The sequence below is a fragment of the Rhodamnia argentea genome, chromosome 6 (genome assembly GCF_020921035.1).
Source record: "Rhodamnia argentea isolate NSW1041297 chromosome 6, ASM2092103v1, whole genome shotgun sequence".
Lineage (NCBI taxonomy): Eukaryota > Viridiplantae > Streptophyta > Magnoliopsida > Myrtales > Myrtaceae > Rhodamnia > Rhodamnia argentea.
This window is the reverse complement of record NC_063155.1, coordinates 27,060,811-27,131,576: the sequence shown is the minus strand read 5'-3', so window position 1 is coordinate 27,131,576 and position 70,766 is coordinate 27,060,811. Positions and strand designations below refer to the sequence as shown.

The 70,766-nt window shown below is 39.7% G+C and overlaps 5 protein-coding genes and 1 long non-coding RNA gene across 10 annotated transcripts; 4 read left to right on the top strand and 2 right to left on the bottom strand.

The window, feature by feature from the left end:
• Positions 1 to 11,488: 11,488 nt before the first annotated feature.
• LOC115755536 (leucoanthocyanidin reductase-like) lies at positions 11,489 to 15,375 on the top strand. 2 transcript variants are annotated; one of them, XR_007198893.1, is made up of 6 exons: positions 11,489 to 11,835; positions 11,918 to 12,058; positions 12,431 to 12,668; positions 14,585 to 14,788; positions 14,901 to 15,252; positions 15,293 to 15,375. XR_007198893.1 is itself a non-coding variant. In XM_030694980.2 (5 exons), exons 1-5 carry the CDS (start codon positions 11,644 to 11,646, stop codon positions 15,155 to 15,157), a joined length of 1,032 nt encoding a protein of 343 aa, XP_030550840.1. In that variant the 5' UTR covers positions 11,489 to 11,643; the 3' UTR covers positions 15,158 to 15,375. The 2 variants fall into 2 exon arrangements, 1 of the variants encoding a protein (XP_030550840.1); XM_030694980.2 differs by having other exon boundaries at positions 14,901 to 15,375.
• A 7,229-nt stretch (positions 15,376 to 22,604) lies between these two features.
• On the top strand, positions 22,605 to 39,608 carry LOC125315424. The gene is made up of 3 exons (XR_007198677.1): positions 22,605 to 22,618; positions 23,399 to 23,400; positions 39,474 to 39,608. It is a non-coding gene; the product is annotated as an uncharacterized LOC125315424 (long non-coding RNA).
• On the bottom strand, positions 22,878 to 31,476 carry LOC115755509. 4 transcript variants are annotated; one of them, XM_030694949.2, is made up of 14 exons: positions 31,233 to 31,476; positions 29,618 to 29,708; positions 29,413 to 29,497; positions 29,119 to 29,188; positions 28,669 to 28,738; positions 26,845 to 26,914; positions 26,175 to 26,220; positions 25,833 to 26,082; positions 25,513 to 25,718; positions 25,341 to 25,415; positions 24,529 to 24,589; positions 24,285 to 24,365; positions 23,721 to 23,800; positions 22,878 to 23,135 (listed from the first exon to the last, which is right to left on the bottom strand). In XM_030694949.2, the coding sequence occupies exons 1-14, from the start codon at positions 31,367 to 31,369 to the stop codon at positions 23,051 to 23,053; spliced, it is 1,407 nt and encodes a 468-aa protein (XP_030550809.1). In that variant the 5' UTR covers positions 31,370 to 31,476; the 3' UTR covers positions 22,878 to 23,050. The 4 variants fall into 4 exon arrangements, 3 of the variants coding, with proteins under 3 accessions (XP_030550809.1, XP_048136241.1, XP_030550823.1); XM_048280284.1 differs by lacking the exon at positions 31,233 to 31,476 and adding an exon at positions 30,806 to 30,986; XR_004017127.2 differs by lacking the exon at positions 22,878 to 23,135 and adding an exon at positions 25,058 to 25,112 and having other exon boundaries at positions 23,740 to 23,800.
• Positions 38,613 to 39,315, top strand: LOC115755551. The gene has a single exon (XM_030695003.1). The coding sequence runs from the start codon at positions 38,689 to 38,691 to the stop codon at positions 39,157 to 39,159; it is 471 nt and encodes a 156-aa protein (XP_030550863.1). The 5' UTR covers positions 38,613 to 38,688; the 3' UTR covers positions 39,160 to 39,315.
• A 6-nt stretch (positions 39,609 to 39,614) lies between the features above and the next one.
• On the bottom strand, positions 39,615 to 45,620 carry LOC115725854 (protein CHUP1, chloroplastic). Its single transcript, XM_030655499.2, has 9 exons — positions 45,050 to 45,620; positions 44,757 to 44,848; positions 43,858 to 44,610; positions 41,964 to 43,346; positions 41,747 to 41,878; positions 41,121 to 41,302; positions 40,746 to 40,857; positions 40,198 to 40,341; positions 39,615 to 39,900 (listed from the first exon to the last, which is right to left on the bottom strand). Exons 1-9 carry the CDS (start codon positions 45,162 to 45,164, stop codon positions 39,802 to 39,804), a joined length of 3,012 nt encoding a protein of 1,003 aa, XP_030511359.1. The 5' UTR covers positions 45,165 to 45,620; the 3' UTR covers positions 39,615 to 39,801.
• A 6,956-nt stretch (positions 45,621 to 52,576) lies between these two features.
• On the top strand, positions 52,577 to 54,978 carry LOC115727558 (clavaminate synthase-like protein At3g21360). Its single transcript, XM_030657792.2, has 3 exons — positions 52,577 to 53,032; positions 53,715 to 53,968; positions 54,423 to 54,978. Exons 1-3 carry the CDS (start codon positions 52,664 to 52,666, stop codon positions 54,766 to 54,768), a joined length of 969 nt encoding a protein of 322 aa, XP_030513652.1. The 5' UTR covers positions 52,577 to 52,663; the 3' UTR covers positions 54,769 to 54,978.
• Positions 54,979 to 70,766: the final 15,788 nt, after the last annotated feature.

Sequence of the window (70,766 nt, the reverse complement as noted above, 5' to 3'; positions counted from 1 at the left end):
GATTCGTTTCATGTGAGTCGAGCTCCCAAAAAGAAACATTCCCAATAATCACAAAAGGCCATGGCCATGTATGTTTACGTCACTTTCTGGTGAAAGTTTGGAACTCCTAGGGTTTCTCGAGCTACTTGAGATCTTTCCGAACATAGGAGGGATCTTCATTATTGTTTCACCTAACTATGGGTCCGTGCTGAATAGGCCTCTCGGAATGAGACTTACATCTTTGGGTGAATGAATGAGTTTGATCAATAATCGAGCCACATACCCCTCATCTCGTGATTGACCCGAGGGTAAGAATATTCCTACGCTTTCGGCTCAAAAGCTGATGATTGCGAGTTAGATTCAGTTCCCAGGAACTCGTGTTTAAGTAGGAGCAATGACGATGAGTAGTAGGGGTGATTGGTTCCCCGTTCTAAAATGTCGAAGTCGAAAAATTGGACCGGACAGTTCTGGAGCCAGTTCCAGAATCGGGCGGTTCTGTTCCAATTTTGTTTTGTCCACGAAAATCACCTTTTTTTTTAAATAAAAATAATATTAGTGTTTGCACCATTTCACTGCAAAAACGTTTGTTGATCAAATGGTTATATTGCTGTTTTTTCATGTCGAAAGCCATGGCTCAGTTCTCCCTATGTTTAAAAGTGTCCTTTTTATAACATGTTTATACACATTCACCACCATTAATGTCATTTTGCCATATTGGGGATATTTTTTTACCACAAATCCTTTTACCAAATGTGGGGCAACTTTACATTGAACATGGATAAAGTTGGAGCACAAACATATTTACTGGAAAGTACAGGAGACGAGGGGTGGTGATATTTTATGGATAAATTGAAAATGAGAGTACAATTATAACTCACTTATGTTTTAATTCCTTCAATGTTGTTCGAGGACACGCTTAGCAATACATGTATTGCTGAATTAGGTTGCAATACCATAAAGAGAACATTAGCCATGTATGACACGTTTTTAAATCGTTGCGCATTACGACATCAACTCCCAGTTCCCGGCTCTCGGGAAGGTTCCGGCCTTGGAACCAGGAACCGATCGGTTCTATGTTCCCGGATAAAACCGGACCCGGTGCCCACTGCTAATGGGTAGTTGTGCTAGTTCTACTCTAAACAGCCTGCTAATTGCAGTCGTGCCGTGAGTGATCAAAAAAGAAAAATAAGCGAGCCATGGCCATGGGATGGATAGTGAAAGACACTAGACAGAAATCATCGAGAGTTGGACGACCTTGATGCTCTTCAAGTGGGCTTGGATCATGAAATAGTATTTTCACTCCTGCTGGGCCAGGGAAAAAAGCGGACTATAGTGGCCCAAAATGGTTTCTTCAACTTCATCGCTTGGCTTGCCTAATCGAGTTTCTATTATTTTCTTAAGGAGAACCGTTTAGATATAGTCAAAATAGGCACAAATATCCTCGAGATTACATAGCATATTCACATTAGTCGAGCTCTTTGAACGACTTGGATTGAGCTCGCGCTCGAGTCCCTTGATAAATTGATTACACTCGAGCCGAGCCGAGTACCGGTATTTCTCGATTTTATGATCGACGTAGCTCGAGCATAATTTTAACACTCGACTGATCTTGAGTCCGAGTCTTTGTGTCGCATATGCAAGTCGAGCTCGAACTTGACAGTATCGACTCGATTACACTCCCATTGTTGTTAGCTTTTTTGATCGAATCACTCTAGTTCCCAATACGATTAATCATAGCCGACGTGTTCATTGAAGCAAGCAAAAGTTTGATGCCAAAAGCCGAATGCAATTTCGGCGTCGAGAGATATCATTGCTCAAAATCTGATTTTGTTTTTCATTTTTGGAGTTAATTTTTCTAATTTTGGAGAGAAGTAAATTTATTTTACATCTTCAAGGGGCTGCAAAACTACTTCTAAAGCAGAAAAAAAAATTACTCCACAAGTAGAAAAGTGAATTTGCGTAACCAAACGAAATTCTGCTCCATAAGTGCTGCCATACATGCCCTAAAATAATTTGCACAAATTTTATATATGGTTGTTAATACCATGTAAAAATCTCAGTTATGCAGTTAATGATTTAAAATTTACATGGATTATCTTATCCAACCGAATATAAGCAAGTTGGTTTTCTTTATTTCGTTAATTATTGACTTTAGAAATATAGTAATATGGACAAAATAGAGGTTTCGATAGGCATTTCCGACTGGAATTTTTTATTAGATGTACACAAAAGTCGGCATTTAATGCGATATGTGAATTTTAAATCGCGTACTGATCGTGTCCTGATGCATAGAATCAGAATCATTCGTTGGAGTTTCACACTCTTTCATCGTCCATGTTGCTTGCGTGTGCCGATCGACTTAGCAGTTCTAGAACCATGTTCTCAAGCGTGAAATGAATAATTGGGTCGGCAAATGATTGGTTTGAATTTGTTTTAGTTGAACACATTTCTTTTTAGTAAAAAAGGTCTAATCGCTCATGTGAAAAACCGACGCCTCCCCCCTTTTTTGTTTGCCCTATCTCTAACTTTTTCCTCTCTAACTTTTGTTCTATCTATTTGTAGAGCGCCAAAGTTAAACTTGCACCTATGATTCTTGCATCCCCAGTAGGGCCGCATGACTATTAGCGATGCCTTCCCCATTTAAAAGGTGGAAGTTTGATATGTGCCGTTGAAATCGAGTACGCAACTATTAGAATCATATTGTCAATTCAGTCTTAAACCTTTTAAATTTGCCGATTCGATCCTAAACATTTTTAACTTTTTTCAATTCAATCCAATTGGTCGAAAGTCACTAACGTGAACGCCAGCCGTCCTATATGGTACCACCGGTGTTGACGAAAAGAATTTTTAATAATATTTTAATAATTTCCGAATAATTTCATTATTTTTTATTTTTTTCCTTTTATTCTTTTTTCTATTTTTCTTTTTACCCTAACTCACCAGGCTTCAACCTCCACTGGCCTTAGGCGAGGGTAGCCCTCGCAAGTGGCAGGGGAGGGCAGCCCTCTCCGGCGATCGGCAGGGGCGGCCGTCACCCACCCAAGTGAGGGCATCCTCACCCGAGGTCGGTGAGGGGGGCGCTCACCTAAGACCAGGTGATGGCGGAGGGAAAAAATAAAGGAAAGAAGGAAAAAAAAGGAAAAGGGAAAAGAAAAATAGAAAAAATAAAAAAAAGGTAAAAATAAATAATAAATGTTCAAAAAAATATTAACATATTATTAGAAATTGTTCATGTTAGGGCCAGTAGTGTCACGTATGACGATCGACATCCATGTCAACGATTTACTGCCCATAGTACCGAATTAACAAAAGGTGAAAATGTTTATGATTAAATCGGCAAAATTTTCAACAAAAAAAAATTGACAAAAGTGCAAAAGGTTTATGACTTTTTTTTGCCAATTTTCCCCCCAAAAAGTCATAATCTTATTGCTTTTTTGCTAAATCGATTATAAACCTTTTAATTGCGCCAATTGATTTTATCAAATTAATTTTGATTGAAAATCACAGACATGAATACCGGTCGTCCTACATGAAATGGTTAGTGTTGACATGAAGAATTTCTACTAATATTTTAATTATTTTTTCCTTTTGTTCCGTCAACATCGGCCATGCCACGTTAAATTGCCGATGTCTATGTCAGCAATTTCCGATCAAAATAGGCTAGATCCGATCAATTGAAAAAAAATATAAAAGGTTTAGGATTCAATTGATAATAATTAAAAGGCTAACCATTGAATTGTCAACAAAAATAGGTATGTATGTGTGTGTATACATATATATTTCTCAAGAATCCGTTCCCCGAGAACATGGGGAGAAGATTAAGTGAAACTAACATTCCAATTTGCACAGAAGGCAGCTGTTTGGTTTGGTACGGAAAAATGACGTGGACTGCCAAACGGCAAGGACAACGAGTGGAAGCAACGTGAAATTTATCCAATAATAGGTCTTCACTTGGACGACAAGGAGTGGAAGGGAATGACCTTTCCTCATCAAAAGTTGAGGGGGATGTGCTGTCGGTGGACGAGGGTTTCCGAGAGAAATTTCGATTTGTCTGTGCCGATCGGTTGGCCAATCGAGGCGATAACTTCTCATGAAGTATGAGCTGTGACCACAGAGAAAACATCCAGGCAGACCTTGGTTACTGTTTGGGATTTATGTGACAAGAAGAGTAGGTCTGTAATTTTGGGCAGATGGTTGAGGAGTCGATCCTTCTGTTACCGAACTTCAGGCGTCGGAAAACCGTCCCTATCACATCCTCCGAGTCTATCAAGACCTGCGCAGACAAAACAACAACATCAAAACTTGTCGCAACTCGCGTTAGCGTGTTTTGATCGTGCTCTTCCACATCGGTCTAAAGTCACGTTGATTTCGATTCCTCGTGTCAAATAATCGAACTACGATAAAAGCTGTCAATTATCATTGACATATGAAGCCAAGTACATGGTCTCCTAGTCCTAGGGGAGACTTTTTTCTCTTTTATTCGTACCTGCTTTATAATTTATATCGTGTTTAGTCAAGTCTAGGCCTTTCGCATGGGCAAGTGCACGTACATGTGCCCTAACATAGAGCACTTTACAAATTATTTGTGAGATTGGAATGGGAAAAATTGTCTAGAAAGTCATAATCTATTGCACTTTTGTCAATTCAATTATAAACCTTTTAATTTTACTGACCGAGTCTTAAATATTTTTGTATTTTGCCAATTGAGTCATCCGATCAATTTTGGCTGAAAATTGCTAATGTGGATACTGGCTGTTCTACGTGGCAAGACCAACGCCGACGTGAAATATTTTTAACAATATTTTAACATTTTTTTGAATTTTTTATTGATTATTTTGGTTTTTATTTTTCCTTTTTATCATTTTCCTTTTTTTTTTGCCCTTTGTCCCTCCACCAGCCTCAAGCGAGGGCTACCCTCGCCGGCCTTGAGCGAGGGATGCGACCGACTGGGCGGGCGAGGGCGACCCTCACCCGATCCGGTGAAGGGTTGCCCCGACGAGGGTCGCCCTCGCTTGGGCGGTCGTGGGCGACCCTCATCTGAGGCCAACCACTTCCATTGGCCATCAACGAGGCTCGGCAAAAGTAGATGGAGAGAAAAAAGAAAAAAAAAATACAAATCGAAAATATAATAAAAAATTGTCCACGTCAATGCCGGTCATACCACGTGAGACGGCTAACGTCCACGTCGGTAATTTTCGAACAAAATTTTCGGACAAAATTAGTCGAATTGACTCAATTAAAAAAACGTGAAAAAGCTCAACACTCAATCGGCAAAATCAAAAGGTTTGTGATTGAATTGGTAAAAATACAATAAATTTAGGATTTTTTTTTTTGGATAATTTTCACGATAGTGAGTTGAAAGTCTCCACGCGCCATACACCAACCGCACTACGTTAGAGATTTAAAAAAAGAAATGCTCGAAACAGACGGTTAAGGGCGCGCATGGCAACACTTCTGCTTCTGAAACACCATCAAAAGCAGAAGTTGATTTTTCTATTTCTATTTCAGAAGTTGATTTTTGATATAAAAAAAAAAGAAGTTTGATAAAATTTCTACTTCTGAAATTTCTACTTTTAATCAAATACCGGCGGTGGCGAGCAGCGGCGGCGGCGAGCGGTGGCCATCGAGCGGCGGAGGCGGCGGGCGAGCGGCCAGCGGCGGTCGGTGACCGGCGGGCGGGCGTTGGTCGACGGAGTAGAAGAAGTGATTTACGAAGCCGAGAAGTAAAATTTTTTTACTTTTCAAAGTTGGCCAAAAATCCAACCAAAAGTAGAAATCTCTTTCAGAAGTAGAAATTCCTACCATAAGTCAATATTTTTACCAAACGGATTTCGGTTTGAGAAGCACTTTTAAAGTGTCTTTACCAAACGGATTTTAGCTTCAGAAGTACTTCCGAAGCAAAAATTTTACTTCTGAAGTGTTATCATGCGCGCCCTAAGGTAGCCGATAAAGTACATCACTTGCTCATCTTTCTTACTTAAAGCGCATAGACAAGTAACTTTCTGGACGATCTGGACTCGAGGAGGAAAGAGCCACTTGGAGTGCGATGAGAGATCCACAAAGGCTTCGCACTATCCAGCGACCATTCTGCGATTGATCAGAAAAACCATCTGACCGCATGAGCACATTATCAGAACGCAGGAGTCGTCCCTGGGGAAGGGAAGCCCGATGTTTGGGAGTGATGATGAGTTAGGTGGAATGCGTCTAGGGCGAACCCACCAACTAGACTCGAAACCAGGAGGTCAAGATGAAGACTCTCGTTATTCTTGTATTTTCTGCAGCAAAAGGCCTAAAGTTGTATCCTTACCAAAAAAAAAGGCCTAAAGTTGTAGTGTATTCATGGAGCTTACCTAACGCTGGGACCGTAAGAAAGGTGGGGAAGCAACCTGCAAGATCGAAAGGTCCTAATTTGCCCTAAAATAGTTCCATATCCTCATGTCCACGCAAGATCTAATTAAAACTATAGCAACCAATTGGTTGTATCGCATATAAGATGATGAACGAGAAATATTTTCATTACAAAATATTTGTTTTTTCGCAAAATAAATGGAGTTATCTGAACCCTCGTTTCACCGAAAATTTCATGATAAAGGAAAATATTTTCTATGAAAATCATGTTGAAAAAAAATTGGTCGTTTTTTTTTTTTGGTTGGTGATTTGAGAGAAAGTAATTTCCTTTTTGCTGGAAGAGATTAATCGTTTTCTCCCAATCTAAACTTATTGGTTAGGTTTGACACAAAAAAAGCTTATTGGTTAGGTTAATTACCAAAAAATTCTTAAATCTACTACAATTGTGTCAATTCAGTCATAAATGTTTTTTTTTTTGCCAATTCAATCCTAAACTTTTTGCATTTGTGCCAATTTAGCTCTTTACGGTCAATTTTGACCGAAAATCGCTGACTTGGAGCGGCCCACACTGTCATGGCGTGACCGGCACCGATGTAGGATAATTTTTTTAACTATACAAAAATATTTTTACGAAATTAGCTTTTTTTTTTTTTGTTCTTTCTTTTTTTTTTCCTTTCTTATTTCTCTAGACGATCGCCGAGGTCCAACGGTCAACTAGAGGCCCTCGCCGGCCTCTGGCAAATTTCATCCCCACCGTTCACCGGCGAGGGCGGGCATCACCTGTCTGCGGTGAGGCACAACCTCACCGAGGTTGGGCAAGTCTCACCCTCACGAGCAGTCGATGGGAGCGAGCTTCGCCAGTGGTTGGCAAGGGCTCTGGCCGGTGATCGAGGTCCAGCAACTGGTTGGAGAAAGAAGAAAGGGAATGAAAAAAAGAAAGAGAAATAAAAAAAAGGAAAGAGAAGAAAAAATAGAAAAATGGAAAAATATTAAAATACTATTAATTATCCACGTTAGAGCCGGTTGTGCCATTTTTCAGCCGTAATTAGCTGGATAGACTGAATTGGCACAAATGTAAAAAGGTTTAGGACTGAATCGGCAAAAAAAAAAAAGGTTTACGATTGAATTGACACGATTGCAGTAGGTTTATGACTTTTTGGTAATTCTCCCATGTTGTTTTAAGTCCATGGAACATGTTTTTTGTAGATCAATTTGTTTTCCGTCGTCCAAATACTAGAGATTCGAAAAATAATAACCCGAAGACACGTTTTCCTTCAAACAAACATTTGCTTCCTAGAAAATGAACGATTTGAAAAATATTTTCCTATCAATGATCGCTTGTATTGCTCACAAAAATAAATCAACAAAAAAATATTTATTTATTTTCGTAAGCAATATACGCGACCATTTTTAAGAGACCATTTTTCAAATCATTCTTCCTCATCCGAAAAACAAAGGGTAACCAATATAATAATCAATCATGCTCACCTCTATACCTAACTCTGCCATGTCAATCAGTCTCCAGACGATAACAATCTGACCCCAGTTCACATGATCCCACGATCTACGCAGATGTTAGAGCCCCGGTGAAATGGGGTGAGATTATGAAGAACGCCTTTGTCGGATGGCCTCTTAAATCCGAGAGCCGTCGGTACACCACGACAGAAACTCGAAGGACAAAATTATTATGCTAGAGATGGTCGAGCACATGGTTGTTTGATGTGTCGTCCGGCGTTGTAAATTACGGAACCTCAAAAGGACGACCCCACATTATCACTGCCGTTAAATACGGGCGAGGAAGTTGTACAGGACAAGCTCTAGGGCTACAGTGACGAGGGGGCCATGTCATGTGGACATGGACATCGGATGTCTCCTGCATCCAGCCGTTTCTGATCTTTGGATCGTCCTGCAGAGAAGTCCTTCAAGTTGCTCTGCGACTGGCAGAGCTTTCTAGACCGGGTGGGGGACCGAAAGAAAGGGGGAAAAGAATCAAATCCTTCCCGATCCGGAGGTTCTAACTATTGCAGGGAGGCAGCTTTCGAAACGTACTTGTGGTTGTGGAAGCGGCTGCACTTGCGAAAAGTTGGTCAAATGCCTTACGAAAGTTACAAACGCCCATTTCAACAGCTATAACCGTTAGCTAGAAAACTTGCTCCAAACTAGCTCCGCACGTCGCTGAGAAGGGTCTACTTATCAAATATTAGACAAAGAGCCCGCTTGGGAAAAACGTATAATAAATAAAAAGTCATAAACCAATTACATTAGTACCAATTCAGTCTCAAATGTTATAATTGAACTAATTTAGTCCTAAATCTTTTTTCCTTAATACCAATTGAGTTTATCCAGCAAATTTTAGCAGAAAATCGTTAACGTGAACACCAACCATGTCACGTTGGACGGCCGGCATTGACGTGGGCATTTCTATGGATATTCTTTTTTTTTTTTGGTTTTTTTTTTTCTTTCTTCCTTTCTTTTTTGTTCTTTTTTTTATTTTTCTAAGGGCCTACAAGGGCCGCTGGTTGACCCTCGCCGGCTCTGGGCTAGGGCCGCAACACCCTTGCTACCCACTAGAGTTCGAGCTCGCGTGGCCCCTCACCCAGACTCGATGAGGCCTGCAACACCCTCGCTCCATCTTAGCAAGACCGCAATGCCCAAATTGAGATGCCTTGCCCAGATTAGGTGAGGGCTGCAAGCTTTGCCTAGACCTGGCCCTCAATCATAAGGAAAAAAAAAAAAAAAGAACATAAAAGAAATGGAAAAAAAAGGAAAAAAAATACCATAAAAATATTTAAGATGAAAAATGTCAACGTCGACAATAGCCATGTCATGTCGAATGACCGGCGTCTATGCCAGCGATTTCGAGCCAAAATTGGGCTGATGAACTCAATTGATACCAATGCAAAAAAGGTTTAGGACCGAATTGGTACCAATGCGATAGGTTTAAATTTTTTTTGGTACTTTTCCCGCCTGCTTGAGATCCATAGTTGATTTGAACTGCTATTTTTGAGTGGTTTAGACTCATTGGACGAGTTCGAATCCTCACACACCCAAATTCAAATAATCGCCACATTTTGATGTCCATTCATTTGTGGGAGTAAAATGTTTAGATCAATTTGATGGCTTAGGTTAAAGTCACGACGCACAATATAAAAATATTTTCTAATAAAACTTGTAATTCGAATCTAGTGTCGAGATAATGATCAAATAATTATAATGCTCAAAATAAATATTACGATTGACATGTCTTATAGATACAAACTAAAAGGACCAAATGTTAAAACAAATCAAAACTATGTTAGGACATTTTTTCATCCGGCGCAATTCTTGGGTATTCCAGAAAGTTTCGACGCGACCATCTGATCTAGCTAACACACTTCCTCGACCTACCCAAGACTAGAGCGACAACAACTTTGTTGTCGCTTGCTCGATTCGGCAATTCTCGTATAGTTCTGCATAGTCATTGCCCTTATCTGCTAACTTTAATTTCCTACCGCTTCTGACTAGGACTGCTCGGCGGAAACCAACGTGATATAAAGTCGACACAGGTACTCTCTGCCATGTCTTCTTTTTCGAAAGGATCCGACACTCATGGTGAGGAAATTCCGTATAAATTCCATTTGAAACTTGAAATCTGAAACCTACTCATTATAACATATTCCACTTTTTTTTTAGCCTGGAACCTATCATTTCACGGGTTTCAAGGTCGATTCTAAGGTCTATCTGAGTTCCATCTTTAATATTAACTGAACGATTGCAGTGAATCGTCACCTTTAATAACCATCACTTACCGTTATAATCCATCAATCAAAACTCATATTTAGACACATGAATAAATATGAAATATTAACAAAATAAAAGTCTCCGTTATAAATATTATAAAAAAAAATGAAAGTTCGGACTAGTGGTTCCACATTACACACTCATCATCGGATGCCATGGAATACCATAGGATCGCGCGAAGACATATAAAAAAAATTACTAAAACTTATTACAGGTTCCTCCTACCTAGTACTTGGAACCTACCAGTCGGAGCAGGCTCTCCAAATTTTGGAATTCGTAACTTACCCCGCATATCTTGAAACTTGAAATCGATTATTCTACCTTGAAATCATGCTCACCCCTAATGAGCAAGTGGGAAGGCAATAACTAGCATCCGGTCCAATGTGGTGCCTTTGTGGTCCTTCCAAGATCGTTCCTCTCGCGAAATCTTAGTGGATCATAGCGAGGCATTTGTTTTGTAGCTTCGACGAGAAAAGATGATGTAAATTTCTTGGGATGCTGAAGTATTTTGGGAGTTAGTAACATGTTTCCACACGTTTAGTATGTTCAGCAAATTAATAGAAACTCACTCGTCACGGGAATCGCTTTTCTTCTTTTCGGATGTTCGCGGGGAACACGACACTTTGCGTTTGGCACTGTGACGAATGTGTCTCGACACGACGACTTGCCAACCCATGAACACAGCCTCGGGTCGTCAATATTTTGATTGTGCGCCAGCTTGGTTGCACAAACAAGCATGGCAGACACTGATGTGACGACATTGAATCGGGGGAGGGAGGGGGCATCATTACCCGTTTTAAGGTGGTCTCTCCTCCTTTTGCTTGAAATTGAGGGCATCATGCGCAGGCAGGAGGACACGAGACGGTGACTAATCCTTAGGTTTTTACAGCTTCACCTATCGGTCAAGGCACTAAACAGAGAACTTAACTATGGGTCAGCTAGCGTAAGCAAAATAAAACCCTTATGTCAATGGGGAAAATTTTTATTAGGTTTCAACTTAGCATCTTCGCCCCTCAAAAAAAAAAAAAAAAATTGGCAAGAACCTTCGGGCAATTGTCTCTTATCTTATCTGCGCATATCATCATTAGCCCGTTCGACGGTACTTGTGGGTTGATGCGTAAAAAAACAATAATAATATAATGACAGAATCATTCTAATACTCAAAAAGGTATTTTTGTCACATCATCAACTAGTAAATCGATTTTACAAAGGGGGTGGCTTATATCCTGGGCATTATTCGAGGATAGAATCTGAAGCAACAAGTTGGCCTGTTTTTCTTTGTTGAAAGGTAGCTGAAACACGACCATATGTGTGAACAAAGATGAGCTAACGCGTCAATGTCCCTAGCCATCCTCACTATATTAACACCATTCCCTTCCCCTGAGCTTTGCGAACCTCGCCCTCTCCTTAAATACATCCTGTTCTCTCGGACCCTACATCGCCAATTGGACCAAACGCCCCGTGCTCTTGTAACCCCCACCCTCAGTCTACTCATACTCCGCAAGGAACCAAACCCAAAGCCCCCAGCTTTCAAGCATGACGGCACCGACATCGCCCTCGGGCCGGGTCCTCATCATCGGCGCAACCGGTTTCATCGGCCGGTTCATCACGGAGGCGAGCATCGAAGCGGGCCGGCCGACCTACATCCTCGTTAGGCCTGGCTCGAGCAGCCCCTCCAAGGCGAACGCCATCGAAATTCTGCAAAAGAAAGGCGCGATCGTCGTGCATGTAAGATTTTTGGCATCTCGGTCGAACGGCGCTTGAAGAACAATCTAATGTTGCCCTTCTGTCCTTGTTGAGAATTTTGTAGGGGTTGATAGACGACAAGAGTCTGATGGAGGCAATACTCGAGGAGCATGAGATAGAGATTGTGATCTCGGCTGTTGGGGGCGAGCAAATTTTGGATCAACTCAGTTTGGTGGAGGCCATTAAAGCTGTTCGTACCGTCAAGGTATGGTCAAAAAGATCCTTTGTTCAGTACCAAAATTAGCATTATGCACAAACTGTACACTAAAGTACCTTTAAATACGTCAATGTCATCGGAAATATGATCTTTTCCCTCATATAGCTATATATATAATCGATGCGCATATAACATTACCTGTTTAGCAGAGCAACACGTCGCATCGTGGACCCTAAGTAAGTAAGTAAGTTTTGCGATTGTTAATGCAACGAAATCTTTGTATTTATGTGCATAATTGGCATCTTAAATATTAAATGGTCCGTTTTTAACATTTTCAATAGAATCGAGATATTGGATACCATTTATGACGTAAAACTCGGGAAGGGTCGTCATTAAGGTTTTCTGCGCTGCGATTTTCAGAGGTTCTTGCCGTCGGAGTTTGGGCACGACGTGGACCGGGCTGACCCGGTGGAGCCAGGTCTCGCCATGTACAGGGAGAAGCGCAAGATCAGACGGTTGATAGAAGATCACCAGTTGCCGTACACCTACATCTGCTGCAACTCCATCGCCTCTTGGCCCTACTACGATAACAGGCACCCTTCCGAAGTACTTCCTCCGTTGGATCACTTCCAAATCTACGGTGATGGGACCGTCAAAGGTACGCACCAGATCAATGTAGGGACATACTCTCTCACGAAAACATAGCAGTAGGCAAGTCGTTTACAGGGATGGGCGGCCAGGCGGCACCGCGCCGCGGCCCCCCCCCGGCATTTGCCGAGTGACTCCGGGCAGCCAGGCGGCGCCACCCCCTCTCCCTAGGTGACTCGGGGCCATGTCGGGGGGACGGGGCTAGCTCGCGTGGAGCGACGGGGCCTTGTCCCACTGTGAGTGAAACCACACTATTTTCTTCCAAATTATAGAACTATTCTCATTTCAACATTATCTAAAGCAACGGGGTTACAAAATTTTACAAAGTGTACGTAACAATTCATAAGATTTATCACCAACAACCACCCCAAAAATGTAATAAGAGAGGGACTATTCCGACATTATAATTAATTCATAGTGCAAGTATCTGATTCTAACACATCTACTAAAGTGGATAAATGTCCGCATCTTCAGTGGCTCTAACAATTTATACGTATACAAACGATTTGGATTAAGCATCTGCGGAAATAAATGGGGCGGTGGGGTGGGGCCAATGTGCCAATGGGCCCGATCTAGAGTCGTTGAAAGAGGACATGCTTTTTCTATAATGGATAATGACAATGCACGAAATGTCGAGAGGAAAGGGACTTCGATGGCGGCTCTTTTTCCTCCGAGCAATTATTAAGTACATCGAATATGTCGTTCCATTAAACGACAATGGTAAAAAGTTCATGTGAAATTATTAACCGCTACTACATTAGGAAGTTATTAACCAGTGTCTCAAAGACACTTTACTTGAAACAATTCAATTCCTACGGAGTTAATTTCATCAAACGTAAAGTTTCTTTCGTCGGCTTATTAACAAATGCCTCTAAAGATAGTCATTAACAAGACCCGGGGTGTTAAATTACTAAGCTCGCATTAATCAACAGCATCTTGGTAATTTTTTTTTCCCCCCCTTCCCAATGTCCACGAGTCCTCGTGGTTTACGAGAAGGAATACATGTGGCGTTGTCTTGTTGGCTTGTCGGGAAACGAGCTGAAAAGGAGCAGAATGGTTTTGCGGAGTCGGTGTTGGTCAGTGCATTCGCTCTTCTCAACGAAGATTCTGACACATGAACCCTCCGAAAGCTAGCCAATCCAGACGTGCCAAATTTTGGCCAAACTATAGTTCGTATAGGCCTGTCGCCCTCCCCCACGTGTACGAGAGAGTAGCGACGTACGAGCTCGACAGACATCCAGAACGCCATGTTTTTAAAGCACTGGGTTTTTTTTTACTTGAAGCTAGACGTGCGGTAGCTTCCAAGCAAAGGGATCTACGGAACCGTTTGTCTGTTTACAAAGGAGGGCCTGGGTCAACGCAGGAGGAAGTGGGAAGAACGGGAGACCGTGTTACCTTTAGGGCTCCAGGGCTTCCGACCGTCTGGTTTAAGGATGCCGGATGTTCCGGAACTTAGCTCCGGCGACTAGGTTTCCCAGATGCAGCGGGTCGCCGGAAAATCGTTTCGCGAGCGCTCTCAGGAATCTTTGCGGCAACCCTTTTCTTTGGATTTTAATTTGTTTTAGAGTCGTGACGCGCCGGTTCTCGGTTAATGTAATTCCGAAGGGTGAGAAGAGGAAAGCTAATCGATCTTTCTTCAACTGCAGTTACCAACTTGCCACAGCGCCGATGTAAATAGTATTTTATTTGCTTTCCAATTGCCCGCAGCTTAAGATAGTCACCTGGCCAATTGACCCGATCACCGGATGAGACCTAGAAAGATGTTGTATCATCTTAGTCTCGAAAAGCCCTTAATCATCACCACCGTGACCTAACTAATGAACAAAAACCAAACAGTAGGTGGTTCACAGGTCAAATTTCTTGCGCGCAATCAACTGAACTAAGAAGGGTGCTGTTTATTTATGATGTTTTGGATACTTTTTGCAGCTTATTTTGTTGCTGGGACCGACATCGGGAAGTTCACCATGAAGACGGTGGACGACGATAGGGCGCTGAACAAGTTGGTGCATTTCCGGCCGCCTTGCAACAACTGCAACATGAACGAGCTAGCGACCTTGTGGGAGATGAAGATCGGACGCACCCTCCCTCGTGTCACCGTCACCGAAGAGGACCTCTTGTCTGTCGCCGCGGGTACAAACTTACTCCGAGTTAAATATGCGCTTAAACGTGCTATTACGGCATTTCAATTCCTTAAGTGAAATGTTGATAACAAAAAGGACCTTAGTAGCTTGCTTTGATGCAGAGAATCGCATACCGCAGAGCATCGTCGCCTCGTTCACTCATGACATTTTCATTAAAGGCTGTCAAGTTAACTTTTCGATCGATGGCCACAACAATGTCGATGTGAGCAGTCTCTATCCGGAAGAACCCTTCCGCACACTCGATGAGTGCTTCAGTGAATTCGCCGCCAAAATGGGGAAGAAAGTCCATCCCAAAGGAGAAGTCGCCGCACAGAATCCCGTGATGGAGGCCATTGCAATCGCAGCGATGTGTTCATAATTGTGTTCTCGCATCGCAAGGTCTCGCCCTCTAGGATCCCCGATTTAGACGGCACAGAAAGTGCAATTGATCTCATATAGTGTCCCGGAAAGAACGTGCTCAATAAATATTGTCTGCTGCTTTAAATGGTTCATGTGATTGGAATGCTATGTTCTGAATAAGGAGCACAGCCCCTTAGCAATGGAGTCAATTTTAAAATCTTGTCAATTTGGATCTTACTTCTTTATCTTCTGTTAAAGTCTCCTCTCCAATTATCCGCTAAAGGGAAATGAGAACTCTGGCAAGCAGCACTAACATGCAATCACATTCTTAAATGCCTAATTCCTAAAAAAATAAAAATTAAAAAGAAAACAGAAAAAACCAATTTCAGGTCAAATCTCAATTTTGCCTCGAAATGTTTTTTTTTTTTCATAAAACACTCCTAACTTTAGATCCAGTCTCCCAATTCTGCTTGGAACTTTTTTTTTTAATTTAAAGAAAAACTCAAACTTTAAGTATAGTCCTAAATTTGTCCCGAACTTTGTTTTTTGTATAAAAAGAATCACCAACTCTAACTTTAGTCTCAAATCTGCTATGAACTTTTTTATCTAAAAAAATTCATAAACTTTTAATCTAGTCTCAAATCTACCCTCATTAACCATCTGTCCAAAAATGACAGGTCCTTATTGGCAGAAGAACACCTAGAGTGTCAATATTTGTGTACGACGCTTACTTTAGTGCCGATATTTTTTTTGGATCACTTAAGTGCCAATTTTTGTTTTAAAAAGGTATTTCGGTGCCAAGTCTAGCGTGGCTTGCCGGAAATCATGCGTGGCGCACACATGGCTTGCCGGATATCCCAATAATCAATAAGAAAAAGCCAAAAAATAATAAAAAAATTCCACCTAATAAAATTAGGACTTCAGCAATTGTATTTTTGCAAAATTAACTAAATAACAACAAAAGTACAAAAAAAAAATCTAAACCGCACCGTCACCCCACTGTCACCGGCAATGACTAGTGAGGGGTGGGGCCGGTCGGCCGAGGTCTGCGACCCCTGGCCATTGGACAGCGGGGCCGGGCTTACCCCGCCGAGCGATGGCAAGGGCCAAGAACCCTCGCCCGGATTTGGGTGAGGGTTGCAGCCCACACCCGGATCGACGAGCATTGTCGCCCTCACCCAAGCCTAGCCGTGGGCCACCGATGGCGGCCGACCCTCGCCGATGGAGGCTAATAGCGAGGCCCGGGCGAGGGCCAGCGACCATTGCCCGACCCGGGTGAGGGCCGCAACCCTCGCCCGCGCTCACAAGGGCGACCTCCGCCTCTTTGACCGGTGGTCGGGGGTCGCCGACCCCGCCAACCAGTCCTCCCCCCCCCGAGGCCATTGCCGGTGATGATGGGCGATAATGGCAAGGGCTTGGAAGCCTTGTTGCTGTGATGATAAAAAAAAAATTAAAATTTTTTAGTTATTTATAAAAAATATTTTAGCTTATTTTGTAAAAAGATATTACACATGGCATCCACATGGACTAAATTTTAAAAGAAAAATTGCCATGTGGACAGCATGTGTACTGACTTTTTAAAAAATAAATCCACATAATATTAAAAAATTGCCACGTGTACTATTTGGCTAAAATTGGCACTTAAGTAATCTTTTTTTGGCTGGAATTGGCACTTAACCGATCCGTTGTTCTCCGATTTGGCACTTAAGTAATAAAAAAAAATATTGGCACTGAAATGAGCACCGCACATAAATATTGGCTCTTTAAGTGTTCTTTTGCCGTTACTTATTTATTGCGGCATTTCAATATCAATAACAAATCCGTATCAATAAATTAACAAGGAAAGTTTTCTTCGAAATGAAACCATTCTCTGATATGAATATTAGGAAAATTAGAGACGACTAACCATAGTTTTTGAGTCGAGGACTACTAGGAGCAGATGGAGATGGATGGCGAGGCAGCACCGTCCCCTCCCCCTCACATTTGCCACGGGACTTGGGGGCTCGTCGGGGGACGGCTAGCTGACGTGGAGCAACAGGGCCTCGTCCCATTGTGAGTGAAATCACAACATCTTATAACAAAATTTAAAGCTGTCCTGATTTCAACATTATCTAGAGTGACGAGTTATAAAAAGATTACAAAGTACGTAAGAGCTTAGAAGTTTTATCACCAACAACTACCCCCAATAAGAAAGAGAGGACTATGTCGATATCATAATTAAGTCATAGTACAAGTATCTAAATCTAATCCATTTAGCGAAGTGGATAAAATGTCCACATCTTAATTGATATTAACAATGTGTACTTTCGTAAACGATTTCATAAGTGCCATCTGTTGGGCGGAGGGGTGGGGCCAATGATCTGCCACGTCTCAATCTATACTCGTTGATAAATTATGACTTTGATTATGACTTAGGAGGCAAGCTTTTCTATATGAATAATGACAATGCACCAAATGCTAAGAAGAAAGAGACATGGATGTCGATTCTTGTCCTCTGAGCAATTATTAAGCACATAAAATATAAAAAAAATTTCCAAAAAATTATATATTACAGTTTTGGCAATTCAGTACTAAACTTTTTAATTTTGCTAATTGGATCCTAAACTTTTTTACGTTTTACCAATTAAGTCCATTCAGTCAATTTTGACTGGAAATTACTGATATGAATGCCAGCCGTTTTGCATGGCAGGAAAACAGACTACGACGCCGACAAAATTTAATAACATTCTACTTTTTTCAAACATTTTATATGTTTATTCTTTTTCTTCTATTTTTCTTTATTTTTTTATTCTTTTTTTTCTTCTTTTTTTCTTCCCTCCTTCCCTCTGCCGGCCTCAATTGAGGGCTGCACTCGCCATCACCCGATCTGGTGAAGGGCTTCCCTCGCTAGCTCGGGAGAGGGCGGCACTTGCCCGAGACCGGCGGAGGGAAGAAGTGACGGAAAAAAGAAAAAGAAAAATATAGTAAAGGAAAAAAGGAAATAAATAAATAAATAATTGGAAAAGGCATTAAGATATTATCAAAAATTTTCTACGCCAACGTCGGCCATGTCACATGGCATCCATATTAGCAATTTTTGGCTAAAATTAGCTGAGTGGACTCAATTAGCAAAATTAAAAGTTGATGATTGAATTGAAAAAATTGCAATATATTTAAGACTTTTTAGATAATTTTCCACATTGAATATGCCGGTACATGTGAAATTATCAAAGGCTACTATATTAAGAACTAGAGATAATGATTAAGTTTACTTTATTTGAATTCCATAATTAAGGTTCTGATAAAGGAAATTTCCATAATCAAGGCATTAATTTTTTAGAACGCATTTAGTACATTGCAAAACTGTAAAATTTCTTTAATGATCTTGTTAAAAAGTGTCCCTAAAATAGTTATTAAAAAAAAATTCGGGGTATTAAACTAACGTCACATGAATAAGCAGCATCTAGTGCTTTTTGTTTTTCCTTCCGAATGTGGATGTGTCCTCGTGCTTTACGAGAAATATTAGATGTGGCGGGGCTCTTGTTCCGTGAAGGGACGAAGGGAAAAGTACTGAAAAGGTGAAGATTGGATTAAAGAGTCCACCTAATTTTGGCTAAAGTGGCTGACTTGAATGCTGATCATCTTATGTGATATGATAATAATACTTTTAATGCTTCATGAATTTTTATAATTATTTTGGCTTTTTTTTTTTTAACGATTGCTGGGACTCTCACTCGGCACTAGGGGTGGGCAGTTCCGGACTTCTTCCAGGTTCCATCCGGAACTTGGAACCTACCCGTCATATCTTAGAATCTGGAACCTATCATGTTACAAGTTCTAAGATCGGTTCTAGAGTACTCGAGAACCTATCAATTTCTTTTATTTTTATTTTTATTTTTTTCATTTTTTGTTAAGCAAAATAAGAGTGAATGCTACAACATCTAAGAGAAAGTAGATGTGAGTGATTTTAAATTCCGTATAGATTATATTGAGAACCCGAAACCAATCAATTGGAACAGGTTTATCATTTTTTGGAACACGAAACCCAAAAATTTGCTTGGCTCCAGATTATACACTCATCATCGGACGCTAGAGAACATTGTAGGATCGTGCAAAAACATATACCAAGAAAAATATAAAAATTTATTTCGGGATCCAGGGTTCGGGTTCTATATTCTAGGTAGTGGAACTTGGAACCTACCCGTTGGAACATGTTTCTTAATTTTTGGAACCTGGAACCTACCATGCATATCTTGGAACTCGAAACCAGACCGGATCCTATAGGTTCCGGTTCTTGGTTCTCGGTTCTACCCTCGAACCATGCTCACCCCTACCCGGCACCGAGAGAGTGCATTGCGGCCCTCGCCGGATCTAGCAAGGCGAGTCAACCCCCATTTAGATCTAGCGACGACCTACCTTACTAGGGCAGCCTCACCCAATTAGGGCAAGGACGACCCTTGCCAAATCGGGTGAGGGCAACCCTCATCAAGGCGATCGCCTGATCGTGGCTATTGAGCTCACCTAGCCCTCTCCAATTATCACTTGAAATCGGCCACCGACAAAAAATTTTAAAAAATGAAAAAAAGAAAGAAATCATAAAAATTTAAAAATTATTCACGTCAGCGTCGCTACATCATATAAAACGATCGACGCCGATGAATCGTCATGTCAACGTTTTTTAATCAAAATTGGTGGAATGGATTCGGTTGGTAAAATGTGAAAATGTATAATACTCGGTTGGCACATTAAAAAAGTTTAGGACTGAATTGATTAAAGTGTACTAAATTTAAGTTTTTTTTTTTTTGGATAATTTTTATGTTTAAGGTGCAAGTGTTCGTCAATGCATTCACTTTTCTTAACGAAGATTCTGGCCGATGAATTTTTCTAAGATAGCATCCCAGATCTACAACATTTAGCAAACGACAGCTGTGTAAATCTGACGTCCCCGGACTCCCCACGTGTATGAATCAGGCACCATGTCAAAAGGACAGCAGGACGTACGAATTCGACACACATCAAGAACCCCATGTTCTCAAAGCTATGGGATCTTTGACTTGCAGCTAGACATGTGGTAGCTTCCAAGCAAAAGAGATCTACAGAACCATTTAACCGTTTTATAAAGGAGGACCTGGGTCGATGTAGGAGAAAGTGGGGAAGAACGGAGAACGTGTTGCCTTTAGGACTCGGGCACTTCCGACCGTCTGGTTTAACGATGCTGGATGCTGCGAAACTCAGCTCCGGCGTCTAGGTTTCACAGCTGCAGCTGGCTGCCAGAGAATAGTACCGGGCGGGCTCTTGGGAATCTTCGCGGCGACCCTTTTCTTTGGATTTTTATTTGATTTCGACTCGGTTAACGGAATGCCAAAGGGTGAGAAGAAGAAAACTAATGGATCTTCTCTTCAGCTGCAGTTACCCAACTTTAAGCAGTATTCTTTTGCTTTCCAATTGCCCGCAGCTAGCTAAAGATAGTCAGCGGTCCAATTGACATGATCCCCGGATATGACCTGGAAACATGCTGTGTTATCTGAGTCTCCACAAACCCTTAATTATCACCACCGTGACATAAAACTAATGAACAATGTCAGAGGGTAGGTGGTTCACATGTCATATTTCTTGCACTCAATCAACTAGACTAAGAAGGCTGCTGTTTATTTATGATGTTTTGGATGCGTTTTGAAGCTTATTTTGTCGCCGGGATTGACATCGGGATGTTCACCTTGAAGACAGTGGACGACGATAGGGCACTTAACAAGTCGAAGATGACCTCTTGTCTGTCGCCCCGGCTACAAACTTACTCCGAGTTAAAAAGGCGCCAAAAGTGCAATTAGGGGATTTCAATTCCTTAAGTGAAACGTTAGATAGTAAAAAGGGCCTTACTAACTTGCTTTGATGCAGAGAATTGCATACCCTGGAGCATTGTCGCCTCGTTGAATCATGAAATTTTCATTAAAGGCTGTCAATTTAACTTCTCGGTCGACGGCAACAACCATGTCGAAGTGAGCAGTCTCTACCTAGAAGAACCCTTCCGCATGCTCGACGAGTGCTTCGGTAAATTCACCGCCAAAAATGGGCAAGAAAGTCAATCCCAAAAGAGAAGTCGCCGAGCAGAATCCCGTGATGGAGGCCATTGCAACTGCAGCGATGTGTTCATAATCTTGTTCTAGGGGTCAAGGCCTCGCCCTCTAGGATTCCCGATTTAGGTGGAATAGAAATTGCAATTGACCTCGTACAGTGTCCCGTGAAGGAAGTGTTCAATAAATATTGTCTGCAACTTTAGCTGGTTCATGTGATCTGAATTTATTGGAATGCTATGTTCTGATTAAGGAGCAATGGAGTCAATTTTAAAATCTTTGTCAATTAGAATCTTACTTCTCTATCTCCTGTTAATGTCTCCACCTAACCGCAAAAGGGATCCGAGAAATTCGACAATCGGCACTAACATGCAATCACATTCTTAAATCTAAATAAACTAATAAATTATAGCTCACGTTGTTTCCACTTTTTTATTGCCTTTTGACACCCCTTTTCACTTTAAATCGACTACATTACCCCTAATGGATCTCATTCTAGATTTAATAATTTTTTTCTTACTTTTTTTTCTTCCATTTCTTTTGTTTCGACAAGACCACCCATGCTCTTCTCAAACAATATTTATTGAGGCTAAATTTGAGATCTACTATTGATTTAATGCTAGTGCTTGCCTCCTTTTTCGATTTTTTGCTTTTCTTTCTCCATTTGGAAGAAAATTGTAGTCCCTCTTTTGCAAAAAATAATTTATTTAGTAAATAGCTAATTAATTATTATGTTCTGTAAACAAAACTAATTATTGTGTTTCTGAAAAAAAAAATAGTTATTTTCTTAATGAGTTGTATATTTCTTTCTTTTTTGTTCTAAGAAACAATTATTCAAAAAATAATTTAAGCACAACTAAGAAGATACACTTTGAGTAAATTATGTATAATGCATACATCAATCACAATATTCAACCTTTGAGTAAATTTTCATAAATTTATACAAAGAGTCGAAGTCAAAAAATTCACAACCTTGAGGATAATACAAGAAAATGAAGTAAACAACTTGTAGATAAAACTAACATTTCTTTATTGTGATATATAATTAGTGCTTGCTTAGATTATAATAATGGAGAATAAGTTCAAAAAAAGACAAACAAGAAGGAAACGTTGAATTGTAATGGGTGTGGAAGAAATGGGGTAGGATGAAAAAAAAAAGTTATTTGAGAGGGAGGTGAGTAAAATTTTCTTTTATTAAATAAAAAAATAAGAAAAAAGGTAAGAAATAATCTAAAAATCAAAAGTGAGATTTTTTTTTTTTGGTCGACCAAAAGTGAGATTCACGAGAGGTAATATAGTCAATTCAATGTGACAGGAAGTGTCAGGAGCCAATAAAGAGTGAAAATGGCGCAAGCCTAAATTAAAACCAAGAACCAAACATTCCACCAAATCAAACCCCAGTTTAAGCGCCTATTTCCCTCAATTCAAGCGTCTTACCTCCCGAATTAAGAAATTAATCACGGTGTTGGCGCCCCTCCTTTATGTAGAGCTGTACAACTTCACCTAAATTTAACCCTATATACCACCTAACTAGATCATAAAATCACACAATTTAGCCCACTAATCTCTGCCTTTAGGGCTAGAATTGCACCATCTTCAGCAGGCCTTTTACTTCATTGACTAACCGGAGATGACTAGGGACTACGAACAGGAAACGCAAAATCTACCTGACTGAAGGAAAACCCAGAATGTACCGCCCTGTCCAGAATGATTGTCGCAATTCATCCGGTGTATATTTACATTTTCTTTTTAATTTTCGAGCTGGACTACAGTGCAACGTAATCGCGCTTGTTCCGTTAAAATCACAAGCGCGAGGGGGAATGAATGTTGGTATTGTCCAGTCTGTTGACGGATGTGAAAATCTATACTTCATGTACAGCCACAGGCAACCTCCCTTCGATGAAGACGCGGCAGATGGGACACTTCTTACACTTGTTGCAGCAAGACCTGCAAAGCATGACAGCAAGGAAGGGTTACAACGCGGGAAAGGCGCACTCATCCCTGGTTGCTCGGGTGTAAACACAAGATTTACTCCGAGGTTTTTTTTCTAATCTTCTTTTCCACTTGAAAACACACTGAAGGACACGCGATCGTTGGAACGTGGGTTTGCAAATCACAACATGCCAGTTATTAAAGCCTAGCCGATTTTTAGAACTGTAGGGTTGGGGTTATAAACCACACGAACCTCGCATGCATTCTTAATGTCCGAGGAGTTCACTTCAAATGAGAAGAATCTGAAGGTGGATAGATCATATATTTGATTGAGAGACGAGGAAATAAAGATCCAGAGCAGAACAGGAGATTTTAAAGAGCTGGAGAAGTCATTTTGAGTAATAGATTAAGAGCCAAGGAGATATCAAACCATATATATCCGTCTTCAGATTCTTCTGAACTTCCATGCACATATCTCACATTCTAAACCAAAACCTCCAACTCATCTCTCTCTGACCCTGATTTACATTTCATTCCCTAGCCTGCCAGTTAGAAGCTCTGGTATATAACGACTAACAGAGGACTGATAAGAGCAAATACCTGCAGAGGGCGTGATGCCGGCAAGGAAGCATGACCACGTTGATTTGCTCTTCGAAGCAAACTCTACAGAGGATCTTTTCCTACAAAACTCACCATCTCCATTAGTGGAAGTGTGAGTATATCCAGAATATCTCAAACAAGATACATCTCAGGCATTTGGAAAGGAAAAAAATATAGCATCTTACATGTGGAACATCAACTCCAATCATTTGACAAACAACTTTTCAATTTGATCATAGAGCCTAGTGATCGGCAGCAGAATCGAAAACAGAAGAGAATCACTTAATTCTAGAGAGACCACGGCTCGTTCAAGGTTAGACACTAGCTAGATGAGTGAAACTCAGTTTTTTCCACTTCTATTGATTTATCGACTTCGTTTATGCTACATTCTGTAGCATCGTTGGTACCTAACACTTGCATAGAACATATTCAGAAATGCGCTGCCAATGAAGACGGCAACATCAATTTGGACCATAAAGTATTGGATGGAAAACACAATCATCTGATCCCCAAGTGAAAGCCTCAAAAAACAAAACTCAAGCATCCTAGGTGCTAAAAACATACATTTTGAAGTCTCTCATACTCTTGCTGGCTGCTTTTTGTTACTTCTGTCTGCTCACTCAGTGCAGCTTGTAATCTCCATATCTGAAGTCAACAGAATTTTAAATACGGAAAAGTAAAAGAGCTGCACACAAGTTAATATTATTCTATTAAAGTAGCATATAGGATCATAGAACCTTAGTACAACTGAAAAACAAAGACGAGATACAGGCAAGACTACATCACATAGAAAACAGATTCTTCTTACCTCCTCAACGAGATCTGACTTAGGCAACTTCTTCACAACATCAGGCGAAAAGGTATTGTAGCTGAACCAGAAATGGAAAGAATAACACTTAGAAGATTATTCCAGGAGGAGAAGGGTGGAGGACAGGGGTGGGGCAAAGTCAGCATGAATGTGCAAACAAGCTTGCTTTCGTTGTGGTGCACATTCATGTATGTTTTTTGAGGTTCACATGCAAGTGGCTGTGGTGGCCTGCATGCTTGAATGTTTGTTCTTACCTACCTATACACGAGAAAAAGTTCAGGCAATGAATGAGGGAAACAACAGAAAAAGGAAAGCAAAAGGTGTCAATACAATTCGAGGCATTTCTTCCTCTTAAATATGCTTTGCTAGCAAAGACAAATATAGATTTATTAGCCATCAACTAGGATGACCCTCACTCTCAGAGCCTGAAAATGAAGACACAGAGGGGTTTCTTGGAATGCCAACCTAGAACTTGTGTGAAGACACAACAATATAGCACCTGTGTGAGTCCATGAGAAGTTGAACTTACAAGAGCAAGAGCATCTTTGCAATAATTTGCAGAATCCAAGCCAAAGGTAAATAATCTAAATCACAGCAAAAGGAGTTCTATATGTCAGGAATCAGTCCATCTAACCATATTAAAGGTGCTTCTGGAACTGCCATGCTGTAAGCATTTACTACTACACACAATGATGATAACAGTGACTGTCAGTGCAACAAAAATGTCACAAACCAACACTCACTCTGTCCACAACAACAAATAAGAGAAAGAACATTAGAGATAACAGACTGCATGGAATAGGAATACACACCCAGAAGAGCCACTGCAGAAAAGTCTAGCTCGTTCCTGCTGGCTGGCTTCATCTATGGACCACCAACCTAACAACCTGGAAACATCATTGAACCCATGTCAATCAAGTTTAGGAAGATGCATATTTGATTCGAATAAATTAGGTTCTAATACTTTCAAAACTTCAAAATTACCTTGACCCATGATGCAAAAATCCAAAGCAATCACGAATTTTTGATGAGATCAGGAAATAATTGCTGGAACAAGCCCCACTGTGCAACATGAAGACAATATTTTCTATCGATCCATATGCAGCAAACAAGAGTCCAGCTCCTTGCACCAGAAGAAGAGGAGTAAAAACAACTGGAAGAGGGATTTGCTTAGCACTACGAGGTGTTCCCTACAAAATAAGAGAAAGTGAGTTAGTACGTGCACAGCACCTAGCAACTGACAAATAAGAACAATATTGTATCATATCAAATAGCTGAGAGCTTCTCCAAATGTAATGGCGTACCTCCAAACGCATGATCAGAAGGATCTGGAAGACAACTATGGGAATTTTCATAATGTGACCTCCTATGTCTTGCAAGCTGCCGCACATTCTGAAATTTTGATCTTCTTCTGAAGAAACTATTAACTGTCTGTCCCAGTCAATATATCTGATAGCCATCGAGGATGGACCCGGTTCTCTTATGTAAGAACGCCCATGAATAGCTGGATTATCCCACTTCGTGCAAACAAGGAAGGCAAAGCATTCCGCAATTCTGTGGAAGGAGTCCCAGCATCAACTTTAACAGGCACAGGGACTTGAAAAGGAGACATTGTCAATTACAGTGCTAAACTAACTGAACTCTACCCGTAATTTATAAACAGATCCCACCAAGTTAGGCCCATAACATCACCTGCATGAAGTTGGCAATGCGTCCAATTAAACATTGGAAAGCACTCTTAGATACTTAATTCTAAAGCATGTCAATTTGTAGCATAAAATCCTCCAAGGACGTACTGCTATGCGATATAGATTCTAGATCCCCATAAGCTGACGATGACTAACATAGGCAGGTCATACATTTTGAGCAGAAGAGTTATCGGTATGTAGTCTTAGTAGCTATAACTTTTTTCCGTGGGATTAGGCTTCGTGCATAGTCCCAAAACCAACTCACATCGGTCAAATGAAAACTGTTCCCGTAATTTAGCAAACGAAAAGCCAAACATAACAAAATAGTTAATGGCCAGTAAAATCCGATAAGGGATTAAAAAAAATTGGGGCTTCATTGGGGCAAGCAATAATAGCCTTCATTGGAAATCAAACTCATTGCCACTATAGGGGAACACCTCCCGTAACATAATCAAGACACGTTATAATATTCAAAGAAGGATTGTCCCATGTCAATGAAATAGGCTGGAGAAACATCAGCACTAAAAAATCATATATACATTGGCTTGAATTCTTATGAACTTTAATCACTTCAGACCAATTGTACAAGGACATAAGTTGTTCCTATGCAGAGAAATAAGCCAATTACCACATAGCTTTAGAAGAGTAAATGTCGTTGCAGCAATGCAGAAGACCATAGATATTGCAACCCAGAAGTGCTACAAGCAAAAAATATCAGAAAAGCAATTTGCATATACTACTGGTTGAAAGATGATACATCACTAAAGTGGTAAATAAATGCTTAATGAGGCATAAACTATCAAGAGACACATGTCCCATTATCAATAATAGGAGTTCTTCATAAATCAAATACAAAAGATTGAGAAAGCAAGTCAAGGAAAAAGTACGACTTCGGCAGGACTAGGACAAAAGGGAGGGGAAACTAACAGACTACATTAACAGAGTTAGAACAAAACTAAGATTGCATCCTCCATCTTTCAGTCACGCAAACAAAATTAGCACGGTCAATCAAAGGTAATCTTAAGAATATCCAAATAGTACATCCTCACGTGACTCAGTTCAAACAGGCTAGATACTAAAGAAAATAAATCCACATCATGTTGCACACATCTAGCTTCAATAGTCAATCTAGCACGCGTTTCTGAACCGTCATTTTGCACACAAGTATCTGTCAAGGAACTATGAAGTTGTAAACTCGCAGGTCCATAGTTCAACTGGCTGAACCAGTTCAATAATCACTCAGCAAAACTTCGACCCAGACTAAATTATAGCTCAGCAGAAGACGATTAATTTTTAAGAATCTACTCCCTAGTTCTAAACTTGAGAAGACTTCCTTTTTAATGACTTTTCTCGTCAACATAAAACCCTGATTAAGCACAAGACCATGAGAGAACCCTCATGCTCCTCACCCCCTAGCAGACCCTCTCCTCCCCTTCTTTGACAGGTGAAGCCATTTAAGACCTCCGTTTATCCCTATTACGCTTAAGTCAAAGTTCAAAGGGAACAGATCTATTGGTGGTTTCAGTTGAACCGGCTAGTGCAGTCTGATTTTCAAAACACCCCGTTTAGGAAAGTAAAGCACAAAACAGAGCAGATCTGGTATTCGTCCTTTGGACACCTTAATTAGCTGAAAGGAGTAGGAGTGACATAAATCTTAGATGAATCTCACAAGCATAGGGAACATGCGAAGCCTCCATATATCCAACTAATGCCAGCTTTCTGGAAAAAGTTTCGTGGTGTCCGCTCCTCAGGTAGTAGGAGATGTCCAGATGGATTTTATAGTAAAACACATTCGAGAGGGATATTTTCTATCATATCATAATTAAAAAATGTGGGTCAACATTACAAGGATAGAATGAATAGAGAAGGTTTACATGTATTGGAGGAAATTTTTGCTGCTGATAATAGAGAACAACAAAAGAAAATACAAGCAGTAAAATAGAACTTTCCTAAACCATGAACTTATCTAATCATTAAGCATCTCTTAGTTGGAACTAACTGTCTACTTATACAGAACAAAGTAAGATGATTATTTGTATGTATATGCTTAAACCATGAGCTCCAATCAACCTTTGCCACCCCCAGTTCTCACATTGTCCAATCTTTCCTCTATTTTTTTAGGTGTATCAAAAAGGTTTGTTCCCTCAACCACGAAAAATAATGAGCCACCCGTCCAGTGAAACAATCAAAAAATAGCATCGACATCCCAAGTCCACTAAGACAAAATTAAAGTATCTTCCCATTATGCTTGACAGCCAACATAAATGAGCTGATTGAGCAGATCTATACCCCAAAAATACCTTAAAGAGACAGCTCATTTATGGTTTGTCAGGAGCTCTAAGAATAAGAACATCACATAGAAGCTACTCTAGAAGCATAAGAAAAATAGCAATCGATGGGGAACCTTTCCCCAAGCATTGTGATGTCAAAAATGAAAGAGTTACAGACTTACAGGAAGGGTGGCCCATATTGCATCATCAGTCAGGCTTTCATCATCTCCTGGCATTAAGGCCCTGCACATCCTGCATCAAACTGCTGATGGTTAAACCTTGAACGCAAGTGCCATATTAACCAATTCCAGGATCCATGATCAAAGATTTTCTCGAGACACTCAGGTATGCACTTCTTCATATACTTTTAAAAGCATGATAAAAAAAATGATATTTATTTGAAAGCACCTGAAAGAACTAGAAAATAGTTTTGCATGACCTGACAGTATTTGAAAATGTAACTCTTATAAGAACGTGCCTGTGTGATTTGTAAGAACTCTAACTTAATCCAGGGGCTAAACGAGCAATTCAGCCAGCCATTGGATATGCAAATTTTCAATCTGAAGTAAGACCACGTTTAATAATCTTTGACATTTGTCAACAAAAAGAATTATCAATTAGAAGAAAAGTACCTGATGTTATCAACCAAGACTGCAATCTCAAAGGCCAGTATGGGAAGAAAGAGAATCTTCAAGTCCACAACTGTAGCACATTTCAAGTTTACAGAACATGTCGGTCGGTCTTCTAAGATATATAAATCGATAAAGTTAGACGAACTAATGTCTGGTAACAAGAAAAAATGAGACGGGTGCAATGACTCATTCAAACAGTTTCCATCTAGAACAACATGCAAGACCATGAAAAACTAATTATTTTCCTAACGGTGAACAAAATAAAATATTCAGCTAATGGAGTTTCCTGCATACCATAGGTCCTGTCGAGATATAGACACAGAAGCAATTCAAAAGATACAAACAAGGGGGTCGCCATGATAGCATGATACGGTGCCCACTGTTCAAATAAATAAGATGTGAAGTCAGAATATGTTCATGCTTGTAGGACTCATGAGATTTGAGACACTACTCAAAAGAAAATGTCCATGTAAGATTTAATGCACAAGACGTGTCATACATGACGATCATGAGGCAAGGCTGGTGCCGGTAAGGAGAATCTGCCACGTGCTACAACAGCATGAAATAGCCATAGAGGGGCAAAAATGATCCTGCAGGACAATGATCAACAAGAAAAACTATTTAATGATCTTGCATTTGGAGTAGAAGAGGGAGCAAATTGTAGGGGTATGTATCCATAACTAGAACCAGTGATTAAATTGATTGTGAAGGAATGATTAGCATTGCTAAGAATCCGAGTGCTCGAGCTATTACATAAGAATGTGTCAATAAAGCCAACAGAAGCTTCAACCACAAGCAATAGGGGACAAAGTTGAGATATGGCATCCGGAACAAGAAAAATTTGACTTCTTAACTTAAAACCAAGATGGAACTCTAAGGCTTTGTTTATTCTCGATTGGCGCTAAAGGCCTATACAAGATGACCGACTAATCTCCTAACGCTCTGCAGACCAGGAGGTTATAGCCAAAGCCGTGCTTTTGCTCACTTTTAAGCTACATAGAAGCATGTGGACCACTCCTAAAATGGGATTGACTGGCCCTTTCTCCTAACGCACGGGCACATCTCAGGCAAAAACCTTGAATTCAGGCTAATTGATCTGTTAGCTTTTATTTGCCTTTATAATGTTTCCAAATACTGCATCATACAAGTTATGACTTCTTGATTATTTACGTGATTCAGTCTTTTCTTTCCTTGAGACCTGATTCATCCATTTTCGATAGCTTACTCTGTGCTTTCCACTTCTAGGGAATCCGGTGGCTACATAGCCATCAGACCAACATTTGACAGATTATGAGCCCATTCAATTTCTTTGGTTGGACAAATACTTCAAATTCTTTTAAGTTGGCAAATGCAACAACTCGCTTAAAAATTTCATTGTCCATGAAAGGTCCTATGGAAACAAATTACACTCAAGCTAGTCCTCGGTGTTGCTGGCTGTTTCACGATTGCCCCAACGTGAATCATATTTTACCAAGCAGAATCATTCATTCCAAATGTGGCACTTGATTTGTGCTGGAACCATGCCCGCCCAAGGGCAGAATACAACCAATGTCTACCGACATCAATCTCTCTTGCAAAATTCTTCAGTACAAAAACAAAGAACAGGGTCACCAATTACAGGGAAAATTACACAAGCATATGATAGAGCAAAATCTAAGACAATGAATGACAATGATAAACACAGCACCTGAATAAACCCAACCAAGGAAGCCTCCAAAAGACACCAACAACCGCATCTACATCACCTTAAACATTCTAAAATCGATAGCCAACAGAACTAATGCAAGCAACGAGAACAGGAAATGGATCAGGATTTCATCCGCAGACCCAGAAAAAGGCAACGCCGCCAATTCGACGAAACTTACGAGAACCAAGCCCCCCCCGCCCCCAAAAAAAAAAAAGAAGAAAAACAAATTTGTCATAGAGAGAGATGAGCAAAATAATTCTTGGGCTTTCTATCCCGTAAAATGCAAGCAACGAAGGACAGGGAAATGGTGGACCCTCGTGGTGGTTGTCAAGTAAAATTCTAAATTTTCCTCGTTAGCGACCCAAACAGAAAAAGCAAAGAAAGAAGAGAGAATGAAAATGATTCAGAGAGAGAGAGAGAGACAGACCACCAGCGACACCGGACGGAGTGGTCGAGCTTGAGAAGGAAGAGGAGGACGAAGGAGAAGAGCAGAGCGTGCGCCACCAGAGCCTGCACAGACTTGGCAACTCGCCCCCAGCTCATCACTCTCGTGTCGGTGTACATGCCTGAGCCACAGTCGCCGATACACAGAGCCGAGAGAGATGACAACTGAACAAGAGGGGAGCGAGGATTTTAGTCGGAGAATCCAAGAGGGAAGACAACCGAAGACCCTTTTGTCTTTTTGCCCTCTCCTTTAAAAAAAAAAAAAAATAGTCCGACTCTTTTGATAGTGTGGAACATCATTGCATACTGCACTACGACACCCACTTTGTCCAAAACGACAGCAAAAAAAAAAAAAAAAACTTTTGGAGAGGATTTGGGCAATTACTGCGTAATACCGAAAACGACATGAATTGCTCTTTCTTTTCGCGTCGTACCATGCTCGATCTTTTCGACTCGAGACATGGAAAGATGAGACTTCACTCGTAAGATGAAGCGTTACGTTATAAGGTCCTTTTGTCGCGTATATAAAACAGATGTCGCTGGAATTTTTTTATTTTTTTTTTTGTTCTTAGAAAAATGAAAATGGCCCATAAAAAAAAAAGAGAAAACAGCGATCTGATAAGAAAAAGCTACCGAGATGATGAGCTGGAGGCCTCGGTGGTACACGTGGCGCCGGCATCGATCGGTTGTTTGATTGGTTTGGGGGCGGGGGTTTGTTTTCGGATTAGTGGGCCACCACCGTTCCACAGCGTCTTTTTGCTGATGGGACCCACCGCCGGCCCCCCACTCGCGAGGGAGGAAGCAATGCATCCGACTTTCGTTCTTTTTCTTATCCGCTCTGCTGTTTCGCACCGTGGCACGGGGACGTGGATGGGACCCAGCAGACTTTAGTAATCAGTCCATAACTCGAAAAATTAATGATATTTTCATCTTTTCCAAAACTCAAAAGTTTACGCACAAGAAGTATCAAATCGAGTAATTTTTTTTACCACGCTCAAACATTGTAGAAAATATGATCTTATTTATATTGCAATCCCTTCCGATCTTTCGTTTCGCTTGATTAAAAGTCCAAGTTAAAGCATATTACCGTATATATCAGGTCATGCCTTCTTCTCAATCGCTGTTCCATAAAATTTCACATGATATCGAAGTAGAAGATGTTGAATTCGATTCTTTCGGGACTCTTTTTTTTCTTTCACACTTCACGTATGTAAACGAAGTCTTCTTACCTCATTAGAACGGTTAAAGCGGACCCTCGCAACAACATGAAAAAAGCTGTATATCGAATTGATACTTCAAGAAAAGAAACGTTCAATATCCCAACAAAAGTTGCCGTGCATGAAAAGAATGAAAAAGTTAAAAAGAGATTGGTGTGTGAACATTTTGGACAAGTATAGATTCGCGTAATTATACAATTGACTCGAGCACGAAATCAAGCAACTTTGTTAAAAAATGGAGAGCACGCACTCTACTGTGATTCGGGAATTCTTCTTAACATAGTGCTAAATAAGCGTCACAACAACCACGATAAAACTTAAAAGTGAATCGAGAGAAAGATTCGAAACTCGCGATCATGTACACATATACACGTCATTTGACATATATAAGTTTAATCGGTTATAATGATCATTCGGGAAAGAGATGATTGAAATCGGACGAACAAGATTTTCCTAACAAAACAAACATAGTTAACAAAGTAAGTTAAACGTTTTTATTGCAGTAATCGAAAGTTCTAATGCTTTATTGTGCTTTGGAACAAATGCATTTATCCTGTTAATTGGGTTGATTGGACTATGTCCAATTTACCTAACTCAAGAGGACCCCCAAAGAGAATGGTAAGTAAATTAGTCCGTTTGCTAATGATTGTTCCAAACTAACAAGACACAAAAGTTAGACCAAAAATATATATATATATATATATATATATATATATATATGTAGCTTACGATATTTGTGCCAAATAGAATTATGGATTAGGTAGATAGCTGACACTAGAAAGAAAGATTGATTGAAAAAACTGTATTGTAATGATGAAGATAACGACCCATCAACTCTCAATCATCATTACGTCACTATTAAATAATGCGAGAAAGTAATTCACCATCATGGAACACAGTAAAAACAGGGTCCAACCTTAAAAAACATTATCTTTAACTTGTCCTCCAATTCTGGCTAGAACCATTTTTCTCTCCTCGTGTAAAAACATTAGCTCACGCTGAAAAAATTATCAAAAAAATCATAAATCTTTCGTATTTGTACCAATTCAATCAATAAATTTTTTAAATTTGTCAATTCAATCCCAAATATTTTCACCTTCTGCAACAATTTAGTCCTATTGATTAGAAATTGATACGTGACACCACCGGCACTGGCGTAGATAATTTATAATAATATTTTAAAAAATTTATTTTTATTTTTTATTTTTATTTTTTTTCCTTCATAGGCTAGTGGCTTCCCTAGCCATTGGCAGAGGCCAAAGACTATCGGCGGAGGCCGACGACCACCACCGGCCCTTGGGCAAGGGTCGGCGGGGGTCGCCGCCTCACTCAACCAAGGTATGCCTCCGCCTCCCCCGAGGGCTAGTGGCCCTCGCCCAAGGGCCAGCGGTGGTTGCTGGCCTCTACCGCTGGCGGGGGGAGTTGCTGGCTTATGAAGGAAAAAAATTTGAAAAAAGAAGAAAGAATGAAAGTAAAAAAAATTAAATTTCGAAAAAAAAATGTTAAAATGTTATTATGAATAGTCTACATTGGTGCCAGCGGTGCTAAGTAGATGTCTAGTGTCCACGTTAGTAGTTTCTAGTCAATAGGACTAAATTGTCAAATGGTGAAAATGTTTATGATTGAATTGACAATCTTAAAAGGTTTATGATCGAATTAGCAAAAATTCAAAAGGTTTAGGATTTTTTTGACAATTTTCCCACTTACAGTTGGTACCCAAATATGACTCTTGTTGATTTTTCGATAAGTTTCCGTCGAATACCCGTGGAAAGACACGGCAAAACAAAATTGACGGGGGCCGGAATTTTTTTTTATATATTTTTTTGGTCGGAATGGGGGCCGTATTTGGCACGTGCTAAAAGTTTGTGTTTTTTATGAGATAACTAAAAGTTTGAATCTGAGTTGGGATTGGATATAAAGTTAATTTTTTTTAATAAAAAATTAAGCTAGAATTGGGGCATGACATAATTTTTTTTATAAAATAATAAAAAGTTTGGGCTATAATTGAGATCTGACCCGAAGTTAGTGCTCTCGAGGATTAAAGGTTGTGTCATGTATAATCCTTTAATGAACTTCTTGAAAGAGACAATTGGGGAAAATTATCAAAAGTTTCTTAAACCTACTACAATTGTGCGAATTAAGTCATAAAATTTTTTTTTCAATTGAGTCCTAAACCTTATGCAATTGTGCTAATTCGGTCTATTTGGATGGCCGGCGCTGACTTGGCAAATTTTTAGTGATATTTTAATATTTTTTAAATTTTTAAATATTTTATTTTTAAAAAAATTTGCCTTGTTTTTTGCTTTTTTTTTTTTAATTAGGGACGGTAGGAGACCGCCGGCCATCGGCCATGAACCCTCGCCACGGCTTGACGAGGGTCACGAGCCCTCACCTAGGGGTCGACAACCTCCTGGGGGCCCTAATCCAAAAAAGAAAAAGGAAAAAGATAAAAAATATATTAAAAAATAAAAATAATTAACAAATTAAAAATTATTAAAATTTTGCCACTTCATCGCCGGCCTGTCAAATGGATTGAATTAGCATAATTGTAAAAGATTTATGACTCAGTTGACCAAAAAACTGAATTGACATAATTATAATAGATTAAAAAAATTTGGTAATTTTCTTGACGAAATTGAACTTAAAAAAAAAAAAAAAAGAATTTGTGCAGTTCGTATTTTCGTTGAGCGGATGTGCATTAAGCACCCGATCCCGTATTTTATTGTTTTGAGCAGAACTTTCCTAGCACGTGAGACACTTTAAAGACAAAGTTTCAAGGCACCGCTTATTTAAATTGATAATTTACATGTCATGTGTAGTCAATAATCTAATTTTGGAAGTGCATAAATGATAAATTACGTCCGAGCTACCAAATCCACAATGATCTACTGACATAAATTTTGCCGCATAAAAGATTCCTACAAGAACCCTTATCGGAATCCCCGTGTTAAGTTGAACATTGTGAACATAATCTTGCACAAATAAAAAATTTCATATCGAGCAAAAGTTATATTTTGTCCGAAAAATATATATTTTCGACACAACTTAATTATTATGGATCCAAATATGCTAATCATTACAATGTAACGTGTTATAGCAATATCGTAATCCGTCATCTAAATGATCCGGAGATGCGCATAAAATAAAACGCTTAAAGGTAGGAGTAGTTTCGGAACTACCCACCCTCTCCATGTTCATCGACATAGATGTGCCGATTGCTCTCCGTGAATACTTTGCCCCAACCCCTAATGTCCCGATTTGCATCGCCTCGCATAAATAATTTTTAAGGCTATGATGAACTCACACAGGCTCTTATAAACACGCACGTCTGAATTGACTTTTACTTTTCTTTACATTTTTTTGCCGTTAATTCATTCCGAGTTCATGATATATCGGTGGATAATGAAGTTGGCGCGACAATAATTAACTCGGCATTTCCCTATCTCAAGATGCATTTAATGTACCGGCTCGGCATCCATCATACGTTTGTCGATTTCTCAAATGCCAAAGTAGCGTAATCTTCTACCGTCGCAAAGTACGAGGACGGCGACAGAGCCCCGAAGCTTCCTCGAAGCGGACCCTCCAGACTTCTGTTTTGGCATTTTTTTTAGCTTTACCATGGCGTTGACTTGCAGAGGAAGTCAACGAAATCAGAGAAGTGCAGATGTTAGAAATCCAAACAAGAAGTTCAGTACCCTTTATGAGCCCCGGTATTCTGCGAAATTCGTGGGACATTGGCTTGAAATTTCAAGAAGGGTTCTTCAACTCCGAGTTCTTATGGGCCTGATCTGGCCCAGCTCGAACAAGCAGTTCAGTTCCTTTAGTAGATCTGCTCGTAGCCAGAGCCCCACTTCTTCTGCTGATACATACATAAGAGACGTGTAAAGGGTTTCTTGGTTGCGATGAACTCGAGCCATCACGAAAGTTAGCTTCGGACGTGACCGCATCTCGAACCCGAACCCGAACCCAACATTGCTGGGAAAAGCCAACTCAAAACCAAGTCAAGATCATCGAGACCCCAAAAGCCCGGCTCAGAATGTGTCGGGATCGAGAAACGAGGCTCATGTTTGAGCATTTTCGGGTATGGTCGATTTTCTATTTCATCCCTAGAAACATTAACTGTCAAATGATAGGTAAAGTGCCTCTAAGAGCTCATTTACTTATTTATTACAACTAAAGCTGGTCTTAAAAGAAAGGCAAAGAGAATTGCACAGGAAATTTTTTTCCAAGCGTCTAGGTAAGGTCGCCACAGATTTTAAGTCCTCCAATTCAAGAAGTTGGATATGTTTTCCCCCTTATTTTAATGCCAACTTTCTAGAAACTACGCATATCGCATCCACGAATCTTTCTAAATGCATCAACCATTATTATCACAATCATAAGTGAAATTCTATGCACAATAAGGGCCGTTTGTTCAACGAAAATAAATAATTCGAAAAATATTTTCCTAAAAATGATCGCTTATATCACTTGAATGTTTAGTTAAAAAAATATTTTAATTATCGATAATGGATTTATGTTCAAACATTTTCGTGGACAATAAAAAATGATTTCCCCCATTCAGTTTTGGAAGAATTACAATTAATTATTTTTAAATAGCATATTTTGTTAAATCTTTGATTTTCTACGAAACGCTTAAGATTTTGTCAAAACACATGGTAATTTTGAAATTCTTCTTGCAATCAAGAAGAATTACAGAATCATCCACACGAAGAACCAACCCTCACCTGAACCCACCAAACCAAACCGCCCCAAGGTTTGCCGGAACCGGCGGCCCAGCTGTACAGCTTTGCTGTCATATAATCATAATGAAATGTTAATGTCTGCATGTTTTTCGAACGTACGCAGGCATTTTCCAAACATACTAACCAAGCAAATGTCCAAGAACTTGCTGCTTTCCAGGGAGAAAATTTTACTTTTCCAGACGTGGGAAATGACCTAATTTGGGTCCAGGACGCTGTGCACGTATGTCTCGAAGAGAACCCTTGAACCAAAAACATACTCATCCACGCTTACGGAATACATCCGAAGATGATCACCCCCGTCGTCGCCGCCGTCATCTCCAACAATCAGCCTTTGCTTTGCACGTTTCACATACCCGACACATAACCCTCTCCGCTCAGTCAGCCTTTGCTCTGCACATTTCACATTTCACATTACGTTTTCCGACAAGTTCAGCCCCGAAACTCGGGAACGGTGAACGCGCGTCCACTTCTTTAAACCACAGCGGCGAACTGGGCATCTTTAACTATAGTTCAAACCCTAATTATGTTGTCGTCACCCACCGCAAGGATCGGTGGATACAGCTGCGAGTTGCGCAGGAACGTTTGAACGAGTCATATTGCTGTATGAACGGGCCATTGATAAGTCAAGATTTGGAAGAAAATTAAAAAGTAATCGAAGACGTGGCCTACATTACTATTAAGCTTAGCACATGTCTCTTCCCATCATTGGGGATAGACTTGCCAACCACCCATTTTTAATACAGCACTTCGTCTAAATGCATTGATCAAGTGTAGAAGAAGTATACTTTTCAAAGCTTTTTTTTTTCCCCTCCTTCACATAAACGATTCGCGTAAATCTCCCACGAGTAATCAATTAGACATTAATCCCGTACGAACCGTCCGAATTTTTATGGTGACAAAAAATGAACATGGATGATCACATAAATCGAATCGAGTTGCACGTATTGATTTTCAATTAACTACTCTTTGGAGATTCGAAATTTGATAGTGATAATGCACGGCGAAGGCAAGTTAGTGTTTAATTTCATCTCGCTTATGCATTCGATGTTAAAATCTTTTTATCTTGCTTTCGTATTAAGCTAAGTACACACGTATAACTATGTATTCATCTTTTGTCTGCTAATTTCCATCTCTTCCTCAAATGTAACTTTAAACCATTTTAGCTTCCGTTTGCTTAGTTAGACCGTAATTGATTATGACAGACTAATGCAACTTGGATGAAAAGTCAACCCTAATTACAAACCGGCTTGCCATCTTTAACCACTGATGAATTCTCTATTGGAGTTGTTGCCATGAATAAGACTAAGAAAATGGCCTGAGAAATGCCTCCCACCTTCCACCGGTCATTACTGGTTGAACTACAAAAAATCCACGTCCTTCATGACATTGGGTGTGTACTGGTCATCCTCGATCTCAGCAATTTCCAATCACAAAGGTACTTTGTCTTTTATCAATTTTGAGGAAGAAACACTACAAAATGGTGCGTCCCGTCTCGACACGGGCCATTGAGCACCCGGAATCCATCGCGCTATTTGTTGGGTTGTTCATCTCGGTCGTGGCTCTAGTAGCGCTGTGCGCAAAACGCAATCGCCGGATCCCGAAAGTCCAAGAGAAAGAACCGGCCACAACCAGAGTTGCGAGGAAACGACCTTTGGCATCACCACGGCATCTCGTAGGGGCTATCAGCAACAAGGCCAATGCTTCTGCTATCACCACGAAAGGCAATGCTGAGTACGAGATCGGTGGAGATCATGATAAGGGCTCGGAAGGATCCGAAGAGGGGGGTTTGTGGCGAAAGGCAATTCTGATGGGAGACAAATGCAGGCCACCAGAGTTTTCAGGCGCCATATATTACGATAGCCACGGTAATCAGCTGCCGGAGCCACCCAAGTCGCCGAGGGCAGCTAGTCCTTTGCGGAGTTTTTTGGTTTCTGTCGCGAAAGAATAAATCTGCGTCTTGTGTATGTAGATTATACGAACTTGGAAATAAAAGGCAAAAAGGTTTTACCGTTATGTTTTCCTTTGCAACCTCTTTGCTTGTCACTCTTGCAAGCAGAGCATATGATGCTTCCAGTTACTCTTCATAGACTCTTTATCCTCATTGATCACAGACACGGTGCTCCCCGGATCCCGAAAGTCCAGGAGAAAGAACCGGACACGCGATCGCTGGGTCCCGAAAGTCCAAGAGAAAGAACCGGACACTGCGTACTCAAATTTCTATGCAAATCTGCTTTTTCTTCTTCCCTGAGATTAATTATTCAGGTCTTACAGCAAGGCTCAGTATCTAGAAAGTCAAGAAAGAGAACATTTTAATCTGCTTTTTCTTCTTCCCTGAGCTTAATTATTCAGGTCTCACAGCCTTTCTAACTTGCATGACAGTTGAATTTATTCAAGAGGTGAAAATGCTAAATATCGACCTTTAAATGAATCCATGCGACAAAAATAGCACAAATACATTCTCTTTCTCGAGTTTACTCCGAACAGGAACCTCGGAAGTAATACAGCAATCATTCATGTGGCTAAGCGGTAAAATATACATAATTGAATTGGAGATCAAGAAACAATATACAAATAAGAGGAAATGATATACTCATGCTTCTGGCTTAGTTTCTTCTTCGGTCTGTGAATGGACCCGGTTTCTTAATTCTTCAAAAGCCTTCATGCTCTCAGCATCAAAACCTCCGGCAAACTGCAAGTGGTCATAACTTGGTCATCATTCAAGATTTCCATCCAAAAGATGTTATCTGATTTCTAGTATCAATGCATGGAAGTGCTCCAGTTCAAGTTTTAGAAGATTCACATAAAAAGGAGAGAGAGCAGAAGCATTACAAAATGCTAAAATCTTAAATTCTAGGAGGAACTGACTTCTCACAATGACTTTTCTAAATTATGCCAAAAATTAAAATTTGACCAATTGAGACGACAATCAAGGAACCATCCACTGTCTTTCACAACTGTATAAGACTAGGTAGCAAAGAAGATGTACCTGATGCACACGGAAAGCAAATCGCACTCCTTGCAGAAGCAAAAACTCTCTGTTTGGTTCCTTATCAGAACCGCCCAGTGCGTCAAGTTCAGATGCCACGCGTTTCATGTACTTCCTTGCCAATTGCACAGAAGAGAGTTTGATCTGCAAATACGGAAAATCATCAGATGAGAAGCTTAACAAAATATATAGCATGAGTTGGTATTTAGAGTTTCGTCGGAACCGAATTTATCAGACGATGTATTCTTCCAGGACCAAAAGGCTTCCAAGTTTTGCCGGACCACAATAAAGCCGGTTTCAGCTATACTAGTAGCATACTGTCACAATTTGCATTCCGAAAATGCAGTATTCCAAAGTACCTTCGGACCTGCCTTGGGCTAAAGTCCTTTAGAGGCCTACAGATGATTCACTACGTATCGAATATAGATCCAGGATATGGTTCTAATTTTTCTGTCGGCAAACGGAACTAATTAAATGGAACAAAATATGAAATCAGACGTCTCATTCCCTTTAAGCATATTGAAGAATGAACACAGGCTTGAAGGTACCTTGCCAACTACTCCTGAATCCAACAACCAATCGACTGGGATTCCAAACTCCCGGTATCGAGACATTGCCATGTCCCTTGTGCGTAAGAGGGCATACACACTCTGTTCCACTCTGCCAGAGAAAGAGAAAAATGAAGCACGTGATGTCGTGAAAAAGAGAAAAAACTTAATCAGTCTGCAATTCGTCTGGTGCAAAACTTAGGGCGATTTTTATTTTTGTAGAGCCAGCCTTGAAGCAAAGGTACTAAATGGCGAATTGTTTTGAAGCAAACGAATGACAGGTTTATTCTTTTGCTTCCAATGCTAAAATCTTATCCCCAATTGTGAACAAATTTGGGTGGTCTCTTATTGTACGAGCGCACTAAAGGTGCTTACTTTTCAAGCAATGAGTACATCTTCTTTAGTGCAGCCTCACAAGGAAGTTTTTGGTCGTCGGTGAAAGCAGATACGCGCTTCTCCAGTTTAATCAGATCCTGGTATTCAAATGCTGCCTCTCTTAATGCATCTGCTTTCCCTTCAGGCCAGTCAAAGTGCTTTAGAACTGCCCTTTCATCGACCTTGTTAATGGCGGATAAACAAAAAGGATTAGATATTTCTGCCAGCCAGGAAGTATAATTAACTAAGGAAATCGCAGAAGTCAGCAAAAAATTCGGAGATTTTGCACGCATAATTACATGCTTGAAGCTGGAGGGATTATCAGATAAGCAGGACTAAAAATTTCTTAAATTCCTTCATGTGGAATATGTAATGCTTGGACAAGAGCAGAAGGAATTACAATAACTCTTTATAATCTCGATTTCATGCTCTCTCCTTCTTCTTTGCAGAGATTAATTCAGCTTGTACAGGGGCATCAAGTTCAAGACTAGAATTTCAGATCTAAGATTCACTAATAGGCTTGAGATATATCCTGATGCCTAATCCATATACAAGAGACGTCTAAGGGTCTTTTCTACAGAGAGGGCGAGAAGCCAATGTTGCAAAACAAAATTAAATCTGTTTACCAAGAAGGAAAGTTCCTCATCCAGCCAGTTGACAAATGCCACAAGATCTTCAATCTTGGTAAAGGATGCTGCTCGGACTTCTGTAGCTAGGGACTGGACAAATTCACCCTGGGATTCTACATCTGCCTTTACCTATAATAGGAAGATGAAATATCTCTATAAACTTAAAAAACAAGAGAAGGAAAGTTTCATAAGCACATGATGAAAAACAACTCACAGCTAAAAGGAACGTTGATCTATTCTCTATTTCCCCAATCATGTTGTTCCTAGCATCTGACACATTCGCTGTGGAAGAAATAAGAGATGACGTATCCTTCTTTGCCTCACGTTTCATCAGTGTCTGATAAAACTCCACTAGTTGAGGAGCCCGATGAACCTTCTCACTGCTTCCCGTTCCTCTAGGGAGACTGCCTGGTGGAGGGGGTGGACGAGGTGGCCCGCCCGGTGGTGGCGGAGGAGGCAGTGGCATGCCTGGCAAGGGTGGAGGCATAGGTGGGCCTGCAGATGTAACCGCACTCGAATCATTTGCAACACTTGGGGCAGCTCCTGATGGTTTAGGTGGTGGACGAGGTGTCCTCAGAGGCCTCTTCTCAACGTGCGTGAGCTTCATTCTACTCACTGTTTGAGGATCATCTGCCTTAGCATCACCTGACTGGCCTCCTGAATCTTGTGAAACAACTACTTTCTCCTTTATCAGAGAAAGTTTTGGTGGAAGCGAGATATTTTTCTCCCTGTCTGACCGGCTCGAGTCATAGTTAATGTTGAAACTCCTATCACCAAACTTCTCAGCTCTTGCTTTCTCAGCCCTTGCCTTGATTTGCTTCTCCCTCTCCAATGCCAACTTATGACGGTCTTTATAAGCAGGGTACTTTTCATCCAGAACACCTTCTACAGATTTAGACATCAACTGGAATGAACCCGCCACTGCATTCAACGAATCGCCAGATGGTGTTTGACCCTTAAGCTGAGGGCTAGTAGGAGTGTCTGGAGAATCAAGAGATTCATGCTCCATCCTACCAAAAGTTGTAATGGCATTACTGTCACTTGCATTCCTCATCATCAAGGCTTCCAGTGGGCCCCTCGGTCGTAGACTCATGCTTATCCTGCCAGGCGACCCACCTGAGAAGGACCTTGCCGGCGATGTAAAAGCGCTTGAATCGTCTTTGCTTCTACCCCACTTTTTCAATTTATGCAGTAAACCAGGCTTCCTACTGAGACTGCTATATCTGCCGGTGGAACTATCCATAGAAGCATTGTCTAAGTCCTCACTTCCAGGAGAAGAAGGGTGTGAGAAGTTGCTTTCGACATCTGTATCTCCTTGTCCACGTTCTGATCCAGCATACTCTACCATCAGCTGTTTGGCCTTCTCTTGCGACTTGGGGCTTAGGCTCTTGCTAAGATCACGAGCTGATACCTTTCCTGGTGGTGTCTGGTAGTTCCGGAGCTCATACCTCAAACACGCATTGACCCAACGGAGGTAGACTAACTCCTCAACTTCACTGAATCTGTTCATCTGAAGTCCTTCCACCTGCTTTGACAGGTCTTCATTCACGTGTCTCAACTTGTTGACTTCCTCTCTAACGGATGCAACCCTTTCGGTCTGCACAAACGAAGCATTATTGAACATGTCTACTCTAGTCCGCCACTTGCTAATCCACTTAAGACAAGGTTCTCAATGATGATAGCCCCTCAATCATAGTATCAGCTAGTGTAAAGGCATGCCCTCCAGTAAATTAAGTAGCTAAGGCAGCCTTTTCTAATATCAGCAACAACCGATGCTTTAATGTATGTAGCACGCTACTTCCGGAACCCTCTTATTTGAATCATGTATCAGCATTTTTCAGAATTTGGTCATCTATCAGCAGTCTATGGAGACAAAATGATGATTTGCCAAAACTGGAATTACTATGCAAGGCCATTCAGAAACTAAGAGATCATTTGTGGTTATTCAAAAGGATCACTTGATATCGCAAGCTGTACAGTTGAACGATAAAGGTCCCAGCATTACTTGGGGATGGGACGATATCTGCTCTTATATAGATTCGATAAATGCAGCAGAACATCGAAATAAGAAGAAATAAATTGGACAAAGAATAAAGCAGAACTCTTACCTCGGTCATATTAGAAAGAGCTGCAACTCTAGCTTCTGCAGCATCCAGTTTTATAGTCAATTCTCTTTTCTCGTGCTGGAGTTCTCTGTTTTTCCTTTTCAGCTCCATGACTTCTACCTCCAACTCCTTCATTGCTTTGAGCTTCTTTTCTACCTCGGCTTCTTTTTTAACAGCCTCTCCCTCTTTGGCCTGAAGTCCAGACACTTGTTGTTTGAGCAACAGCAAATGGCCTCTTGTCTGGTTTGCCTGAAGTTGAATCTGATTCTGCAGTTCCTTAATTTTGTTCCTCGCCACCTCTAGATCCTTCTTCACTGAAGCTCCATGAGCAATCTCATCTTGCAGCTTCTTCCTCTCTGCCTGTAGTGAATTGATAGTGATTTTCAGCATTTCGATCTCAACAGTCTTAATTTTCAGCTGCCTTTGCAACTCGACGATGTCTGATTCTTGCTCCTTCAACCCATAATACTCAAGCAATTCGCCTTCCAGCTTCATTTCCCTCTCTTCTAATTCTTTCACGAGACTACGCAACCTCTCCAGTTCACTCGCACTGTTTGCCATTTCAATTTCGTAAGCTCTGTCTCTGCTTGCATCATCGAACTTATCATCAGGTAATGGAAATTCTATCTCCCCTGATAGAAGATCCTCAAATTCAGGCAAAATGTCCTCAGTTTCCATGTCAGGTACAGTGCTCGAAGCTGCGTTAATTACACTGCTGATCAGTTTCACTTCAACCTCCTCTTCCTCCTCTTTTTCCTGCAATAAATTGGAAATAAGCATAATTTCAAGGAAACCCATGTTTTTAGTCCCAGTTTTCTCGAGCTAACCAACAAAAGAAGACTGGCAAGTTCAAGCACTATACATTCGAATCAAAAGATGAGATAATCACAATCTATACTTACTTCCTCCTCTTTGAGGCCATAAGTAGAATATGTAGAGTGCTCTTCATCTCTTCCCTCACTTCCCTGCCTCTTAAAGCTTGTGCCACCATTCTCTGGACAAGAGCATCATCGGCATAAGAGCAGAACAAGATTCCCCGAAAAGACAGATACACAGAGACATTACCATATAGGCACCAACATGACGAAACATATCATATCTTCCCACCCATTTCACAAAAGACACCAATTCAAGAAAAGTACAAAAAACTATGGACAACTGGAAAGGCAACACATATCAAAAATCATCACATTACCTAGAGGCTTGAACTGGCGGGAAGATGATGGTGGTTTTGAGCCTCTAAAATTTAGCTGCTTAACTGCATAAGCTGCAATCGAAGCAGCAACCAGAAAGCCTAACCTCACAATCATGTACGTGAAATCTTGATAACAAAAAACTCAACTTTCCACTTCCCTGTAGACATAGCCCCAGCACCCATCTCTGCTCAACCCCATAAATGAGACTTCAACCCATCAAATCCCCGAAAGGAAAAGAAACCAACAGAGCAACTGAGAAACCCAGAAACGGAAGGCACAGAGCAGTCCGAAAAACTTTGCAGAGTTGAAGCAGCGAGAAGGAACAAAGGGCGTGTGTCCAAGTATTAACGCAAGGAACGTTATCGTCTTATCGGGATTTCATAAGACGGACGCTCGTTGCTTGAATCAAAAGGAGACGAATTTTCTAATTAGTAGAATTCCAACACTGCTTTCCCGCTAAGAGGTACAGCAACCACCAATAACTAGTGGCCAGTTTTTCTCCACTTCTTTCTTGATTTTCTTCAACACATCGTCAAAAGAAGAAAAAAAAAATGGGGGGTGTCGTGCATGTGACTAATTACTTCACATCTTCAGTCTTTCAAATAAGCCAAAAACTAGGAATATGAGAATGACTGCAGAAGCTGTTAATTTTTGTTTTCCCCCACCGAAAAAACAAAAGCCCGACACGTCCTGCCCAACATCTTCCTTGTCCGAAGGACCGTTCCTCTGTGGGTGTTAAGGAGGGAGTTGTGGGTCGTGACTTTATGACAGATTCTGGTCTCCTCGTTAAAGCAGCTTTTTTTTCTTCCTCGAAGTTATCGAACAATCACTTCTCTCTGCAAAACTCGATCGCGTGATGAATAAATGGATAAACTCAAGCCATGGAATGCCGCTGAGGTGACACGGGAATTCGGGTCAGAGCAAGATCAGATGATAGTTGGCTGTAGCGTTAATCAAGACAAAACCGAATCGGGTTCGAGCAGTTTTAGAAGATGAACGGAGAAGCGTCGGAGGGGGGGAAAGATCAAAAAAGCTAAATGGGGGCTAAAAGCTAAAGGTAGCCAAACACAAGCAATGCAAACCATGCCTTTTTGGCTTCTCTGGGAAGCATTTGCCTCGGTTGGCTTTTTGGGTTTATCTGCGATGACATGAAAATGGCGGGGACGGGCACTCTCTTTTGGAATCTTGTGGATGTCATCAATAGGAATGATCATGAGCAAAGCTGCTGTTTTTCATTTCTTTTCTGGGGCATACCCAAGAAATCAAAGGTTGCACGGATAAATTAGTCTGATTTTTTTTTTCAAGTCGGATGTTGTTTTTCACTCTGGAGAACTACTGTCAATCTTAAATTTTCTATGCCGATGTTTTGACTCTTTATTTGCATTCTTTTGAGGAACAAATCACTAAGAAATCCTAAACTATGTCTATCCCGACACGTTTATCCCGAACTTGTACCCGTTTGACCCTTTTTTTGGTGTTACAAGAAAAACTTAGGGTAAATGTGTCATATCGGTAAAAGTTTGAGATGAATGTGTTACACGTATATAAATCTAGGGTTCTTAGTGTTACCAAAAAAAAAAACAAACCAAGCAGAGGCACCGACCATCGGACTACGTGTTTAATTTCTTGGAACACGGCTCTTGTCCAATTTTGAATTCCCTCCCGCCCCCCAATCGGCTCATTTGCATATCGAGAGACTTTAAGAAAGCAGAAGCCTCAAGAAAAATTGTAATAACTCAGCCGCACGTCTATATGATGACTAATTCTGTCCATTAAGGCCTCCTCATCGCAGTTAAGTCTAGACATTAGTCATTCCCATCGGACCGGACATAGGGCCAGGCGGATTCGGGTTTCGGACAGTGAAATATCAGTGATTTGAAGCGACGAATCTGGGTGGCGCGACCCGGTCGAGCTAGGATTCTTTCCTCATCCGCAAGGTGGGAGATGAAAGTCCATTTCGGGCCCACTGGGCCCCAGCACCAAGGCTGAGCTACCGAATCATTCTATCCCCTTCTCTTCTTCAGTGGCCTACATTTCATAGAGGCTGCAAGACAAACGCATTCTTTGTACTTAGCTTCCTAGATAATGCTATGCTGCCCGACGTCAAATGGCATCTCAATCGTCAATCCTAATCCATTCGCTTCGACTCTTTGCGTCGCCTCCGTTTGAGTCGCGATAAGCGTCGTCTCGGCCCGGAAAAAGAAATGATACTTTCGTGAGGAAGCGTGGCGCGTATTGACGCCACGACGTGACGTGCCAGCGCGGCATCCCTACACGATCGATCATCCGGATTTTGTGAAATTTCAAAATCCGGCGTTCGTAATGGCCGGTGAAATAAAACCTGATGGAATCTGTCTCGTCATTACCGAAATTGGCTATTCGATTTTCATTAAGAAGAGACCGGTTTTGTGACGATTCCAAACATGAGTTTAAATGAATCACAAGGAACGGATATACTTCATCGGAATTTAATCGACGTCAAAGTTGAAACAATTTTGCCGAAATTTAATCGACAACGAAGATATATGAAATTACAACTAAAGTACGAGAATATTAAGTTGCGGAAAAGATAAATTGAGGAAACTAAAAGCTAAAAAAAAAAAAAACATATTAGTTTTGTGATTGATTGAATGGGCTTTACAAAGAGTATACTTCCGGTTTTTATACAACTATGAAATTCAAATAAACAAATAGCTTCCTTATGACGATTAGTAGAAATTACTTCACGAACACTTATCCAAAAGAAATTTCACGAATCCTAGATTAATAGATACGGACAAAACCACCCATCGGTTATCTTCTTGTCGAATGCTCACCGTCGTATCGATGACTTTGTCGAGAAATATCAAAGCTCTCATTGATAAATTCACATTATTGTGTTGTCGATAACTTTGTTGGCGAGCTATCGATTCTTTTCAAGTCATCGGTACTTCCGTTCATAAATGACCAACCTTCCATCTCATCTAGTAATTCTATCACTTATTGATAATGGCTAAAAATTGATCATTTTTTGGTGTAAACAAAATCGACGTCGCGTGGTCGTCGCCAAACACGAATCGTTAGACTAGAGTTTCGGCCTTTGCAAACGAACGTGGGTGCGGCAAGTCCCTTCCTAACTAAAGAATCGCAACTCTCGATCTGTTTCAGCTCGTCGCGAGTCTCTGCCCTGATTTCCTCTGCTTGGCCCATGAAATGCAATTCCCTGGTCGGAGTGAACTTCCATGAAAGCGGCGACGTTTAAGGTCATCGAGAAGAAAAGTCGACGAGCACATTCTGGGTTTCGTAATGGTACCACGACTTACGGGTTATATGTACATTTACCGATCTATCTGATAGAAGTGGCAACATTTTGGAAATTAGCATGTGTAAAATCAATAGAACGCGGGCTTTTCCAATTTTCCAAATTCCTTTCAAAAATTTTATCTTAGGTTCCCATCGAGTGACGTCGAACATGACGCTTCTTGACGTCAAACATGACACTTCATATTAAATGTCTTTGAGCCTAGCATGCTTCTAGGGACAGGTGTTCAAAGTTGATTTAGGTGACCAACTGATAAGGGCACAATTAGTTGATTAATCATGTTAATATCATTTTCAGAGACATATACAACAACTTATGCTAAGATCCCACTAGCGGCACACATGGACACCCGACCTAATAAGCAGATTTTTGAATCATTGATTCGCATGAGGAAAATGTCAGATGAACGGCGTAGAACCATCATCACGGATCGGTCACCTGTGGCCATGCTAATTAGACCATTCCTGTCGTGGTATAAGTAGTCGCGCTGGTAGTCGGACGGTCGCTCGTCACGGCTTCTTGAATTGGGTCATTCGACAAATTTCGATACCGAATGCGGCAAACGAGGTGCTACTTTGTATTAAGCGGACGCGAAGAAAGGGACGACACCGTTTGAGATTTGCCGTGGAAGGGTTAGGTGAGATTAATTAGCGTTAAGTGCATGGGAGTGGGACAACAGTAGGGTTTCGTGAAAACTAACAATAATGGAAGTCACGTACACTTTGCGAGAGGACGACATGCGAAAGATACGAGCCTATTATTATACCCTACCGGCCGTACGGCCTTATTCTTAATTAAGGCAGTGCCCTTTTGTTAATTGTCATGGCCCAATATACAGTAGTAGTAGCCAAATGGCGGAACCGGCCAACTTTTCTCTTTTTCTCTGAAGCCACCCCACCCACCTTCTCCCGCCCCATCTCCCGCTCCCTCTCATTTTCTCTATTTCTCCATCCTTTACATTTCTTCGTTGATTTCGTGGATTAGGGATCAGCAAGTCGGATCAACTTTTCTCTTTTTCTCGAGAATTCTTACATTCCATGTTGGGATACACTTAACATGTATAAGCAAAATAAATAAAAAAATGCAGCGGAAATAGAATTCATACATGTATCTCCGTAAGTGTTATTCAGGTGTTTCAATCAAAAATCATCTAAACAAAGAGGGTTAAATGGATTACCTCTCATAATGTGTTCAAAACGACTTGGTTTAGATGTTTTTCAGTTTGAGCCCCACAAGCATGGACCTCTAGTTCAGACACACCTTCAATCGCATGACGAACGGAAGAACGAACTCGTGGATAGTCACTAATTATTCCAGCAATCTCTTGGAGATAATTCTCCGCCCTCTTGATTTTTCGGTGGCAGCACTCACAAAAGAGAGAAATTTTCTGCTCTCTCAAGAATACATTGGACACAATTGGGAGAGAAAACCATTTTTCTCAAGCACGCTATGCACTAATCTGCAACTGTTGCCGATTAATATCTAATTCTGCGTTCACAACACGCTCGATCAGCGGGGGCTGCTCATCATGTAGAGTTGCGCAACGTGCACAATCAGCAACCGCGCAAACCGCGCGTGTGCACATGCACACGGTCAGCAACTACTGCTGACCATGTGCGTGCACTTATTTTCTTTCTTTATTATTATTATTATTATTATTATTATTATATAAACAAAAAGGTACATCACTAGCATGTGTGCATTTTAGACATGTTAATATATGTCCACTTTGTTCGTCCATGTGCAAATGCACACGCGCTCATGACCAAAAATGAAATTTTATTAATTTAATTTCAGCTCGACTTAATTTGATAGCAGTAATTGCAAATGTCTTTCCCATTAGACGTCATCATGTATTGGTTAAGGTATGTGACATCTCTAGGTTCATCATTAAGCTGATAGTAATAATTGCACTAACACATTAATACTCTCAAGAAAATTGATTGTGCCGATCAACCTCTAGGTTCTACAAACTATTATTGACATCTAGCAATATGTTATGGTTATTCAGACAGTGTGAATACTTTATTAACATAATGAACCAATCGGCTACGGGCTATAGTGTAATTCAATCGATATGTCTTACTATGTCTCGATCAAACAAAGATTATGGGATATTTGCCAAACCACTAATTCGATCATATACACAAATCTAATCGACATGCATTTTTATACGAGACAAACATTTTATTCTTGGTTACAAACCCAGCCAAGGATTTCAATGCAATGCCATGATCAAATCTCATAGGACATCATTATGGTACCTTGCATGTAATAAGGAGATAAATTCCATTTTGCTCACACATGTAACTTCGTATGTGAATCAACTATGACCATCAAGTACATAGACAGATCAACGAACTGCCAATATGCGCACATGTGAACTACAATCATCCAACACACAAGTCAACACTGTGCCTCGGGTCTAAAGATTATTTACACAAGACTAGAGCATGAACTATTAGACATTGACCACGCTAAAAAGCTACCATATTGGTCATCGTTCTATGCGTGTCAAGTTCAATGAACTTATATGATACAAGTATCTGTGTTCTAACTTGAGCATCACAATATCCAATTCCTTGTGAATCGTCATTCCCAATTACTTAATTGTGAAGTTAAGAACAAACCGGTCTCAACAGGATTATTAATATCCACTCAATAATCCATCGATCGGGAACAATTTAAAGATTCAGTTTAACTGTGAATCCGTCAAACATAAATCTTAATGTCTCAAGAAAAAGTCCAGTTACCACTGATCTTATGGAATTATTTATATATATAAATAATTGGACAAATAAATAAATATATTTTTGCCATAATAAGATTAAAAGTACGACTGAAATCCCAACATGTTACTATTACATGGTTACTTTACGGCATACTTCTAACATCTCCCACATCTCGAAACCAAGCTTTAGCCATTTAAGGCGGTATCAAATGCTTTTCGGCATCATCAAAGAACAATCCACCTTATTCCTGAGGACAGCTTAAACCTATACCTGAACGAATTTTTTGGAGCTTATTCAAACATGGAAGAGGGTACTCGTGGCTCGTTCCACTTGGAAGGATGCGCATTCCCTCGGAACTCGGGGCCACCCGTTCTGAGTTCTCGCGGTGAAGCGGACGAATCGCCACTCGAGAAATTGGTTGGAAAAAGCTCCAAAGCTTGTCTTCAGGTGCGCTGTTGATAACATTAACGCGTTGTCTTGTTTTGGTTTTATCAAATGTCTATTTAATTGGACTGACGTTGAATCGACGTAACTTGTCCGTCTCTGTGATTACTATGCGGGTATGATTCACGCCTCGTTTGGAGAATCCTAGGTCCTGCACGAGTATCATGCTCATCGGTCTTTCGGCTTGGTGCTAAAAGTCTTTCGGGAGCTCAAAGAAACAGCTTCGCGGGCTCACAAGTGCCGTGTCTTGTGTGAAAATGCTCCTCATTAGAAGGTACATTCCTTAGTCTCGCAAGAGCGTGTGCTCTAAACGCTGTCTGTCGAAGTTTATCCCATAATTGTCGCCATTGGCGCGGGATGAAGAAGGATATACCGATTCTTTTCATGACCATAGAATCAAAGCGGGACTCTTCTCAAGCAGCGGCAGCTATAAGCCGACGCAATTTCAAACTCCTAGTGATGACAGTCTCCGAACTAGCGTAACTTAATAAAACGAAAGGTAAATATTGAAGAGTGCCTCGAGCACTTGTTAAAATCTTATCAAACGTGCCTTGGAAATTTTAAAAATTCGCCATTCGAATTCGAAATAAGTGTGGCATGGTCAAGATTAGTAATTTTCTCATTTGCGGAAGTGTCTCGAAAACTATTTTTTTTTTTTTCTATTAGTTAGCTTGAGTAATTCCCCCGTGGCGCTTGTAATAACCTCGAAATTAGGCGTTATTAATAAGAAACTAAGTGGAGACGAGACGACTCTCAAAGACGACGAACACTTGGCTTATTAGCTGGGGCTCGGTTGGGGACAAAACCCGATCGGACGACTAGATCCCAAACAGCTACGGCTGTCTCGCAAGACGACACCCCGAAGAATCTTCGACATGTCGTGCCATTAGTTCTCTTTGATTCCAGTTTATCACGATCATCATAAACTATGCCCCACTATGATTTCTTATAATATGTACTTTGTTTAGCCCGAAAATCAATCACCACAAGCACGCCTATATAAATAGGTCACCACCCCAGTATCAAACTACGTGAAAAAGGAAAAACACAACCCAGAAAAGGAATTCAACACTCGAGATCGATCGAGAGCGAGAGAGAGATTTTGAGTGCAATAATTTACCAAATTTGTTATCACGATGGAAGCCTCAACCGACAAGGACTTCAAGATCGGAGAGTGCCAAGGCCAGAAGGTGGTCGATGGCGAGGTGATGCCCCTCGTCCTGCTCCCGCCGGAGCCTGCCAGAGGGGACGCCGGGTCGCTCGTCGCCGCCCTGAAGAAGAACAGGGAATGGTTCGACCAGATGATCATCAAGAACAGCGCAGTTCTGCTCCGCGGTTTCGACGTGAAGAACGCCGAGGACTTCAATGAGATTGTCGAGGCTTGTGGGTGGGAGGACATCCGCTACATCGGGCCCGCGCCGAGGACTCACATCTACAAGCGGATTTGGACTGCGAACGAGGGCCCGCTGTCGGAGTTCATATACTACCACCATGAGATGGTTCTGGTGAGTGACTAAGTCAAAACATCCATCGTGACGAAAACATCTTTCACAGTTCATACATCATTTGGCTTTTTGACATAGATTTCACTTTCATACGCGCCGGCAAACTCTTTTAATCTTGAAGTTTCAAGATACATATCCAACATCGAGTTAGATTGATTCGTCACGTCACGAAAGTTGGATTCGCCGCATCGCTGGCTCTAGTTGATTTAGTTTATATCTTAGAAGAAATCCGAGGGCCGATCAAAGGGAGCCCTTCTCACGGTTGAGTAATCTAACAGAGTGAATGGAATGCATCAGGATTCAAATGGGAGTGTCCGACTTTAACTTTTCTTACATGTTTATTCATTCCATCACCTCAACGAATTGAAATGAAGAGTATTACTCTTCAATAAGCAATTGTATCCACAATGATTGACAGAAGTATGTCCTTTTTCTAGTCTACATTCTCCTTGTCCGTTAGAGAACAATCAAACACTAATTAAAAGCTACGTGCAGTAAATGTGCGTTATAATTCAAGTTCATAATTTTTTAATTGAAATTGACTAGTTCTCTATAGAGAGTAGACTTCAGCTTACCAAGTTGGCAGAAGTTGTTTTCAATCGAGTCACTCTTCTGTTGAGTGGTGACCAAACTAAATAGGAACTACTTATAAAACGAACACCAACTACTGTGGATGCAACAGTTCAAGGAAAACCCCAAGAAGGTGATACTGTTCTGCGAGGTGCCGCCGCCAGAGGGAGGGGAGACGCCGTTTGTACCGAGCTTCCGGGTGACGGAGCGGATGCTGGAGGAGTTCCCAGAGGAGGTGGAGGAAATGGAGAAGAAGGGGCTGATGTACACCTTCACGGCCCCGAGCAGCAATAACACTTCCTCCATGAGGGGCCGCGGCTGGCAGGATGCTTTTGGCACGCCTGACCCGGCCGAAGCCGAGAGAAGGTATGCTCTTAGATACAGTTCGTGATTATTTCCGTATTCTATTCGTCATCACAACAAGGATTAATTTTCGCAGACTATAGCTCAGTAGCGGGTACAAAATTGAAGCAGGAAGAAATTAGCATTGTTTTCGCAGAGGACTTTGATAGTTTATACATAATCTGCGTAAAATGAACTTCATAACAATTTTTATTATGTATTCAAAGCCCGTATAAATCAAATTTCACACAAATTGTGTCCTTTATACGAACCCTTTTCGCAAATATGAGTTTGGGTTGCAATATGTAATATTTGAGGCTTCTACTAGGACCCCTGTTTACATAATTTGGATTTTCACACGATGGATAAATTGCAGCACACCGAAAACGCCAGCATTTATCTAATTTTGATTTTGCTTTTTACGAAAGCTTAGCGAGGGAAATTGCAATTTCATTCCACTGCGAATAATATTTTGAAGGGTTAAGGCCATGGGAATGGACGTGGAATGGCTGCCTGACGGTGGACTGAAGACGATAATCTGCCCACGACCCCTCACAAGGGTGTTCGAGGGAAGGAAAGAAAGGAGGATGTGGTACAACACCGTGGTGGGGATGCACGGGAAGGAGATCAGCTCGGCCACGATGGCCGATGGGACCGAGATCCCAGACCACGTGGTGAAGCGGTGCGGTGAGATCCTCGACGAGGAGAGCATCCAATTCAAGTGGGAGAAGGGCGACGTCCTCTTCTTCGACAACATGGCCTTGCTTCATGGACGTAGGCCATCGCTCCCACCAAGGAAAGTTTTGGTGGCTACTTGCAAGTGATCTGGTCCCGAGTGTTTCTTGGGTGGAGTCGTGCTCTGGAAAGCTTTGAAATAGGTTACACGGAGCCAGGGGAAAGTGGAATGAACTAGGGCAAAGCATGAATAAAAGTGATCTGGTTATTGAAGTTATACTATCTATAATAATGGCCGCGAGCTGTCGCCGCCACCATCCGAGCTCCCACGTCATCCCTCCCCCTCGCAACTTGGCAGGGGAGGTGAGGATCCCTGATGTGAGGTCTTCCGATCTATAAATGAATTTTTACTTTATGAAATTCCCATTGCTGTTCACTTCCTCTTCTGGTGTTTATGATGGAATTTGATATCCATATACAAACTCTCCTTGTGGAATGAAAGAGCTCCAAGAGCTCCACAAGGTACGTAATTTTCGATCGTGTTGAAAGATCTCAAACGCTAGACAAGTCACAATTTATCTCTGGAACTATTTTTCATGGCAGAATGCTCTCAAATGTTTCGCTTCCATGTTGTTTAAGAGATTAGTGTCTCGTAACCACGCGAGAGAGGGAAAATGAAAATGGCCCCTCGGATTTTTCCTTCACATGACATAGGCGAATATGAAATGAGACACTTTGATTGCGCAACGTCTTCAAGTTTTAAGACGTAATTCTATTGTACAAGACTTTTTATGACTCAATCACACTTTTAATGGCAATGAAAATATTAAAGTTTTCGTTTGATGGAATGGGCCTAAATGAAAACTTAAATGACCCATGTGAATGAAAGAAATATTCTATTGCCTTTTATCGTTATTGAGTTCGCTGTGTATATCACTATTAACTATTGCGTCTTCCTCTTCATCACATAACAGTTTTGTTTCTTTTTATATGGTTTTACAATCCAAATACTTTACCAACCCTAAAACGGTCTTAACAATTTAAATATTTTGCCGCAAATTGAAATTGGCCGTCTTCATTATTTTCTTTTTCTATTGATTTTCTCATAGAGACCAATTTTGCATTAGCTGAGTGGGTTTAGTTTTCCAATACTCTTATATTTCTGGAAGTAGAGAATGTAGTCCCGTAAGTTTATCTTTGTTGCTTTTTCAAAAATTTTAAGGTAAACCTCTCAAAAACCGTTTGTGAAATTTATCATGCACACTATAAATTATCATCAAAGTCCAAGTTCAACCCGTCACAATTAAAACTCAAACTCCTCATCTTCAATTCAATAAACAAAGTGATCTTATAAATGAACGAAATCCTACTTCAGAGCTCTGTCCCCTTTCCACTTTACATAAGACCCGAATGCATTAGCTGTCAAAGTTTGAATTCAAAAGGGCTAAAAAATGTGAGTTGATCAGCTTGTACTAAAGAGATGAACTTGCGTTTAAAAGGTAACAATCCGTTTGCTAACTTTTGAAAATCTACGATCCCAACATTGTTTTTTTTAGTATCGAATCACATATGTAAAACAATTGGGAAATAAGTTTGTAGCATGTGCAAAAATCGAGTCAATGGAATATTAGATGAAAAAGTTATTCCCGGTCAAAATTTGAGCAAATTTAGGTTAAAGAAAAATATTAGTATTCAAAAAATTTCCCAATCACATGATTTAAATGTGTCCTCTTGAGCTTTAGAATTTTCTAATATCCATGTTACTACAATCGGATTCCAATCCATGTTACTACAATCGGATTCCAATTAAACAACATGGCTCTTTTTCCGGTCAAATTATTTGAAATTCATATTCCTACACTATTTTTGAAAATCGAATCACATTTTTTAAACAATCTAGTCATGCGCTTTTTGTATTTGCAAAAATAAAGTTTAAAACGCGGCTTCCACTAGATGTACAGCCGATGAGGCATGATGAGAACATGAAATGATCGAAAAGCACCGCTTCCGCTAGACAACGGTGGTTGCGTGACTAGGTGACCAATGTGGGAGTTATGATCTTCTTGTATGTGTATGTTGTGCTTTTCTTCAAATTTGCACCAACTAACGCGGGCGCGGCATAGGCGAATGCCGTTTTGGGTGAAGTCCATGGAAGTAAGGATAGAAGAGAGTGTGTGATGGATGTCAATGGATAAATGCGAATACAGGAAAGAATATGATCAGAACCAACCCATACAAAATATCACTGGCCGAGAATAGAGGGCTTCTTTGTATTGATTTTCTCAACAAGACCAATTCTACATTAGCTCGGTGGGTTTAGAATTCAAATACTCTTATATCTAAAGAAATAGAGAATTTAGTTTTTATCTTTGTTGCTTTTCCAATTTTTTAAAGGGTAAAACTCTCGAAATATCATTTGGGATTTTATCTTACACACTATAAATTATCTCCTCAATGAAACTAAAATTTATTTTTCTAATGTCAAATGCATATTGATAATATTATGTACCTAATATAATCAAGTCTAAATTCAAGGACCTCACAATTAAAACTCAAACTCATCTTCTAAATCCTATTTCAAAGCCCTCTCGCTTTCAAAGTTTGAATTCAAAAGGATTGAAAATATGAATTGATCAGCTTGTTCTAAAAAGATGAAGGTTTCGTTTGAAATGTATCAATGTGTTTGGTTCAATTCTTGGAAACTTGCGACTTCAACACTATCTTTTTAATATCGAATCACATAATTGAAGCAGTCGGGTCATAAACTTGTAGTATGTGCAAAAATCGAGTCAATGAGATATTGGACAAAAAAGTTATACCCGCTCAAAGTTTGGGGAAAAGGAGGAGGAGGGAGAGGAGGTATTGAAGAAGCAGAAGAAATGGGTGTTGCAGAAAATGTTTTTATCTTTTATTACCAGTTTTTTAGTATTGTGTCGCTGTGTATATGATTATTACATCTTCGTCGCCATTTTTATGTAACACTTAAATGTTACCAATTTCAAGTCTTTGTCAAGGATCGAGGGTTCCGTGAGACAACCGGTTGACCACATTGCCTGAAGGAATAACAAGACTTGAAGTACCTAGGTCATCTAGTATAAATAGATGTCCGAGGTCTCGCGTCCTGTAGTCGATGCTTGTCGGGCTCCAGATCTAGCTTGCCAATGGTCGCACAATGCCAGCAAGCTATGCCCAAGCAAGATCTGTTTCACCTTGGGTCAAGCAACGTAGGTTGTATCTTTGGCTAGCGAGCAACATACGTGATCCTCATGATGTGTGTAGGCAACTTCCAAGCTGCCTCCTTCGGTGGCAGCCCAGACCTTACCTATGCGATCCATTGAAGCTGATATCAAGTCATAGCAAGCATGACGTGCTTGCTTTAATCCATATAAGGTTTTCCTCATTTGGATCATCCGACATTCAAAGCAATACAAAGTATTATCTGATGTTTGTCTTAAAATGGCCCAACATTAGCCCATATGGTCTTAGAATCCAAAAAATCTACTAACCCTAAAATGGTCTTACCTATTCAAATCTTAATACTCTTATATCTCTAACAATAGAGAATTCAGTTTAGTGGGTTCATCTTTATTTCTTTTTCAATTTGTTTTAAAGGTAAACTTCTCGAAACACCATTTGCGAATTTCTCATGTACACTATAGATTATTTTCTCAATGAAGCTAAAGTTTGTTTTTCTAATGTCAAATGCATATTGTAAATATTCTGTGTCTAGGTCATCAAAGTACAAGTTCAAAGACGGCACAATTAAAACTCAAATTACTCATCCTCAATACAATAAGAAAAGTCACCATTTAAATCCTACTTCAAAGCACTTTCTTCTTTCTGATCACTTTACATAATTTGTCTTCGCTGCATTTGAAACAGATCAAATGCATCAAGACTCCAATCATATAAAACAGAAGCATCCCATGTTTCAACACTACCTCGACTCCGCCTTATAATTGCAATAGTATCAAATGGCACATCCTCGTAACTGAAAACTTCCATGTTGTAATTCATTTGAAGTTTCGATAACATAGCCGGGTTCGACTGAATCACCAAAGTGACTATGGGTCTCGAGCTCATGAATATAAGGGTGTCGAGATATTATTGATTGTTTCAAAATCTCCCTGTTCACTTGAATGCTCAAGAAAGATGTCAGGTTGGGATCACGTCCGCGCCCATGTTCCCTAAATGCAGTTCGGGTGGAGAGGATAGTGAGAAGGCGAGACTGAGGCTAAGACTTGGTCCTAGCACTTGGCAATCTGCACGTTGACATGCTAGAGCTCCTTGGTAACCTATGGCAATTGGCAAAGGGGAGACGGTGGATGTATGAGCAGCAACCATGGATGGGGTGCTGCCCACATATTAGACTCGAAGATAACCGACTGCCTGCTTGAGATCCAGCTGACTTTGGTTGAAAATAAATACTTATTTTTGACGTATTATTTACTTGATTTTTGCACTTACGAAAAGCCTATGAAGCAATGTTTTTAATTCATCAAATCGAGAAAACTTTTGAAAAATTATTTCATGTGATTGTTACACAAATTTGAGCAATCTTTTGACGAAGCATAATTTTTTTCTGTCCAATGTCACTCGATTTTTGCATCTACGAGAAGCTCTTAGTGTCATACTGTTTGTTAGGCAATTTTGTGAAATCACACTCAAGATACAGTAAAGTACACACTTGAAATTCTCTAATTTGAATAATCGTTTGAGTAAGAATCTCTATATTTTCCTAAATCACGGAAGAAAATTTTTGATTCTTGAAATCCATCCAATCGTTATGCTTTATACAATATTCTTATTCTCATAAAGTGACGTGTGATGGGCTAATTTATGATTAGAGAAAAAGTTTGAATATAATTAAACAACATGCACACTTAAAAATTCTAACTATGACTCGCTTGATTAATTAGAAACCTTCACATTGTAATGAATATCGTTTCACCACATAAAAGTAAGCACGACAATTTAATAAAGAAAAATCATGATTGAACAAGAGAATTTGCACTTTTCAATGTAACCCAGCTTCAAAAACACTGTTAATAGCATCTGTACGTTACAATTTATAATGAAGATAGTTTCAATAATCACACTGCATCGCATACGAGCTAAAAGACGTACTAGCATATAAAGATTTTAAGTTGGCTCCTTTCGTTTATTGTTGAGGTGCCTCTTATAATCATATTAAAAGAAATTCAATCCTATCTATTAGATTACTTTAATGAATGAAACTTAGTCAACTTTGTACATTTCCAAATAATATAATCACCGCGAAAAGAGCTTTTGCTGGCATGATTGTTAGGACCAAAAAGGGAAGATGAAACGGATTGAAGAATGGCTGCAACAAGATAGTGGATCGCATGAAATTTGACCCTAAGGTACTAATGGAAAGATAAACGAGACGTGATAGCTTGCATCCCAATCCAAACCTCTAAAAGTGACAATCAGTACATCTCAGAAATCGCCTTCAAAACCCACCCCTAAAACTTCAGGATTAACATAATTGGTTATGATATTAAATTTTCAATGCAGAAAAAACTATATGTCACGTATTCAAATTTCATTAACTAAATAGAAATTACTATGGCTTAGGAACTACTGGACATACCAAATACAGGAACTTAATTGAATTATGGGTCCGTAAGTTGTTCTATGAATCGTGGGGTCCTCCTAGCTACCCCAAATTGGAAAATAATGAAAGAGATGTACCTTTCCAAGTAAGGTAGGCAATTCACTAATACATGAAAATGAAAACCATAGAATCATGTCCCAATGATTTTGAATAGAGAGGGCCTTCACTTTCCCTTTCTCCATTTTCTTCCTCGTAATCATATAAAAATCTTCTTTTTCTATAGCACATTTAATATTTTATTGTATGTTGCAAGGAACGTGTGTTTATCTTTCTCCAAAGTCATGAGAAGCGTGATTGAGGACCTCTCATTAAGAGTAGACTTGGCTGGCTTTGTATGTATGCATAAGATATGCATAAATGGTTGAATAACCTGGTGAAAAAAGGTCACACTATTCTATCATCCAAACAATGAAAAAGGGAACCCTATTGCAAGCAATAACATTTTTTGCAATGAGAATCCGATCGAGGGCTCCTTGTACATGGAACCAAATGAGGCCAAAGAGCATTTCTTTCTCGATCTAACTTGTGAAGTTTTTTCAACGATGACTTGATTGGACTGAAATATCCTTTTTCAATGCCAATCAATGTTATGTATCGGATGAATGCATCGGTCATCTTTCAAGTGTGAACATACCTAAAAAACTTAGATTTTTAGGTTATGAAAGGGAGCTACTTGTAGGCCGCCTAAAACTCATACATGATTGGCTTAATGAGGTAGATTCATGTTTTTTGTCAACTACCGTGTGATATTGATTTTCCATCCTTGTGCAAACGCTTATAAAGGCTGCGCCAGTTTTATGCTTTAATGGAATTTTGCAACAATTCGAAATTTGGACATGAGAGCTTAACTCCTGCTTGTTATTATTCTGCTTAAAAGAATGATTTTTCCATTTGGGTACATTTCTGAAAGAGCTGATAAGTCTAAAATACCATTGATAAAAAAAATTACTGGCCATAGAATTAACCGATAACTGACCAGTGCCAATCTTTATGAAGTTTTTTGACAGTTTGGATATTATTGGCCTTTTTTTTAATCTTTTATCAATTTTTATTTGTCTTTCTTATAAAAACTTGAAATTTATCAACTCATTGGTGAATTTTCGAATCTTATTTTAGCGACTTAGCAATTTTTCCAATTAAATCATCAAGAAGTTTTGTTGTGCCAATTCTTGATTGAGTTAATTATCCACGTTTATTTTGTTTTTTTTTTTTTAAATTTATCACCTCTGATTTTCAATTTACCAACTTTTAATTGTTTTTCCAACAAAAAACCCAAAGTTTTTTCGACTCTTATATGAATTTGTTGACATTACTTACGTGATTTACCATTGTTTTGCCCGATGGATTACCGACTATTTTTTGTTTACCAACTCTCCTTTGAGTTACTTACCAAAACTAATCTGATTTTTTTTAATAAAAAAAATAATATTTATGTGAGTTACTAGTTTTATCGGATGTCACCAAAGAGAGGGACAAAGTAATATTGAAAAAATTACCCAATCAGTTGTAAACCTATTGTATGAATGTAAATTCAGTCCAAAACTTTTTATTTTGCCATGTTGGTCCTAAACCTTAACGATAAATTACAATGTAATCCCTCGGATCAATTTTCACTGGAAATCATTGACGTAACGATCTACTTATGGCCAGCCATCCTATATGCCACACCACCTTATCAACGATTTCCAAGAAAATTTTTCAAGGATGGATTAAATTTTTACTTCACGCAAAGGTCTAAGATTAAATTAACAAAAAATATATAACTTTAGAACTAAATTAACATCCATACAATAGGTTTAAGACTAATTAGAGAGGATTACTGATTGAGTACTAAACCTATTGCACCTATGTCAATTCGGTTCTAAACCTTTTAATTGTACTGATTAAGTATTAAATCTTTTCACATTTTATCAATTGAGTCAATTTGACCAACTTTGGCTGAAAATAATTAACGTGGACGCCGACCATCCTATATGGCACCGCCGGCACTAACATAAACATTTTTAATAATACTTTAATGTTTTTTAAAAATTTTAATTTCTTTTTTCTTTTCTTTACTTTTTTTTTAACTTAGGGCTAGCGATGGTTGGGATGCCCTTCTCAGCTCTAGGCAAGGGTTGCAACTCCCTGGTCAGCATCGGGCGAGGGCATCGAGACCTCACCAAAATAGGGAGAAACCGTTGTGGGGCCTCACGATAGCCGGCGAGGGCCTGAAAGAGGGCTGCGACGCCCTTGCCGACCCTCGGTTCACAAAAAAGTAAAGAAAAGAAGAGAAAAAGAAACAAATAATAAAACATATATTTGAAAAATATCTATGAAAATTTAAAAATACATTGCAACATCGTTAAAAATGTCAGTGTCGGTGCCCATCGTGCTACATAGGCCGACTGGAGTTCATTTTAGTGATTTTCGGCTAAATTTGTCCGGATGGACTCAATTGAGAAAACGTGAAAATGTTTATGACTCAATTGACACAAATAAAAAGTTTAGGACTAAATCGACACAAGTGCACTAAGTTTATGATTTTTCTGTAATTTTCCTCTCGAACTTGCTGGTACCATTTGTAGAGTCCTAGAGTGACGCCTCACTAGGAGTTTAGTGCCTTGTCAAACGTTAATGAGCCATTAATATCGGAACCAGATATAAACTTAGATTTCGTCGCCACACAACTAACAAATCAGGTCCAAAACTCACTTGTCTGCCATTAAATTCAACCACCCACATCCACAAGTCTCTGACCCATTAAAACTTATCTCCTTCTGATCAAAGCTCTCGAAGTGCAGAAAACCATTGAATGCCGGTCAATATCTAAAAGTGCCACGAATCCGGTTCTAAACCTTCCTATGCTGACCTTGCACGATCTGTGCATTCTTCTTTTCATTACATTTAGCGGGTAATTATACGGGTCATATACGGATAGATAAATTAAATGCGCGATTAGATGTTGATAGCGATTGTTCCCCACCGTTTAGACATCCTCCTCCACTGTCCATATTGCTCGAACAACATCTCTAATCTTAACATGTCATTAATTCTAGCTAGAGGTAATACCCTTAATTAAGGTAGCTAGAGGTAATACCCTTAAGTTTAGTGCTCATTGTTAAGATATTTTCACCTCTCAACATTCATTTTTTTTTTTTTTTTGGAAAACTCTTGAGTTTTCATTTAGAAAAGGAAAAAACTCCCTTCATTAAAATTCAACATATGTAATGTGTTAAAGTCTCTTTTAACAAAATATATAGATGGTTAATTGCAGCGATGTTTGCATCTATTAGATGGGGCCATTAATTAGAACCGCTTGCCGCTATTTTCCTTTTCTCTTGAATTTCCAGTTTGAGATGCATTTTCAAATTGTGAAATGAGACTTAGCTTTCAGTCTCCAATTCTTCATTTAATTTAAATTTTTCTTCCATTGATTTGGATTGTTCTTGGGTACCAAGTCCAAGTGATGAGAGGATGAAACCTTAGTTTTCCATCCCCATCACCACCTATCTTTTATGCCCTTGTCCTAGTTTCTTATGAAGGACGCTTCTTTAATTTTTAAAATGCTCTATGTGCAAGTTAACTTGTCAACAAGATTATTCCTTCCTTAATTTAATCTCATTCCTTAACCAGTCCACTTACTCTAAATTAATCCCGTCATTTCCTAGTTTAGCGCTGCAGGATTGACAAAGTCGAAACGTATATATTATCTTATGGATTCTAATTCCTCTATATACTTTCTAAATATGAGTTGCAACAGTAAAATACACCGCTGTTGCAATGATCATTGCCTAAGAAAGTTGTAGTTGGTTGGACTTTTAGTTCCCAACTGGCATCGGCTCTTGATTTTGACAGATAATTTTGCAAGGAGATTACGGCAACATGCTTTGACGTGACTACATGCGAAAGAGATCGGAACGAAAGTTGGACAGGAGAGTTGAATCCCTTAAAGATAATCAAAGACCAATGTCGCCACACACACCCACATTACGCATATTTCTATATTGGCAAAAGTGACAGGAGGGACAACCATTCCTTTTGAAAGTTGTTATAAGGATCTCGCACCTGCCACCAACACAAAGTGTTTGGCATTGTATCATAGTTATTCTGCCTAACTCGTGATTTAAAGGTCCGAGATTGGCGAGCCATTGCCACACCCCGACTAAGACGCCGGATTTCTCTTACATGAGGCACATGTTACAGCTGGGCGACACAGTACGAGCAATTCAGAGGTTCGCCCATAACGTAAATCAAACTCGTGACCTTTTGAAAGTCAGATGATAGTTTTAACACTAAGCCAACTACCTCACTAGTACGCCCCAGAAAGAAATTGGATCCGAATAGAGAAAATTCATTGTATTCCCTTTACCAAAATTGGCAGCAAAGTAAAGGAATCCGAGTCAGTTTAGTCTCTCTTTCCCCCCAGTTTGATAGGCATATGAGCCTAATTAACAAGCTGACAAATTTTGCAAGGCCACAATTTTAAGGGCACCCCATTATTCATCCATAGTGCGCGTAATGCATGCCTCTCCCGAGAGAAAAAAGTGTCAAAAAAATGATAAACATTTTGCATTGGTGTCAATCAGTCCTATCATTTTAGTTGTGTCGATTTAGTCCTATATATTTTGCATTTATGTCAATTGAGTCCATTTAACTAATTTTGGTTGGAAATCGCTGACGTAAGTGTCGGTCATCCTATGTGGCACAGCCGGCGCTGTTGTGCACATTTTTTAAAAAATTATTAACTTTTCCTCGATTTTTATTTTTTTTTATTTACTTTTTTTTTTTTTGGACTAAGGGTCGGCGAAGGGCAGACTTTTAAATTTTTTCTCAGATTTTTATTTCTTTTTCATTTACTTTTGTTGTCCTTTAATCCAAAAACAAAAAAAAGTAAAAAACGAAAATATTATTTAAAATTTTAAAAAAATATTGAATAATATTCATGTCAACATCGGCCGTGGCATGTAGAATGACCTCAATCCACGTTAGCGATTTCTAACCAAAATTGGCTGCGTGGACTTAATTGGCACAGATGAAATAAAAAATTTAGGATTAAATTAGCACAATTAAAAATGTTTAATATTGAATTTGGCACTAATGCAAAAGACGTAAGGCTTTTTGGACACTTTTTCCTCTCACTGGTCAACTTTCAACTATTACCAATTACAGGTCGATTCTCCCCTTAATCCTTTTAATCTCCATGATCTAGCAGTAATCACCCTTAATGGGAATTGGTATTGACCGCGGATATGAATTGAAAAGGAGCTTTTGGATCTTGGAATCTCATGTGAAGTCATTTGCTATCCGCATTCAAAGATGTAGGGCTTGCTCTTTATGACTCGGTCAAGCAGTAGAGCGATCCACTTCTAATGCAGCCCTTAATTTCGGGGACCGTCTTTTGACTCGTCATTAGTCATTTCAACTGGCCCAGCGACCTGGTAGTTGGTTTTGGAAAGTTTTGGAGTTAGTAGCAAGCAAATGAGTCTTAGGGAGAAGGGTTTTTGTTAATTCGGAGCTTTTCTTGACATCGAAAGCAAGTAAATCTTCGACCAAAAAAAAAAAAAGCAAGTAAATCGGAGAGAAGTTTGTGAGTCGATGCAAACATTAGTGTTTGTGATAGAAAAAATATTTTGGTCCGAACAATGTTCCGCTTGATCAAGCAACTCATTAATTGAGAAACTACGAAAGCAATAGAGAATTTCAACGAGAAAGATTTGGATGAGATATGTTCTTCCATTGACATCACGGTTGACGCCATTTATGAGATCGATCAACATGAATGGAGTATCTATCTCTGGGAACAAGCTTACACGGGACGCTTTTGCGATCAAATTCCTTAAAAGCTATCTATGTTTTTGGTGAGAGGCAAAGCTTGATTTAATCTTTTTCTAGTGGCCACGTGCTTCTTTTAGGATTTAATGTTAGTCGCTCTCGTGAAAATTCAAAAAAAAAAAAAAATGGAGGTAATCCGTAATTTGAACAAGGCAAGAGAAAGTCTTCCACTTCAACCGTTTGCAAGACGCCTTCAATGACCATCCCAATTTTGACATCAATAAACGCGCATTTTCCTTAAAATAATGTTCCAAACAAAGAGATTGATCTCCTTGCTTCTCTCATGATATAATTCTCGTCCCGTTGATCGTCCTTTGTTCTCGGTCTACAGACACAAAATGTAAGGGTGAAGAGTCTAGATTACCTAATTCCTTTTCTAACCAACTGGTGCTGGTGTCTAACCAAAAAAAAAAAAAAAAATCTGGTGTTGGCGTTGGTGCTGGTGCTTGTGCTGGCGCTGGCTCTGGATATCTCTGACGTCCGTTGATATAGGCAGTATTATTCTCATTTATCAACTAAATTAATGGTGAAAATATAACTTTCGGAAAAAATAGAAGCTCCACGATCTTTTCTCTCTCTTTTTTTTTAACGAGTAAGTTTTAAAATATTTTTATTACATGCAAATCCTTACAGAAAAAAAATAATACAAAAAAAAAGAAACAAATCTCAGACTGAGATTCCCATGTGTATTTTCAAATAATATAGTTACCCCAAAAAGAGCTTTTGCTGTCATGATTTTTTAGGACCAAAAGGGGAAGAAGAAACAGATTGAAGAATGGCTGCAACGAGATTGTGAATCGCATGAAATTTGACCCTATAAAGGCACTAATGGCCAGATAAACGTGATAGGCCGTCTCGGTCCAAACCTCTGAAACTGACAACCACGACATAATGAGCCTTCAAAACCCACCATTAAAATTCCAGAATTAACATAATTAATTACGATATTAAATTTTCAACCCAGAAACTAAATGCCACGTGTTCAAATTTCATTAATCATGTGGAAATTACTATGGCTTAAGAATTACTGCAAAGGTCAAATACAGGAACTTAATTGATTTACGGGTCCCGTAAGATGTTCTATGGATCATTGGGTCCTTCTAGCTGCCCCAATTTGAAAAATAATGAAACAGATGTGCCTTCCCAACTAAGGTAGGCAATTCACTAATACGTGAAAGAGAAAACCATAGAATCATGTCCCAATGATTTTGAACAGATTAGCCCTTCACTTTCCGTTTCTCCATTTTCTTCCTCGTAGTCATACAAAGATCTTCTTTTTCTACCGCACATATAATATTTTAATGTATGCAAGTATGTCACAAGGAACATGTGTTTTTCTTTCTCCAAAGTCGTGAGAAACGTGATTAAGAAACTCTATTGTATTAGGAGTAGACTTAGCTGGTTTTGTATGTATGCATAAGATACGCATCCATGGTTAAATAACCTGGTGGAAAAAAGGTCAGACTTTTCTGTCATTCAAACAATGAAAAAGGGAACCCTATTGCAAGCAATAACAATATTTGGAATGAGAATCCGTTCACAGGTTCCTTGTACATGGAACCAAACAACGCCGAAGAGCATTCCATTTCTCGATCAAAATTGTGAAGTTTTTTCACCGATGAATGCTTGGGTTAAATATCCCTATACAATGTCAATCAACGTTATGTATCGAATGAATGCCTCAGTCTTCTTTCAAGTGTGAACGTAGCTAAAAAACTTAGACTGTTAGATTATGAAAGAGAGCTAATTGTAGGCCTCTTGAACCTCATGCATGACTGGCTTAATGGGGTAGATTCATGTTTGCTTTCAACTATCTTGTGATGTTGATTCTCTATCATTGTGCAAAAGCTTATAAAGGCTGTGCTGGTTTTATGCTTTAATGGAAATTTCGACATGAGAGCCTAACTCCTGTTTGTTATTATTCCGTTTAAAAGAATGATTTTTCCATTTGGGCATATTTCTGAAAAAGTTGATAAGTCTAAAATACTATTGATAAAGAAGATTATTGGTGAAATGATTAGCTGATAACTTATCGGTGCCTACACTTTATTGAAGTTTTTTGACAGTTTGGATATTTTTGACCTTCTTTTTATATCTTTTACCAATTTTTATTTGTCTTTCTTATAATAACTTGAAATTTATCAATTCTTTGGTGAATATACGAATCTTATTTTAGCTACTTAGCAATTTTTCCAATTGAATCATCAAGAAGTTTTGAAGTGCCAATTCTTGATTGAGTTAATCATCCACGTTTATCTTATTTTTTTAGATATTACCTTTGATTTTCAATTTACCAACTTTTTTTTTTTTTTTAACGGAACACTGTAAGTTTATCGACTCTTATATAACTTGCCAACATTGCTTGTGTGATTTACCATCGTTTCACGTAATAGATTGCCGGCTACTTTTTCTTTACCAACTCTCCTTCGAGTTACTTTCCACAACTAATCGGATTTTTTAATAAAAAAAATACTTATATAAATGACTGGTTTTATCTGATGTCCCTGAAGAGACGTATGAATTAGTAGTTTGGGACAGAGTATTATTGGGAAAATTACCCAATCAAGTCTAAACCTATTGTATGGATGTTACTTCAGTCATAAAGTTTTCGACTTTACCAATTTAATCCTAAACCTTTACAAGAAATTTTTGCCAGGCATTGTTAACGTGACGATCCAGTCATAGCCGGCCGTCCTACATGTCACACTGCCATATCATAGATTTCCAGTAAAAATTTATCCGAGGGGATTACATTTTAACTTTTGCCCAAGATTTAAGACTAAATTGATAAAAATCTATAACTATATAACTGAATTGACATCCACACAATAGATTTATGACTGATCGGATAACTTCCCCGAGTATTAGCATATGAGTTACCTCTTAACTTGGGGAAAATTACCAAAAAAAGTCCCAAACTTAATGCACTTATGCTAATTTAGTTCAAAATATTTTAATTGTACTAATTGAGTACTAAATACGTTTATATTTTGTCAATTGAGTCCATCATATCAATTGTGACTTAAAATCACCAACGTAGACATTTTTTATAATATTTTAAAATTTTCCGAACTTTTTCCATACTTTTTTTCTTTTCTTTTTTTTTAAACTTGGAGCTAACGATGGCCAGGATGTCCTTGCCGGGTCTAGTTGGGCGAGGGCGTCGCGACCTCGCCAAAATAGGGAGAGGTCATCCTGGGGCCTAGCTTTAGCTGGCCAGGGCCTGAAAGAGGGCTGCAACACCCTCCCCAGTCCTAAGTTCACAAAAAAAAGTAAAGAAAAGAAAAAATATTAAAAAAAATATTAAAAAAACTAAAAAATTTTCAGAAAAAATTTAAAATATTACTAAAATGTCCACCCGAGCACCAAACGTGTCGCAAAGGAAGGCCGGTATCCATATCAGCGATTTTCGTTTAAAATTGGCCAGATGAACTCAATTGGCAAAACGTAAAAAGATTTTGACTCAATTGGTACAATTAAAATGTTTAGGACTGTTTTGATAATTCTCCACCATGAACTTGCTGGAACCATTTGTAGAATCCTAGATTGACGCATTACTAGGAGGCCAGTGCCTTGTCAAACGTTAACGAGCCATTAATTTCGGAACCAGATATAAACCTAGATTTCGTCGCCATGCAACTAATAAATCAGGTCCAAAACTCACTTGTCCGCCATTAATTTCAACCATCCACGTCTACAAATCTCTGACCCGTTGAAAACCGTATCTCCGACACCAAACATCGAAGCGGTTGGATGACTAGAATTGATCAAAACTCTCCAACTGCAGAAAACCATTCAATGCCGGTCAATATCGAAGCGCCATGAATCCGGTTCTAAACCTTCCATTTGCTAACATTGCATGAACTGCACGTTCTCCTTTTCATTCATTTTAGTCGGTAATCATACGGGTCATATATGGATCGATTAATTAAATGCGCGATTAGACGGTGATCACGATCGTTCCCGACCGTCTAGACATCCTCCGTGTTGCGCCAACAATATTTCTTATAATAACATGCCATTAATTCTAGCTAGAGGTAATACCCTTACTTAAAGTAGCTCCCTCAAAGGCTTTTATTTGAAGTAGGACTAGGACATTTGCCCGTGCATCGCATGGATTTCATACGCTTAGGTTTCGTTTGCTTCACAGAAAACAATTTTCATGAAAAACCTTCTTCGAATTTTATACGCTTAGGTTTCATTTGCTTCACAGAAAACAACTTTCATGAAAAACCTTCTTCGAATTTTTTGGCATTTGGTTTACAGATAATAAACTGATTAAGAAAAACATTTTCTACCTATGAAAAAAATAACTTCAAAAGTGGAGAAAACGATTTCCTCTTTTTGGAAATAGAAAGTCATTTTCCCTCATCTTTTCTCTTTGCACTCCTTCATATTCCTTTTTTTTCCTTTTCTTCCTTTTTCTTTTTTCCTTCTTCCTTGGTCGGTTGCCGACCACGGCAATCAACCACAGACGTGAGCCCACATGCTCGAACTAGCTTGAGATCGACAAGCTCGAGGCTCGCCCATGGCCGTCACCAGCCAGTCACGGTGGATGAAGAAGGAAAAAGAAAAGAAATATCAAATATGTTTAAAAAATTCGATTTTTTTTTTTAGAATTTACAAAAACTGTCCACATTAGTGTCGGACGTACCACGTAGGACGGTCGGCGTACGGTCGACACCCACATCAGCA

What these genes read in the sequence shown, in the direction of transcription:
- LOC115755536 (XM_030694980.2), top strand. Translation starts at nt 11,644, where the DNA reads ATGACGGCACCGACATCGCCCTCGGGCCGGGTCCTCATCATCGGCGCA. An exon ending in AAGGCGCGATCGTCGTGCAT is followed by an intron (nt 11,836 to 11,917) that starts GTAAGATTTTTG and finishes AGAATTTTGTAG; the next exon opens with GGGTTGATAGACGACAAGAG. An exon ending in AAGCTGTTCGTACCGTCAAG is followed by an intron (nt 12,059 to 12,430) that starts GTATGGTCAAAA and finishes TGCGATTTTCAG; the next exon opens with AGGTTCTTGCCGTCGGAGTT.
- LOC115755509 (XM_030694949.2), bottom strand. Translation starts at nt 31,369, where the DNA reads ATGTACACCGACACGAGAGTGATGAGCTGGGGGCGAGTTGCCAAGTCT. An exon ending in TCCGTCCGGTGTCGCTGGTG is followed by an intron (nt 29,709 to 31,232) that starts GTCTGTCTCTCT and finishes ATTGTCCTGCAG; the next exon opens with GATCATTTTTGCCCCTCTAT. An exon ending in CCTTGCCTCATGATCGTCAT is followed by an intron (nt 29,498 to 29,617) that starts GTATGACACGTC and finishes TTATTTGAACAG; the next exon opens with TGGGCACCGTATCATGCTAT.
- LOC115755551 (XM_030695003.1), top strand. Translation starts at nt 38,689, where the DNA reads ATGGTGCGTCCCGTCTCGACACGGGCCATTGAGCACCCGGAATCCATC.
- LOC115725854 (XM_030655499.2), bottom strand. Translation starts at nt 45,164, where the DNA reads ATGATTGTGAGGTTAGGCTTTCTGGTTGCTGCTTCGATTGCAGCTTAT. An exon ending in GATCAACGTTCCTTTTAGCT is followed by an intron (nt 41,879 to 41,963) that starts GTGAGTTGTTTT and finishes TTCCTATTATAG; the next exon opens with GTAAAGGCAGATGTAGAATC. An exon ending in ATGTACTCATTGCTTGAAAA is followed by an intron (nt 40,858 to 41,120) that starts GTAAGCACCTTT and finishes TTTCTCTGGCAG; the next exon opens with AGTGGAACAGAGTGTGTATG.
- LOC115727558 (XM_030657792.2), top strand. Translation starts at nt 52,664, where the DNA reads ATGGAAGCCTCAACCGACAAGGACTTCAAGATCGGAGAGTGCCAAGGC. An exon ending in ACCACCATGAGATGGTTCTG is followed by an intron (nt 53,033 to 53,714) that starts GTGAGTGACTAA and finishes TGGATGCAACAG; the next exon opens with TTCAAGGAAAACCCCAAGAA. An exon ending in CCGGCCGAAGCCGAGAGAAG is followed by an intron (nt 53,969 to 54,422) that starts GTATGCTCTTAG and finishes AATATTTTGAAG; the next exon opens with GGTTAAGGCCATGGGAATGG.